We start from the raw sequence: 63578 nt of genomic DNA, 5'->3' as shown, positions 1-63578 counted from the left end.
CCTATATCGAATTCTATCTATCAAGGGATCTTTTACGTGCACGCCAATGTGTACACGAGACCTCGTTTTTTGTCCCATCTGAACATCAAGACAGCTGTTATTGTCAGGCACTCCGTCCTGCATCACTGACAAAGGGGGAACCACGCCGGAAAATCTGGATGAATTTTCTCGGCTAATGCAGGGATCTAACACCCGACCTCAAGGTTAGCGGGCCAGGGTCTTACCCACTTAGCCACCACGACCCCCCTGGATTGACAGTGTTCTTTGAATGCACTTCTTGGTTAATCTTTACTATTGTTTTGACGTACATACAAAGGTGCCCATACATTCTTTGGTGTAGAAAAATATGCGCCCAAGTACCGAGCCAGTGACCTAATTTCTTTTCTTTGTATTACATTACCCCCAATGTTAACATAAAAAAACAGGTCGTCTGCACATGGCGCGTGTCATTAAATACATTGCTCAAGGCCACGTAGAATTAGTGAAGCCTTTGCTAACAAGTTGTAAATTATTTCCTTTGGGTCTTAAAAAAACACGTCAATAGTTCACTAGGTGAACTAAGTTACATACGAAGAAAACGTAAACGAATATTTCATAAACAATTTTTTTATATAAGAAAACATCTTACAAGGATAAAAAACGATAAGTGCATTATCATAACTTTGACATATACCTACAGGACATTAAAGTCTTGTTTCGTTTCTTTCCTGTGTTTTAAATATTGAGGGTGGCGTGTAATTTTGACCATAGTAAGGTATGTCATTGAATCAATTGGCGTGGCTTAGGCTTCACCGTTGTGCATGACACGAGGAGTAATGTCACATGTGCAACCTAGATCAAAAGCATTTTACCAGTTTTCAGCTATGGTCCACGGACCGTTAGATCTGTCGCTCATTCTGCATAAAATCTAATTGGAACCTCCACAATACACACAAATCACAACCTATGGAAAATGTGAAGGAAGGGGGCGAAGGAGGTAGTTCACCTAAAGTGTGAATGTCTCAAAAGTTCGAATTAAGTATACGTGTAAATCAAATGTAAGCCCACGTAAATTAAGTGTGGGTCATATGATATCTAAGCACGAATATATGTAATCAACGATAAATTATGACAATGCCCATTAAAAAATAAATCTCAAACAAGTATTTTAAACACCATAAGAAATATTTTGCTCCGACTGGGCTAATGAAGACGGGCATACGCCATACAGTGTGCTATGAGGGAAATGTTGCCCGAACGGTGGGCACCACAGTCTTGTCTTATGTCGAATTCCAACTGCCAAGGGTTCCTTACGTGCACGCTAATGTGTCGACGGAACCCTGGATTTTATGTCCCATCCGTACGACTATACGCTGTCTCTTGCGAGCCCTCCGTCCTGCACCACTGACAAGGAGGAATCACACCGGAAAATCCCCATGAATTTTCTCGACTAACACCGAATCGAACACGGGACTTCCGGGTTAGCTACGTGTAGCTAACGTCTTACGCACTGAGACACCGTAACTCCCAACTGTAGATTAACAATCAAAAAAAATAAAACGCATTATTTTAATCAGACTACGTAAGTAGATTACATGACGTACTAACATCAAAGGACAGATAATTCAGACAAAACATTACACACGTGAGGTGAATTATGACTAGAATTTTATATAAAAAAAAACATTTATTCTATATACAAATAACATTAGAAGGTAAACTTACATGTTTAACGTGAACTAGGACGCAACAACAACACTTAAAATGAAAGCACACAACGCCATTTTTGACACTATTTACAAATACTTCATTATAAAGGTGAAATAGTAAAAACATGTGAGTTAGTTTTTAATAGCACCGAACCCTATGCCTCTATTTACTATACATTTTATTAAAGGCGCGACAGGTCGTTGATATATATATATATTTTTGAAAAATGAGCTGGCGCGTAACACAAAGATAATGTTACTATTAATTATGGAAGCCGATAGGCACGCCTTCGCGAGATTAAAACTGTTTGTCGTAGTTTCTTGGCTTTGCATTCGAACTTAATTAACGCGAAAACAAAAAGTACGAAGGGGTACTTATCGCCTTCCATAATTACAAACCAATAACTTTAAGTGACTAAAACTTAAGTTAAGAATTCGTGATTTTTGAAGAACAAGACTTTTTACAGTGTATGGTTCTGCAAAGGAAGCCATCGCTAGAAATGATAGTTGGCTATAGTCCCGATTATTTCACAAAACGAATTGCGCTCAAAGCGATATCGTAGACACTTTGATATCGGCTCCCTTTATCATCTAGGACAATTTCATGTAAATAATATTCTGCTGCATTCAAGTAGTTATTGTAGTTATTAGCCCAGGAACTTTCAAGAAGGAAGTTCCAAGAATGAAGTTCCAAATAACATGTTTACGTCTTGACAAATGGGTCTACCTCTAATGATGAGAGCAAACATGTCAACATTGTTAACTAAATGCAAATAATATCTTTGGCTTTCCGGCTTAAAGATGGAGTATCTCCTATTATATTTCAATCTTGATAAAAAAAAAATACAAAAAGCCTAACTACAAAAATGGCGAAGCAATGATGGCGGCGTGTTATTAAATATATATGTTTTACATAATACAATAAATACATTTTGTGTGACATACAAGTAATACATGATATTTTACAATGAAATATAATACAAATGGTCTGAGAGGATGAGATATAATATAAATGATAAATATTCGGGTCGAAACAATGATGGCGGCATACTATTATTATTTTACATATTATTATGGTATTTGTCATGTGTAAGATGTGCATGATGATATACAGTAGAACATAATGTAAAATATCTACAATAAAGAACATGATACCACAATGATTGGTGTATTATGGTACAGACCTTTTCTACACTGATTTTTCATTATCAGTTAAAACAAATATATATATATATATATATATATATATATATATATATATATATATATATATATATACGATAACATACAAGACTAGCAGAACAATTACACCCAAATTATTGATATTCAAACTCGATCTGCTTCTAATCGGTATCACGGTGGGACTTTTATAAACCGTCGAGATTCAATAAATAAATCGAAAATTACAAAAATACATGTGTTTATTCGGTTACCCGACCGGCCATATTGTTTGAAGCCGAAATCTCAGACCCTTAACTCTTCTCTCATTTCCAAGCCCGGTTACTCGCTTTTCTGTGGACAAAGAACCCTAAATACACAGTAATTAAGTCAGAAATCCTAGGAAACAGATAATACAAACCCCACGAAAACAAAATTAAAAAGATTTTATGGGCCAAGTAACCGTAAACACGGGTATTTCTTTTTCTTGGCCTAAAGCAAAATATGTGGAATACATGTTGTTTCTTAGGCACCCCTAGCGCAAATTTCATTACAATATGAAAAGAATGTGGCAGTTAATAAGAAATCACAATACGAAATTGGTCTGGCAGTAATCGATTATATATCGATTGTTAATATAAAATCACAATACCAATTGGTGTAGCAATGATTGTTCATATTATATCGACTGTTCATATATATTAACAGATTCGTAGACATTGTGTATACAGTCACCAATGATTAGAAAATATATTTTATTTACATGTAGGCCCTTGCAAACAAACCGGATTCAAAATTTGAAAACTTCCAAACCTTGTCGCATCACCTGGCATGCGCGAATATATTTGATATCGCGAGAGTTTGTATTTATTTCATTAACAATGGCCTCCTTTACAGCCAAACAGTATTCTCGGATGGCCGTAAGCGACAATTCAGTAAAATTGCAGGGAGGATTGCGAATTAGCTATTCCGTCCCACCAAGAAATAACCCCCTCATATCAGGCTTATAATATGACATTATCAGAGTCATGTTATATTTTTGAGAATCATTTGGTTTCAATAGTCAATAACCAAAATTATGGTCGTCCCCTTTCGCTAAATCGAAATTTTAGGGGAGTGATAATTTTGTTGATTATCCGCATTTCACATTTCATGTCTTCACTATGACAATATTCAATGTCGAAATTCTGCAACACCTGAAAAATAAAGAACGAAATATTTTATTATTTTTTTTACAAAAACATTAGCAATGGAGAGCAGGGCTCCCGTTATATTTCTAGTTTGTTTAGTACTTCTGGGTGATCGAGACATTTCTTTATAAGGAACGTTTCAGTAATGTACAGGTTGTGATTGGTCGACTCCAGTTTAATCTAACAATAAAAGTGTTATCCCATTAGTCAAATGTAAATATGACAGACATAAGTCATATGAGTTCTATACATTGAAAAACAATGTTACATTTCCCATTTTGCTAAACATATCTTTGAGAACATTAATGTATCTTAAATCTATTTTAATTTACCCAATTATTTCTCCTGTAAGATACGCGTTGAATTAAACAGACACTGGCATGAGTGACATATTCTAAAAACATATAGAGTAAAACTCTTTACAATCCCTGGCCCCTGGGTTATAGAACCTTATTAAACCAACCACTGGCTATTACGTCAGATATAATTTAGACGAAGCATTGAAGTCTAACAATGGAGGGATTAAGTATTGGTCATTGACCAATCTCTATAAAGCGAACTATTGTTTTAGATTTCAACTTAGAAGCCATATTTTACACTTTAATTGAAAATGTGCCATAATTGTCTATTACATATTTTGTAGAACTGTATTTCAAAGCGAGAGTGAGCTATGATTTAGAACGGATCGGATCTCTCTTTCTTGTAAATATTTGTTGAATTATCTATGTTTAATAAATCACATAGAAGTTGCTTAAACTCGGTCATAATTTAATAAGAGCAGAAATAACGTAGTCACAAGAGCAATGTAAAGCACGGGCTCCCGTTCTTTTCCTAGTTTGTTTAGTATTGCTGGGTGATCGAGGCATTTCTTTATAAGGAACGTTTCAGTAATGCACAGGTTGTGATTGGTCGACTCCAGTTTAATCTACCAATAAAACTGTTATCCCATTAGTCAAATATACTTTTATATTCTTACCTTTATCAAACAGAGAGACGCTTCCTGTTCGGCTACACGTCGTCCAGGGCAAGATCTAGGACCGAAACCAAACGGAAGTAAGACATGGGGATGTATGGGAGGATATTTACCATTCCTTAACCATCTTTCAGGTATAAATTCATCTGGATTAGGAACATATTGTGCTTGTTTTCCAACCCATTCGTTATGTAAAACCACCATCGTCTGTGGAAATGAATTACAGGTTAAGAATAAAGAAATAGCAAACAGTCAGTATGAATTTTTAAAAGAAAGTAGACCGATTGGATATCATGTAAAATAATGAATGACTGAAAACATGTCGAGTAACGTTCTCGCCATGACGTCACATAGGAAGATTATACTCGATCACAGATGGACGTCAACATGAACGTCTTTTAATAAGATAATAGTAGTATTGAGACTAGCAGTACACCATTGGTAGTGGATGCCATGGAGTCATTCTGTGCTAAACCGTATGTATGGCATATCTAATTAAGATATTTGTAACAAAAGATTATATTTTAGTATCCGCATAGGAAGGATAGATTTCAGGAAATACAATATACTTCAAATTTAAAATCGGATAATTAAATATGCGCAGATGGCATTGATATCAGAATGGCACTATTCGTCGCGTTCAGGTGTGTGACTGTGGTGTTGACGATAATTTCAATGTTTTATCATTGAAAGTAAAGTTAATTGTCCTTCAAATAATAGACCAAACAAACTGTTGTAGGTTAATTAATTCTTTGGAAACGGCATCCATCTTGGGAAATTAATTGACAATGCCAATGAAAGTATATTTCAGGGTTTATCAGAATCCATTCATAAGTAAATTTATTCGGGTTTCACTGGCTTGACCAACCAGATTGCATCATGGCGTTGATGTTGGATTTTGAATTTTGATTTGGTGACTGTAATAATAAAGGTGCTTTCCACGTTTGAAAACCCAATCAATGAGATGTAAAGATTGGTTTGCAAGAACAAGGGGGCTCAACGATACAAAAGTTTCTCCTAATCTATAATCCGCGAAAGAAATCGATATATAAAATATTTACCCCAGCAGGAACGTCATAACCACTAAATGTTGCTTCAGTAGCCAGTGTTCGCAAGTTTCCTGCGGATACTGGGGTTACCCTGTAAAAGAAATCACATTGATAGTGCGTTAACGTCAGTAACATTATTCGAGACTATAGTTATAACTATGGCAATGTATGTAACGTGGAAGAGGAAAGTCCTACTTGGCCTTAAGCTTCGTACACGACAATTTAGCTTCTTGTACCACCCGAACAACTAGACATACACTAGAGAGTGTTAAAAATAGTCAGAACTGGAACCTAACGGTTTGCTTTGAAACGAAACTTATAAACTATAAATTTTATGGCGTGAGTCGTAATATTGCTTAAAGATCCATATTCTTAGTAGATGTCGAGCACGAAATCAAATGAAATGAAATGGGGTTTAACGTCCTACTATTCTGCTCCGAACTGGGCTAATGAAGACGGGCATGTGCCATACAATGTGCTATGAGGCAAATTTTGCCCGGACAGTGGCACTACGGCCTACTTTTATATCGAAATCCAACTTACTGTCAAGGGATCTTTTTACGTGCACTCCAATGTGTACACGGGACCTCGATTTTTCGTCCCATCCGAACAACTAGACAGCTGCAGTCCTTGTCCAGCCCTCCGTCATGCATCACTGACAAGGGGGAACCACGCCGGAAAATCTGGATGGACTTTCTCCGCCAGTGCAGGAATAGAACACACGACCTCCAGGCTAGCGAGCCAGCGTCTTACCCACTTAGCCACCGTGACCCCCGTGTCGAGCACGAAGAAGTCATGCTTACTGCAGGTGAGCAGCTGATATAAGAAGTGAAGGAATGTGTCTTAGAAAGAGTATGCACTATACACGTCACAATATATTTCTAAATGAATTTATAGTTTGTCAGGTTTGGATTTTAGAAACCGAGTGAAATTACTAGCAACAGAATCCGTCCCATACATGACCCCCGCCACTTCATATGACTAAATTTGTGCGGTACATCTACCCACCTTAAAGATTCTTTAATTACAGCTTTTAAATATGGTAATCTTTCAAAGTTCTCTGAAGTTATCTCCCTTGCTTGACCAATGACTTCGTCGATTTCCTGTCTTAAGATGGCCATCTTGCTGGGATTTTTACATAAATTATACATCACAAAGCCAATCAAATTGCTCGTCTGTAAATACATTAATACACCAAAAATAATTCTGTTGTCCATGTTAACTAAATTCTCGTATAAGTCACCGACGGTGAGGGTTTCATCTACTATTCTAAGAATTTAAGATTTTTATACTTTTTAATTATACATTGCCCAGAGTTTTATTAAAGCAAATATGGCATAGACAATTGTCGCCAGACAAATGAGAAACATGTATCGGTACTAACCGTATCTACACCACCGAAGAAAAAATCACCTATCAGCGTAAAAGACTCTTTGTCCGTTAAAGAAGATTTGTTCAGAAAGGTTGGGATATTTGCTTCTTCGTCGTCATCTTCGTGGATTTCTTTGGATTTACAATACTCTATCGCTTCTCTTGCATTTTTAATTGTTACTCTAAAAAGAAGAATTTTACTAATAAAGCATAATTTATTTAATAAATAAATACAGAATTCGTAATTATATTACTACGGACAAAATGGGATTACAAATCCACTACAAAAGGACCATTTTGCCCCTACCTCAAAACACACGCCTTCCTCTTTCCAGAATACCCGGTACTACTAAGCTTAACAGTGCACGCAGCGTAGTGTATGATATTAGTTAAAACTTATGGCTAAATGTGAAGATAGTTTAGACACCAGACGGAACTATGTAACAAAATTACACAAGGAAAGTTATAGTTAGCAACCGAGTTATTAACAGAATGAATGAAATGGGGTTTAGCGTCTTACTTTTCGGCTAATGAAGACGGTCACACACCATGCAGTGTGCTATGAGGGACATTTTGCATGGACACCTTTTTTTTGTCAAACCCTCCGTCCTGCACCACCTATAACGGGAAACTAGACTCAAAATCACGAGGAACCTCTGTGGTTCCCCAGAAACACCAGAAGACTAATTTTGATGATGTAGATCCCAACGAATAGGTCTAGTACTTACTCATTTATATATGACTGAGCTTTGCTTAGCTGTTTAAACATAGGCGTATCGTACAAATTGTAGAGCGGTAGACTTCCCATCTCTGATTGTGTTGCCATTAATACATCATTTACTGAGTTTATAAACTGTTCGGCCTCACTACCGGGTTTACTGTTAATCTCTAGAGCACCCAGACGCTTGTTGAAACACACCACAGCAATACCTGCAAAAGTCAGACCGTAAAATGAATGTTTATATAGATTATTTTGTAGATACAATGGTATCGATCCAATCTTAGATTACGTCAAGCTAAGTATATACATATCCTCAGACAGCACGATTGCGGGAAGGATCAAATGCTTGACCAAAGGACTGCATGGTTTACTCAAAGCTCGCCTTTCCTCAAATAAAAAGGCAGGTATAGGGAAAAGCGAGGCTTAAGTCCACAAAAGAACTTCAGGCGATCACTCGCACTCCCCATCTCCTTTAGCGTACGCTGCTTCAGTAAAGAATGAACGATGGCTAAAACTGGGCAAAACAGTTGCAAATATACAAATGCAACATGTAGCTTACAATATATTTAAAGAATTTATGGGACTTACTTTCCGTGGCATATCTGTACAAGTCGGACAACAAATCCTCAACAATGTCCTCTTTGTTCCGGGTATGTCGTAAGAATGTTATGAAGTCATCTGCTACTGGATTTTGTCCGGGAAGATATGTTCGAACAGATTTAGGTTTAGCTATTTTTCCCTGAATTTTACTTCTCTTTTTTTGCCAACTTTCACCCGAGCTACAAAAACCGGAAAATTAAGATTAGTGAGGTAAAATATAAATAATATGCCTTACAATCATGATTCTAATTTGAATACGATGTCTATTTAAGCCACTCTACAGAGTTAATTATGCCCGTTGTGCCAACTGAGGTCGTCTACAATTATTATACGGCACACGAAATTTTTCGATTTTTTCCGCGACATACTTTGTACCTTTTGAAGTAAATTGAAGCTACACTATGTCGAAATGGGAGAATCGCCGTTTTGAATGATCATTTGATAGCACAGAGTCAAGCGTATTCATCAGAAATTGCCTACATATCAGCTAACGTACAATTGCTTTGGCCATTGGCCGTTTGATTAGACACATTTTTAAATAAAATTATGATATAACATTGGTCACTGCATATATAAATGAACGGATAACTTGGCCTTGCTTTGTGCACGGCACACTTTACTCATTATAGCTAACTAGAGGAAATGTTTGGATTTCAGAAGCCAGAGCTACTAGTATATAACTTGGGGAATACAGACCACAAACGGATTCCCTTTCGGAGTAATGTAAGTCAGAGGTGGGAACAAGTCGCTGGACCTTGAGCCTGAGTCGAGTCTCAAGTCGCCGCACCTCGAGTCTGAGTCGAGTCCCAAGTCGCTGAATTTAGTACCGAGTCGAGTCGAGTCGGGTCCCAAGTCTTCACAAAGCCCGACCTCCCATTTAAGTCACCAGTTCATCAAATGAGACAGCAATTCATGGCGAATAAGGTAAGTTAGAGTTATGCACCCTCGCCGCGACTCCAGTCCAAAGCTCTTTCAAGTCGCGAGTCGTCACGACTGCCGTGTCCGAGTCGCGTCGCAATATACATTTTAAGTCGAGTCGCAAGTCGGGTCATTGATGTGACGTAAGTCGGACTCGAGTCCGAGTTGCAGGACTCGAGTTCCCACTTCTGCTGTAAGTACTGAGTATAACACAAATGTTTCAGATCACAACTAACTATATGAATACGGCACATTTATAAAGCTTGTTAGATCTAAAGTAAACTTAAGTTCGGTAAAATATAAAATGCAGAATATAAAGCGAATAACGAATTGAAAACATCTGATTTTAATGGGGTAAAAGAAGAACTAAAATACCTTGTGATAATGCCATGTACCCCATCGTTATATTTATTGTTAAAACGTCTCAACATGAAAAATGAATCCCGGGTTGGGTATTTCCCTTCGTTCCGGAACACCTCAAGAAAATCATCTGGGTTATACAAATGAACAATGTGGAGCCCTCCTGGAACAGCTTCATGCACTACATCACCATACAGCTCTTGTAGTTTTGCTAATTTATCATACCATGGCATACCATATAATTGACCTGGAAAAGAGTAAACAATTTGTAAGAAAATCAGAGAAGCCCCAACTCCGTCACTTAACGATGCTGTGCGAAGTGCCCACTGGTGATCGATAAAAGAAACTAGTAACTGCAATCAACACTATCAATAAGATATTCTATAGATTAGTACCGCGGTTCGTTGAGTATGAAATGATGTTTTACCAACCGAACAGTTAGGCGTATCGTCCTTGCCAGCACCCCCCACCCCCAGCATCTTTATTTGTGATATAATGTTGATGCCAACAAGATTGTAATAGTTGATCACATTGCAGCAAGGCATACATAGAAACATACTGATTATATGATAGAAATGAGATGCACGTAGAATAAACTCAGTAGAATGTACAGGTATTGTACGGTTCGATATTCAAAGTTTCGAAATAGAAAGCTTCGAGACAAAAATGTATGCTGACTAACAAACGCTAACTTATAAAAGTTGTAAAATTCCGAGGAATCATTTGAATTATTTGAACTGGCTGTAGTATTCAATGCATTTAAATTATTTTCGCTTAAGAAAAGGATATATTTAGAAGTTCCAAAACCAATCCAAGGGCGCCATTAGATGTAATTTTGACATTGTTTTCCTGTTAATAACTGCAATGCCCTAGTTGAATGATCTAATAGCTACTCTGTAATTTGTATGACAAATTGTTTCAATGTCATGTAATAATTGAACTGGAAGTACACCGGACAGAATTCCAGTGAAAGCAATTATTACTGTTTATTACCGAGCAACGTCTCGACTAGAATTCTCGATTCTTTATCTCTGCCTGAAAAAAGACTAGGCAATGCTAGTCGAAACGTCGCTCGATGACAAACAGTGATTGTATTCCACAGAATCGTTTCCTATTATGTCACTTGGAATTTAAAAGAAGCTAAATCAAAAAAAGTTTTAAATTGGGATGGTTGATGAGCTGTACATTAAATTATTTTTTCGAAATATTAAATTTGTTTACTTAGTTTAGTTTGGTTTCTAAATAAAGTCGACAGTAGATCAAAAGCAGCTACATCTTAATATTAGAGACTTTTGGCAAGCGGAACTTTTCCCATCCGTATCGACAGGTGATACGTTGCGTCAATGCAGTTTTAGAGTTTTGGTAGCTTTTCGCGCCGTGTGCGTATGCGTAGCTGAGCTGAGCTTAGTTCTATTAGAAAACGATGGCAGTTATCTACCAAGATCCCCATCAGTACTAGTCAAGTGCAAACCTACAAATTAGTAAAAAGGACTGTAAAAAGACGACGATGTTATACGGGCCTTTTCCGTATAAAAGCTGTTCGATACGTGCTGCCGTCACTCGGCAAACCTCACCAGATTCCAGTACCCTACATCTAATCTCGGCTGTATGACAAAGTCCGCCATTAGAACTACTTTCAAGTTCCCGGATTACAATGGCGTTGTCCATGACGACCAATGACGACGTATTTGAAGAATGTTTTATCTTACAAAATTTTCAAAGTTTGAAGCTGTTTTTCTTTCAAGTTTATCCGATTTTCTTTAGACAAGGACAAATTTGCACTGAAAATTCTACACACTCTTCGAACGACGCAATTTTGAGAACTTCTTTCTAAACGTGGGCAAGTTTCCCTTATAAGTAAACCGGTGCCGCATCGCAAATGTATAGGCGTAGATACATATCACTTACTGTCATACAGCCGAGGCTAGATGTAGGGTACCGGAATCTGCCGAGGTTTGCCGAGTGGTGCTGCCGTATCACGTATGAGAAATACACACACATCAATGACGTCATACGCAAAATCGATACGCATACGCGATACGGACGAGGCATTTATGCTTGTCAAAAGTCTCTAAGAAGTCTATAGGTGGACGTACCAGTTTAAATATAGGCAGATACTCAGCAAATCAATACATTAATCGTAATCAAATCGGCACCGTGTAATTTTTACCCCCAAACTGGTCATATTAAAATTACTTACCTCCTGGGAAATACTGATACATAGTTCCAATAAGCGGAAATGGTTGAGGCCCTGGGATAGCCGCTAGACCGCGGGTAATCTGAGCTGGTGGGATGACATCTATAGAAGGTGCATTGAATGAAGCGTCGGCAACTGCCGGTTGGAAAGGACATTTTGATAATTGTGTGCTCGTCGTCGCATCATAAGTACATCTTGACACGGCAGTGACATCTGCTGAAGTGTCGTAAACACGTCGTGATAATGATTTAACATTGGTACCAACGGCACGGAGGAGTTGTCGTTTTCCAGACATGGTTCTTTAATCTGAAAAAAGAAAATATAAAAGCTTTCATAAGAATGCACCCTACCTATTACATAAAAATGTAGGCACTTATAATTAGCTTGGTCCTACACCCTAGACCGAATTATCCACTAACAAGGTGGTTTGAAGTTCGATTCCGGTGTTGGTCGAAAAGATTCCTCGGGATTTTCCGACGTGGTTTCCCCTAGGCAATGGTGCAGGACGAAGGGTCTGAAAGGAACAGTGTCTAGTCGTTCGGTGGAACGTAGAACCGAGAAACCGTGAACAAATTGGCATACACGTAAGCGTACCCCTGACAGTGCAGAAAAGTGGGACGTTAAACCCCATTTCATTTCTCAATCAGAAGGTAAACACGACGCTCAACACCACGTTTGTGTCATTCTTTTAACTCAATAAATATTAAATAAGACCATAATATTATATTTTCACTAATAACATACAGAAAGTAAGTATTGCTGGGAGCTACCCTATATTAAAAGTAAGAATAAAAACCTATACATATACGATAAATATCAATATCCTCTTAAGAAACATAAAACTTTAATCAATGTGACATATTAATCTATTTTATTTGTTCATTAAACCTTAAAGTTATTACGTTAATAATGTTGTTATTGGAAACGTAAATAAATGTACGATTTCATGAAATATTCAAGATAATTATCAACTGACATTATCAACATTATATACTCGGGTATCTTGATATTTGCCATTAAAATATACTAATGTGTAACATTAGAATATTACGTTTCGCAAACCTAACCTCATTGATTTGGATTGTACAATTTTAACCACAAACTAGCAAATGATCAACAAGTGGATAATAATATCTACCGTAGGTCATATGAGTAATCTGTATTAGAAAGAAGAATCGAATTACTGAAAAATGGTACATTTCAAATACAGATTAATCATATGGACATTACCCTATCAGTCTCTAATCTGTACAAGTTTTAGAGTGCAATGGTGCTAATATTTTAAACGAATAAAGTATTTTTGTGAAGTTTGAACATGATTGAGTTATTTTTACCTATTTTAGACACCAGGCTTTCGCATTGAAACACTTTGTTGTATCAGGTGTAAGCATACCTTGACTCATGCACGCAATCCGTCAGTACTTAAATTTATTGGAGTAGTGGTTGAGACGTGAACTCCTAAAAAGAATTGGTAGCAAGCATTCTAGAAAGAGAATTCCACCCCAACGAAACGCAATTAAGTGGTTTCTGCAATACATGAGATGGATATTCTGTTCTGTTATAAATTAAGTTTGCAAATATACAAAAACAATTGTTTATAAAACAAAATTTATGTAAATGAAATGGGGTTTAACGTCCTACTGTTCTGCTCCGAACTGGGCTAATGAAGACGGGCATATGCCATACAGTGTGCTATGAGGGAAATTTTGCCCGGACAGCGGCACTACGACCTACTCTTATATCGAATTCCAACTGTCAAGGGATCTTTTACGTGCACGCAAATGTGTACACGGGACCTCGGTTTTTCGTCCCATCCGAACGACTAGACAGCTTTCCTTGTCAGCCCCTCCGTCCTGCATCACTGACAAGGGAGTAAAAACATTCGGACTATATATCTATATAAATTTACGCGCGAACTTATTTTTGGGCATGCGCACAGCTTCAAGCAATAGGGGCTCGAACTGATAATTATTTAATCAAAATGGCAGGCTAGATATTGGATATTTCCTTACGACAACCAGTGGTTCATAGGTATAAGGCGTCATTCTTAAGCACGTAAAGTTAAAAGTGATGATAAAGTCATCTTATACCATACGCCTTTTTTATGTTTTCGATTTCTTCTTACTATTCTTCGACTCAATATTATATTATTAAGTGTTGGGGGTTTTTTTTTCGGTTTCTTTGGGGGTTTTTTTTGAAGACAAAAGTCGCGAGCGGCCGTTTTAATCTCCCAATTCCATTCCGCTCGCATATAGACTTAAGACTATAAATATCGCGACTTGGATTTATTTGAAAGTAATGTGAAGTTCTAGAAAGAGAACGCACATCATGACCAATGCACGCTTTCTGTATCACGACTTGATCGAATTTAATGTTTATAACAATGTACTTTTCGGCAAGATATTGTACAAGTTTTTATCACCCTTTTAGTATGAAATATAAGACCTTTAAGTCGGTGACATAATTAACATATACAAAAAACAGATTTTTTTTTTAATGGTGGACTATCCAACTTTTGCTCTACTTTTAAATATAAAATATTATGTTGGTTGGTATTTTAAGTCGGTAAAGTACATGATTACACCGTCTGTTTGCTTTGATAGTTTTTAATAAAGGGCTAATTTAAAATATAAGACCTAATGTATCATAAACGCCAAGTGTGGTCGACAATTACAAACCTCAAAACAGTGCACATGTACCCGGCTTCACTAATTCATCACACAAGTTTTACAAGGTTTTGTTTAATCTAAAAATATTGTAATGTGTTTTTTGTTTGTAATACGAGAGTTCGCCATATAAAAAATGTGAATTATTTTGTAAAACTTTCAGTATGCATTTTATAATCGGTTTGTTATTTCAACATGCACCCATCTGGTTAGTAGAGATTGAACTCGCTTGATAAGTGTATATTGTTTCCAAAAAGGAACCGCTTTAAATCCGGTCATGACCCAGGATGAACATGATGCGAATGTAGTAAGATAATACGTATATATCTTTCACAATCTTTGACACGTCATTCTGAGCACACAATACTGTATTAGTTTCAAGGTTTAAGTTGTTTTTAAACATAAACATTCTATCCTTGGGAACATTTTGGCGATTCTACTGTCGTAAAAGCCTAGAGTAGTCACCCTAGCGCGTGTTCCAAGTGATCCAATTGGGACGAAATAAAATGAAATCAAATGGGGTTTAACGTACTACTGTTCTGCTGCGACTGAGCTAACGAAGACGGGCATACGCCATACAGGGAAATTTTGCCCGGACAGCGGCGCTACGGCCTACTCTTAAATCGAATTCCAACTGCCAAGGGATATTTTACGTGCACGCCAATGTGTACACAGGACCTCGGTTTTCGTCCCATCTGAACGACTACACAGCACTCCGCCCTGCACCACTGTCAGGCCCTCTTCCTGCATCACTGACAAGGGGAAACCACGCCGGAAAATCTCGATCAAATTTCTCGGCCAACACCGGGAGCGAACCCGCGACCTCCAGGCTAATGAGCCAGCGTCTTACTCGCTTAGCCAAACCAATTGGGACGATAATGAACCGGGCTATTTAGTACTGGAAGCGTGTTAATAATCAGTGAACTTTGGCTTCAATATTAGTTTTATACCGTATCTATGGTCTATAACTCACTTTAAAAAAAAGTTCGAATAGTCTAATCTTCATATCAGTAAAGAACACGCCGAGGTAAAATTTAATGGACCTACATATTGGTGGAAATGATATTTTTCATAAGGAATTAGTGATTGACGAGAATCGGAAGCATAGAGCATTGGTCTATAAAAGAACTAGTTCAATATTTCCAAATCAGTGGTTCGACTCCTTAACCATGCTCAAAAAGTGATTTACCTCCCTTGATTATCGTTCTTTCTATCTATCGTTTCGGTAAAATAAATCGTGGAAAACGATATATCAAACCAGTTGGTGTATCAGAAAAAAACCCAACATATAACCAAATTGCTAAGAATTACTTTTTTTTAAAAAAAATGTGTCATAGTTGGCTTTGCCCCCGGTATAAATAAAAAATATGTTGCCAGGCAACGAAACATACGCCAACAGCTGCTAAATTGTCCGGGCAGTCAACAAGAGTTGTCGCATATTTGTACTTTTGTCGGTAATGAAACATTTATAATACACTAAAATCTGATTAAGAATAACAACTCATTAAGTAATTATCAGAAAATCATTAGAATGTATTTGGCCCATGCTAACGTTTAGTATACAAAACATTTACTATCATGGATTTAGCTGTTCAAGTTATCAAAAATCATTGAAAATCAATATACTTTTTCATCTCAAGACCTTAAATTCTGTGTATCAATCTAAAGTCAATCGAAACGATTATATATAGGCGTAAACATGGTGTATAAATATAAATCAATCAGATGATAACTATGGTCTCTAAAGTATCCACAAGATTTTCAAAGTGATCAAGGGCCATAACTCTGGCAGTAATTATGACCATAAACACTGTGTATAAATTTAAAGTCAATCGGATATTAACTTAGCCGATGGACTGACGGACGGGCGACGACAATATACGATCACATTTCAATGGGCGTATAAAAGCCTTCACAATGAATGCGTTAAAAAATCAGACATTAGGCCTATTATTAGAATCATTTCTAATGTAGCTTTAACAAATCGTTGTTTTTTTAAACGGTTATACCTTCTCGAATATTACTAACTTGTTATTAAAATATTCACATGTAAAAAAGAAGCGTATAATCAGAATGGGCAACATTGTTTTGGCCCACCTGTACACTGTGTTCGAAATATTAATTTATGGTAGCTCCAATCAGTATTGAGTTTTGCTACAAATGATACATTTTCATAAATACCAATCACTTTAATTCTAACACAGTATGAATCACAAACTTACACCTAAAAGGAAAACATTTCTTGCTATTTTATGATCTATTTGAGAAATAAAAAGAACAAAACCAAATCATTCTGACTTAAAAATTACGTTAAGCCAGCTACGCAAGAATACCTCGTTTGTATCCATGAACATCATCCTGGTTTTTTTTTTTTTTTTTTTTTTTTTTTTTGCTTTAATCGCCTGGAATACTATTTAAAGAACACATTCTAGTCTTTCAATTTGCAAAATTCAAATTCGAAAAATAACTTTACTATTGTTATTTGTTTGGGTTTTTTTTAAAAAAAAATTAACTAAATATTTAAACGTATATCTTATATATTTGTAAAAATACACGATTTATCACCAGTAAAATCCATATTGAAATAAAATGTTCAATATGTTTTTATTTTAGGTTCATATCATAAATTCAAATTTTCTAATTTTCTAGCTTATTCAAACTTTTACCTTATATGATCCCGTTTCTCTTTAATGGAACCTTCACATTGCAAGATTGTCTCGGGAATGCGTCGGAGCTGTTAGATAATTGTCTTAAATATTCACGGAAGTCGGTTACCAATTACTTGGTTGACACGCTAAATCTTCACATATCGTAAACCTTCAAATGGGTCCACGCGTGTGAATACCGACAAATAAAGGTCTTTCGCATCTGTTAACTAGATATTTACTTAGTTACATTAAAATGGTTATTATTCGTCCTTGTTATTACCTATCCCTCTTACCCTGACACGACGTCAATACCTGATTCACAACGTAGGCATATTTGGTGTGTTACGCAATGGTTGGGTCTGGTGACGGTTTCACAGTCAAAAAGTTATAAAAAAAAACATGAATAGTACTCATTCGTTCATCTGTTCACATAACGAAATTGTTGAACTGCATTATGCGAGAAGTAGCAGTAGCATTAGCAAAACCGAACGACACCTTAGTACATATAACACATTGCAGACTGACTTTTGAACAGAGCATTTTTAGCTAATTGCAATGTGTCTTATTCCTGCGATTCAACTGTTGCAGGGACGCACAAAATTATTATGTAATACAAGAAAAAAGAAAAACGCAGAGTTTCTGAGCTTTAAGGGTGTTTTTATTATGCTTGTTGGGCCAATTAATAACTATTTATTCGAAAAGTAAAAGAAATTAATGGATCCTTGAGTAATTTCGTTTAAATGCTCCCAGGCCATATTTTATTTAGAGCTTTTTGTCAAAGTAGTTTTGGCGAAGTCTACGAAACATTGTCATGTCGGGCAATCTGGTCTGTTCCTAGAGTGTTGGCAATGTTCATCGCTCACAAATTCCACAGAACAAAAACACAACTTAAATTAAATTACCTCTGCTAGCTTGGCGTGAAGATCCGATTTTGTCAGATAATCTGAAACACTGGACTTCAATAGGTAATTTAATAAATAGGAAATATACGCACGATAAGTACAAAGTTTACAACTGTTTATATGATAAACCTATAGTAGGCCACTTAAGATCACGTATACTCGTCTAAGACAAGTGACATCCTTCACACAGACATATTTATGGTGTTCTATTTCGGCCACTTCAAACGTCGTCGCGCGTCGCCGTTAAAAAAAATACGACGCGCGGCGCAAAATTCGCGTGGCGCGTCGCTTTTTTCAATGGGAAAATGAAGAGGAAATAAACATATAAGTTGATTTGATAAATAGTTATTTAGACAAAGTGATAAAGGTATTAAATAAAAAAAGTTGTAATTTAAAACTTCTTTAATCATATGCAATGGCGGGCGGGGTGGGGGATGGAGGTGTCACAGAAACTTTGCTCTGGGGTGCCACATTGTGAGGGCCCTGCTAGTAGCTGACTTTCGTTCCCATATTTCTATCCTCTATATTTGCTGAAATATGAACTGATTTACACAGGTTTAGGCGAAGCGAAGGCCTGCGGTGATTTGTTATCTCAGATAAATTTCTCAGATAAAACATTATAATAGGATATACATTTCAAATAATAATTTGTAACGTAAACAAAACAAAAAATATTACAAAAATACAGACGCATTTTTAAAAATTATTGTATTTACATTTAATAACGAAGTCGCCTTAGGGAAGTCAATTTATAAATAATTTTGAAAAGCGACGCGTGACGCACGACGCACGACGCACGATGCAAAGGACGACGTCGTGTTAAACATGTTAGCTTAACATTAAAAAAAGCGACGCGTGTCGTGCGTCGCTTTTTTTAAAAGGCGACGCGCGGCTTAGGAAGTGGCCGAAATAGAACACGATACTTTCTTTCTCTATAGCTTAATACTGAAAATGGCGACGCGAGACGCGAATTTTGCGTAGCACGTCGCTTTTTTCAAGGGCGACGCGCGATACGGGAAGTGGCAGAAATAGAATACCATACATATTGTTATAACATTAAAAGGCATGCATATGTAAGATGATCCTCATGATTAGTACAAGTGGAAAATCTCCGAGTATTTGCACCTCTAAAACGAGAAGATTATCCAGTCAAACTGTCCCCTTTAAAATGCGTGTTTGATTGCTGTGAAGTTGAATCTAGATTCTATCCAGATTCAGAATCCATTGGGTGGTGTGGTGGTTTTTTTGGGTTTTTTTTTAATTTTAGATGGCGGTTATTTTTAAAAAAAAAAACAGAGTATGCCCGTCCTCAGTTAAAACACATTTCGGTTAAAACAGTTGGTATTTGATTTCCTAAAATTTAATACTTAATATGGTTGTTCTTGGCTTTTCGAAAAGTTGGCGGTTAGGGGGAGGATCTTTGGGAAAATTATATAATAAATTATGGGGACAAAGTTGAGGGTTACAAAATGTTTATAACAACTTCAAAAGAAGACAAATGGTTTAGGTATGTCATGCATTGATTACGCCCCTCTGAAGCCACCAATGCCCTAAATCTGAACTTTGTGTGTTTTCACGAAATTTGAAAAGAGCATAACCAAAGATTTTGTGTTCCAGTATGAATGGCATTAGTCTTAACCTATATATCTATACGCATTAATGTCAACCGGTTCGTCTGTACTTCATTACTCTGTGAAATATTGTTGACTTTTGTCGGATGGAGAATCGACAGCTATATATACACACAGGAATTATCCCAGAAACTATCAAATACCGAACAATATATTAATTTAAACACACATGGAACTGCGCGTCCGGTTAACAGAGTGAGTGTCCCAAAAAGCTCTGAACACGGTTCGGACAAAAGATAAAAATCTGGGTTTCGGGGCTTATAGTTGTCAAAGAATGACATATAGTAGGCAAACAAAACCGGGCGATTGCATCATGGTATCCCCACATATTAGTGACAATGATTAGTTTCTAAAAATGTATCCATATTCATAATGATGTAGCATTAAACTAAGAAATAAGATAGCTGGCAACTGCACTTCACACGCCCATGATAAAGCAAATTGCTAGAAAAATAAAGATATAGAGGCCAAGTAGATGTAAATGCATGTCTTTTGATCGTTGTGTTTTTAAGATAAACAGACAACTATTATTTGTAACCGATAAGCAGATTAGTTCGTCCATAGCCTGTCGAGTTCAGTACATATATTACACAACCAATTTCCCAGTGCATTCATTAAAGCGTGTATTCTGAAATAGCCGCGTCAGCCCGAGAGACTAACGGTAATACAATAGAGGTGGCTCTGTCATTGAGTCAGTACGGTTTCGATCCCAGGCGTGCGCATGACAAAGAGTAGACCCCCCCCCCCCACACACACACACTTCTCTCTACACCATGTTTAATGATTGACAATAGTCTTTGACATCCGAGACTATGGCGTCTATTTCTTGTCAAAAACTCAAATATCCGTAGCTTCGAATAGAATAAAGTAATTTCACTAAAATTTCCAATATATTCATTTTTCATTATCGATTGTAAACTATTAAAGCAAGAACGACCAGCTCTTTATCTAAATTTTACATAATGCAGTTTAAGGTGAAATCTGTAGTTTAAAATCATCCAAAATCGCGTTTTTCAAAACATTAGGTTTACTTTTTGCAGAATTTCTTTCAAATTCTACTTTTTGAAAAGCATACTATAGTGTAGAATACGCAATATGCTATTTTTCATTAGCTAATTTAACGATAAAACCAGTCCATCACTGAGATTACTACTAATGCAGTGAATATATGTCCATTGTATTAAACAATGACCTAAACTGGGTGACTTGAAGAAAGATGCTTTTGTTATCATTAGGCCGAGGTGGCCCAGCGAGTAAGACGTTGAATTCGACATAAGAGTAGGCCGTAGACCCGCTGTCCGGGCAAAATGCCCCTCATAGCACACTGCATGGTCTATGCCCGTCTTCATTAGCCTATCTGAAAAGAACAGTAAGAATGTTCAGATAAACAATGAATAATAATATTATTTTCCCGCACGCACCCCGATCAACACTAAATAATAAATATATTACACTAATGAATGATACCATAATAAAATGTACGATGAGTGCAGCTTTCTTTCGGCTATATCCGCACCTAAGTATAGTCGAGTTGGCGGAAACATTACTGTCGTTCCGCACGGGGATACCTTAGAGGAAAAATAAAATCCGATACCCAATCTTTATATTAAATTTTGTATAGTTGACACGTTTGTACGTAATGTATCTAGGTACACATGTCCGTATAGGTATGAAGAGATAAATGACATGTCAAACGTGTATTATCTATATGCGTTATCTATACACAGGTGGGGTTCTACATTATACAGCGACTTGAAAGGGGGAGTCAAACATACATTAAGTTACATTACCGGTCGTGTGTACTAACATCAGTTTGTACAGGTATCTAAGTATAATATTATGTACTAGGTATAGACCGCTACGAGAATGTTACGCGAAATAAAGTTGAGGCGAAGCAACCGAGGGGTGAGCGGTCTTTATCATGCACACAAACGAAGGGCAATTAACAGCAAAATACACGCTTTTCTTTCAGACGGATTAGTCCTCTAGTTGCCAGGTTAATATACACGTGAGTGCCGTTTACTACGAACACACGTCACATTGAGTATAAACTTTTTTGTTTATTCTTCAACATCCAGTCGACGGAAATGAAATGAAATGGGGTTTAACGTTCTACTGTTCTGCTCCGAACCGGGCTAATGAAGACGGACCTACGCCATACAGTGTGCTATGAGGGAAATTTTGCCCGGAGGCAGCACTACGGCCTACTCTTATATCGAATTCGAACTACCAAGGGATCTTTTACGTGCACGCCAATGTGTACACGGGACCTCGGTTTTTGTCCCTTCCGAACTACTAGACAACTGTCCTTGTCAGATCCTCCGTCCTGCATCACTCACAAGGGGGAACCACGCCGGAAAATCGGGATGAACTTTCTAGGCCAATGCACCGTAAACCCCCGGCAGTCGACGGAGTCTGATGAGAATAAAACCAGTTTCCAGCTGAAACACAGTATACTGTCTGACCAAGGAACAACAATTATCAATGCCCAAATTTCACAATAAACTCTTTTGTTCAGTCTAATAAATAGATTAATTGTAAGTTATTGATATTCTTTTACATAATATTGACTCTGATGATGTCTGAGGGGTCGGGGGGGGGGGGGGGGTGACCAAATGGTTAACGCGTGAGTGTTGTATCATACGGTCTGGCATTGTGTCCACTGGCGCGGTTTCGATTTCCAGGTCGTACGTGACAAGGGTTAGGGTCGCCTGCCCAACCTTGTGGTGGCTTTTCTCCGTGACCCCCTGTCCTCACCCCCCACTCACTGCTAAAGATCCCTACGCGCAAGCGAGTTATTGAAATAAAGTTGAACTTTATGTTAGTCTCGAAATGACCTAGTTTGTGCCGAGTGGACGTTACCCCCCCCCACTCCCTCTGTCTCTCTCTCTCTCTCTCTCTCTGATGATGTCACAAGCGGTTAATATCCATTACTATCATTGAGATCAAAGTGATAATTACACCGTGGTTTGTATTATAGTATTATACCGCCTTATACAGCGCTATAAGCTTCCGCGCAAAGCAGTGCACTAGGTCCCCTACATACACAACAACTTGGTAGGCTAATTTGGAATCCACGGTGGTTCAGGGTGTGAGACGCTGGCTCGCTAACTGGAGGTCACGTATTCGATCCCTGCATTGGCCTAGAAAGTCCACCGGATTTCCGGCGTGGTTCCTCCTGGCCAGTGGTGCAGGACTGAGGGCCTAACAAAGGACAACTTATAGTCGTCCGAATGGAACGAAAAACCGAGGTCCCGTGTACACATTGGCGTGCACGTACGTAAAAAATTCCTTGGGAGTTGGAATTCGATATAAGAGTAGGTAGTTGCGCCTCTATTCGGACAAAATTTAGCCCAGTCGGAACAGAAAAGTGGGACGTTAAATCCCATTTCATTTTTCTATTTTCATTTCCAAACAAAACGTGTGAACAGCAAGTCACAGCATACAAAGATCAGCATGCCCCCCCCCCCCCCTGTAAACAACGACTTGAAACTTTACCTCTCGGGTAAAATACATCAAGTTCTGTTATACTAATCATCGGTCTTACGCACTAAAGTTATTACATCCGTTTGTACATTTATGTAAGAAAAACCTATGGAAGCCTATAACTACCATTCGTAATTTCTACTTTTCGCCCTTTCTAAACACGAAAGTCGAAAAGTCGAAAAGTAGAAGTTACAACAAAATGTGAGGCGACAGCACCTATACAAGCCAAAACCGTCTCGAATATAGGAAATTAAGAAGTAAAACACTGCGATAATAGCGCCCCTCGTTTTTTCCTAATTTCTTATTTTCGACTTTCTTTTTGGCTTGTGTACCGTCTTTCCGCCTTTGACATGGCTTCATACGGCATAGAGAATATACAGGTTTTCCCCATTGGATATTGTTATTTTATTTCAAATTATATTATCACCATGGGTAGGAAACGTAAGAACGAGTCGAATAGCGACGTTTCATTACCGCCGCCAAAATGCTCTGAAGTGAACGAAGAGTGTGATTCTAGGCATGTCTTACAAATAAAATTGATATTTCTATCAGGATTTAGATTCTAGATCATTACGGTACCTGCAATTAAGAATCGGCCTATTATACATGCAAAACATAAATTTAAAGACAACGGGAAAAAGGGAAATCCTTGGATGAAACTGGCATATATATTGATCAGTAGATGTGGAAATAACTAAAGACGCCAAAAATAAATCTTGATCTTAGTGGATCACCTCAAAACTGTGCTAATGTATTATGTGGAGAGAGAGAGAAAGAGAGAGAGAGAGAGGGGGAATCGAAAATACGCCACTTGAATCAATGAAAAATCTTGTGATTTCACGCGCACGTGTTAAACCACTAACCCCCATGTAAAACGGATTGTATAAGTCGTATATTGTATATATACCGGCACGGGATTGTATAAGTCGTATATTGTATATATACCGGCACGGGATAAATGTTTTTATAATAGGCCTACATAATAAATGAAATTGTTGTAAGTTTTTTTATTTTATCAGACATTTTTGGCAGATAAAATATTCCAGTTTTTTGCGGAGAAAAAATATGAATAATTTTTTTAAATAAAAATTATTATCCATTTTGGCGAATAATAAAATGAAAGCCAGTGTGAGCCCTGATTGCACGTATTCAAATGCGACCTGACAAATTGAGACTACAAGCACTTTCGAGGCAAAACTCGAAAAGTCGCCAGTACGACAGCAAGCCAAAATGATAGGTCGCTAGTCGTTTAGTTGCGATAAGCGAACCAGTGGGACATGATAATAATTGCATTTTATATCGTGTTATTGTGACACGTATTACTTCGTTAGTTAAGTTCTTGTATATTTAACCGAGTTCATTTGACATTTTTAATTCTGTTTAGAGAAGCTGCTTTTTTATAAGGTCTTATTCAATACGAAAGGCGCTTTCTACGGATGACAAGGAAGGACTTGTATATCTAACCCAGTCTATTTGACATTTCTAATTCTGTATTGAGAAGCTGCTTTTTATAAGGTCTACTTTAGTACGAATAGCGCTGACGTCACATATTTTGACGTAATGCCGAATGGGATTGTATTATACTTACTTACAGACATCTATATAAACACGTATGACGTTAATACGGGCCTTCTTTATGTGATACTTGTGATTACAAAAGTTTCCAAGTATTGTTTTTTCGGAAGATATAATATAGACGGTATAAGTTCAAAAGATCTAGAAGAATATTTAAACCATGGCTTAAAATATGCCACGGTTTAAAACGCACAGGAATGAAATAAGATATGATAGACGTAGTGAGAGATTTAAATGAGATTAAGAAAGTAATCTATCCTAAAATTGATAGCGCAGCGTATTAAAAAATGGGTTTTGAAAGATGAACGGCCGCTAATCTAAAAACAAGAACCACCGTACTATGGACCAGGAACTGATCACGGCATTATGTCGCCATATCAAAAATCGAAGTTCGTCCAACGATGCGCAATTGTCCAAGGAACAAACAAAGATCGGGCACGAATTGGCTAGAAGAACAGGATGAGTAGCTTTTGTAGAGCAACAATAAACAAAAAAACCCCCCAAAAACCCCAAAAACCCCAACAATCCTGGGGCTTCGGACCCTCATCAACAAAAGAATGGAACAAACTTGTTATCAATATACTCTCACTACTTTCAAACAAAATCTAAAACTAAACGATCCTATTATTCCAAATTCATTTCTACAGGGCAAAAGAAAGAACCAGATCATACACCACGAGAGCCCAGAAGGCTCATTCCAAATTCCAAATTCCAAATGCGAAATTCCAAATTCCAAATTCATGTCTTACCAATAAAATAGCAAATTGGCAGCCGCCCCACCCCTCAATTAAACAAATTAGAATTTAAATAAATTGTAATTTTACACAACTAATTAGTGCTAGTTTACGTATCTGATGCCTGGGCGGGATAAACACCCGTTTCAAATTACTAGATTCGAAATTCCAAATTCCAAATTCGACATAATCACATGACATTACAATCATCATGGCTGCTGCAGAGAAGATAAGTGTCGCCGATGCGGCGGATTTGACCTATAATTTTACACAACTAATTAGTGCTAGTTTACCTATCTGATGCCTGGGCCGGATAAACACCCGTTCCAAATTACAAGATTCGAAATTCCAAATTACTAGATTCGAAATTCAAAATTCGAAATAATCACGTGACATTATAATCACCATGGCTGCTGCAGAGAAGATAAGTATCGCCGATGCGGCGGATTTGACCTATACCTTCAATATCTGTGTAACTTTTGCACTGGAGGAACTGAGTAAGTGATCAAGTACTATTACTGATATGCAACCGATCACCAAACTGTTCACATCTGCCGAAGAAAACCTCGAATCAGATTTGGAATTTGGAATGAGCCTTCTGGGCTTTCGTACATACACAGTAGATTGCAGCTTTCTTGTAGCGACCTAAACGGGCATAAAATTTTACGACATATCTCTGAGGATCCATCATGCAGCTGCGGTCATCACTTTGAAGAATCTGAACATTTTCTCCGCTGGTGCCCACTGTATTCAGATGCACGAAAAAATACAATACATCTTTTACCATCACACCAGCAATCAATTAAACCACTTCTTTTTGGCATAGGAAATCAGACTACATCTAATAACATCTTTAAAATAGTTCATGAATACTTCGATGTCACCAGACGCCTAAATATCTGATTGTATTTTTAGAACCCTTTTATCATGTTATAAAACAGTACTTCCACATTTATTTCATTTGTTTTATATAGTGTATATAAATTATTTAATTTATATGATTTTCACCATTATGTTATAATATGTACATAGGAGATCTGTATATTATATGTTTTATATTCCTTGTATGAGGAGAGGGGTGATATAGGCTTTGCCTGTTCCCTGATCCCTTTTCATAAATTTCTAAAATAAAATATTGTTCACACAAAAAAAAAGAAAAACAAGTGCTGCTTATACATTGGACTTCCGACAAGGAAAACCAGACTGGAAAATCCCGAGAAAATCGTTACGACATCAGGATCGAACCCGGGACCTCTTGGCATCCTACTCATCTAGTCGCCGTCGCCTCCAGAATTATACTCGCTAGTTTTCTTGTAGCAAACGAAACTTTGATTTGAAATATGAAAATAAAATCGTGATTAGTATTAAGGGCATAATCCTATTGTTTTCTTCATTATTTATATATATAATATACTAAACAGCACAAAAAAAACACAACAAAAACCCCCCAAAAAAACAACGCCAGTACGATTTCAAAATCAGAGAGGCGCTTTAATCAAATCATTCTAGAAAACGACTTACTAAATGGTTCAAAGCAATTGTTTGTGAACAGTATGTTGACACATTAGTGATTAATTCATCACAATTCCAAGACATTACGAGAAGGTTTAGGGTCTGTACACAGTCTATACATCCGTATCTGGTGTGTCCACCGCGAGTGTCAATAACGGCAGCGCAGCTTCCGTACATGGAGTGGACCAGACGATTGATAAACGCCATTGGCACCTGGAACCACACTCTCAGAAAAGCCTGACACAATCCATCGGCTGTGTTTGGTCTTGGTACGACGTTATTAAGTCTCCTCTGAATTTTATCGCAAAGATGTTCCATCCGGTTTAAGTAAGGACTAAGGGTTGGCCAGTGCATAACGTTGACACCGGTTTGCTGTAGAAAGCCCCGAGTAACTCTGGCGGTGTGGGCACGGGAGTTGTCATGCTGGGAAACGCTGTTACGATGACGTGCAAAATGTGGTATATGTGGGGTCTGAGAGCTTGATCGATGTAGCGCACTGCTGTGATGCCACCTCCTCTCCCTAGAGCAAGACTTTGGAACACTATAGGACCCACTCTCTGTTCAGGCCGATTCCATTCCAAACAATTATGCTTTGACCTCCCCATGAGTTTCGTTCCATGACACATTGTCAAAATAACGCTGGCCCCATCGACCCCATATTCCGGTCCTGCCATCTGCAGTTGATACGCAATACCGACTCTCATCTGTAAATAGAACAGTTCTCCATTGCCTGTGTCGCCAGTTCTGGTGTTGATGGGCAAACTGTAGACGTTCACGGCGATGGCGAGGGGTGAGGATCGGTCCACGGTAGGGTCTACGGCAATGGATGTTCTCTCTGGTGAGACGTCGACGCACTGTATCGGTATTGATGGGTCTTTCGTGTGTTCCCACTGTCTCAGATGCCCGTGTGAAGGCATTCTGCACGTGCAGTCGCACAACATGGCTGTCCAGTCGCCTTGTGGTAACCTTTGGTCTACCAGTTCGGGGGCGATCATCCGTGGTGTTGGTGGCCCGAAAGCGTTGCTGAAGCCTGTAGATGGTCAGAAAATTGACCTGGAAGTGATTGACAGCGGTTTGGGCAGTGTGGCCAGCGTCTTCCAAGCGCCTGATTCCTCTGAGCTGCGTCGTGACATTCTGGTGACTTTGTAGTGGTGTGAATGATTCAACCAGGTATGGGGGTACACTTTATAGGGCTGGTCCCGGTTAACAGCACGTGCATATTATAGGGCTGGTCCCGGCTAACAGCACGTGCAGTATGAGTTACATGAAAATCATGGAGAACACATTACCATCTCAGAAGTCAAGTTGCGTGTTACATGAAAATCATGAAGAACACATTACTATCTCAGAAGTCAAGTTGCGTTTTTGAGAACATTTCCTGGGTTCAGTTCAGTGTTTGGGAAGGTGCTTTATTGCTCAGGTAAAGTTGGAGACGTGGTCACAAATACACAATAAAACATTTGGCAAGTTTTATGCAATGCGTCTATTCAGAGTAACATACCAACCTGCCGTTTCTTTTGCTGCTTAGTATAGTATTCAAATCATTATACTCATTATCAGTTCAAATTAAAATGGAGAAACTGACAAGCTATAAATATTTCAATAAGTTCCTAAACGTCATTTATGTAATGGTAAACTATATTGCGAAATAAATTGGTATCCGATAATTTTTAATGTCATTTATATGATTGGTAAACCTATATTGCGAAACAAATTCGTATTCGATAATTATGCAAGATCATTTATGTAATGGTAACCTATATAATGTACATTTCATCATTATTTAGCCTACATAACAATATTGATCATGATATACCTATATTGTTACAAAGCTGTGTGGGAATATTGATATTACATTGGGACTTGATCATGGATTTCTTATACCGAGATGTAGATGGATTTACCGTTAATATAAATCACCAAATTGACAGAAAATTTAATGTCAACAGCGGCAGTAAATTTGGTAAATTGACGATGTGCTACAACATAGTTTTCATATTATTAAAATTAGTGACATAAGGGGCAGGACATAGTTACATCGATATCATTTGTTGGGTTTTTCGGTTTATTTATTAATCTATAATTGTTGCTTTCTTTAAAACAAAAATCATATACCAAGTAATTTTCTTTGTACTCGTGTAATATAAAACGTCAATATTACCTACGTCTTTTTTTACCGAGTTCATGTGTCTTCTCGGCTTCTAGATAATAATATGTTTGGTAGAGTTTCCATATGACTTTTAGGTGTCTAGATAATTGTTATGTTTGGTGTCTAAACAATTGTTATGTTTGCTGTAGTTTTCATGTGTCTTCTAGGTTTCTAATCAATTTTTATGTTTAGTGTAGTTTCAACGTTTCTTCTACGTTTCTAAATAATTGTTATCTTTATTGAAGTTTTTTATATGTCGTCTACGCTTCTAGATAATTGTTATGCTTGATGGAGTTTTAATGTGTCTTCTACTTTTCTAGGCAAGTGTCATTTGTGGTGCAGTTTCCATATAGGTTTCCAGATAATTGCTATGTTTGGTGGAATTTCCATATGTCTTATTGTAAGTTTCTAGATAATTGTTTCTAGAATACGACTTAGTACTGATTAAGACGTGTGTACAACCGCACACCATGTTTAGCTTTACACTTCCCGGATATTAATTTCATTACTTTACAAGACATGCTAAACGGGATATGGCCAAAATAAAGCATCCCCACTTTATATTCTTCGCCTAACCTTTTTATGGGCCTCGTTTGAATCCAAATCAATCCAAGTCCGTGGATTACCTGCCGTTGATATTTTGATGTCTGTTGTCTGATAATCAATTTTAGTGCATCTTAGCGTGGTTTAATCCGTACAAAATGAGATATTTTGCGAAACATTCAAATAACAATCAGCGACTTTAATATATTCTTGTCTTGTAATGAATAGGAATAATTTGAAACTCTGCTCAATTGACACAAATTCCGCCCGGTGATGTGACGTTATTTTCAAATTGCGATATCTCAAGAATTATTTTCAAAATCTCTAAATTTCATAGTTTGTCATTTTAGAGAATATAACTGGATACATCAAACTGTTGCGGAATAAGACATTAAAAAAAAACCCGAGATAAAAAGGGGTTTAACATCCTAGCTTTCTGCTCTATCCAGTGTGATGAAAACGGGCTACAAGAGAAACTTTGCCCCGACAGCGCCACTATATATGGCCTATCTTTATTTCGAATTCAAACTGTCAAAGGCTAATTTATGTGCACGTCAATGTGTTCATGGGACCTCGATTTTTCGTGCCATCCGAACGACTAGACACTGTTTCTTGCCAGACCCGCTGTCCTACACCACTCATTAGGGGAAAAGACTTCGGAAAAGCCAGACGAACCTTCTTAGCCAACACCGGGATCGAAACCAGGACCTCCATCCCCGTCTCCGCCTAAACATAACGTTGTCATCGAAATAAACGTTTCTGACAAGGAAGAAACCGTTTGTCTAATTCTTCGGATCGTATTAAAATCCGAAGTACACAATGACGTGCACGTTAAAACAGCACTGACAAGTACAGCGGGAATAAGCAAGACGCCAGTGCCTGGGCAAAATTATCTTCTATTACATTACATAGTTAACCACATGTTAGTCTCAAATTTACCTAACTAAAGTGTCTACCGGTCCTACTATACTAATCAAGTTTTATATAAATCTACGTTAGAATGCATGGTAATTATTATTCTAACAAAAACGACAAACTGTAAACGTTCCCTGCGATTTTTCTTGACACTGAATTTATTTACTATGCCATCGAAATGGATACAATTTTGATAAAGAATAAATTTTCGATATTATATAAAATGATCTAATTGCATAATTGAAACATTGCTTGAGATATCTGACCAATGACTGATTATAATGGCTTTCATGCAATATTGAATTATTGGACATAATCTATTAAAATATATTGTAGAGTAAGCAAAATATACATGGTCATATTGTTAAGATATATAACGCTAAGTGGTATCAGGTGCTCTCGGTAGAGTTAGCATAAAATACATGTTCATACTATTACAGTATATCAAATATAAATATATATGATTATTTACCTGAACTGAATCTGTTGACCAGGCAACTTGCTTACATCCATAAAATAGATGAAATGTAGCTAACTTGGTTTCTAATTTACTTATATATGCACAAATTCTTCCGAAAATGTAAATCCACCAGACACGTGCATGTCCATCATGTGAACACACACAAACTATCAACCAATAGAATGCTAATATGGTGTTTACAATATTTATCGATATCTAACCACCAATGAAAAGCAAGTTTTAGCCAGTCATTCATAAATGTATGGATATTGCTTCATGGTCTTCATCACTGGTCTACTATATATATAACACGTGTTCATGTATTGTTCTACATATATTCTTCAAGCGGCTAGTCAAGCTAGTTAAACAATTTAAAACTAATTCCATACTCAGGAAGTCTTTCGGTGGTCGAGTTGTCTAACGCGTACGGTTTAGATGATAAGGTTTATCACTGAGTCCGGTGGCGTGGTTACGATTCCAGGCGTGTTCATAAAAAGGGGGTAGAGTCGAGTGTCCAACCTCGCGAGTCTTCTCTGGGTTCCGTAGGTGTGTTCATAAAAAGGGGTAGAGTCGCCTGTCCAACCTCTCTGGGTCCCCTGGGCCCCTCCTTGTAAACGACCTAGCTTATGCCGAGTTGACTTTAACCCCCCCCCCCCCCACACACACACCATATTAAATTATTCCCAAAATGGCCTAGTTTGTGTTGAATGATCTCTCTCTCTCTCTCTCTCTCTCACATTTCCTTCGATTTCCATGCAGCTTGTACGTATGGTCGCCTGTCCAATGAAGTTTGTTGTCAGTAGGTCCTCCGGTTTTCTCCTTCTGTAACCCTCCCACCGCTAAAGACCCCTACGCGCAATCGAATTATAGAAATATAATTGAACCATATGTTAGTCCCGAAATGACCTAGTTTGTGTCGAGTGGACGTTAATACCCCCTCTCTCTCTCTCTCTCTCTCTCTCTCTTTCTCTCTGAAAGCGGAGTACCCCCCTTTAAATAATACAAACACGTTATCGATTACTTTGCTTTGTATAGTGTAAATTCAATTTGTGAAGGCGGTATGGTTTTCATATGCGTCACTTTGGTGTTATATGACAATAACCTTAAAACCGAACCTTTGGGGATGATATTAGAGGGCGAATGTATGCTTTTAAACAGGTAGTAACGAATGTCCTACGCGTGAACATGTTTCTCTGACCTGGTATTCCTCTGTTGGTCATTATTAGTAACACAATATAACACGAGTCAGGTTTATGACGTCTTAAGTTGGGCAATCTTCGGCTATGTCATGGAAAATGTCAAATATTCTGATAATCAAGTCGCCATTTTTACAACTTTTTTTTCAGGAGCTTTAGACTGTCGATTAGGCTAAATGTAGTGGTATGTTTTGACTAAATTCAACACTTTTCATTTTGAGGCTAATATACGATAATTATTGTTTCTGTTGTCATGCTGCAATGCAAGGTTGGGAAAAGCAGAGGCTGGCCGGAAAGCGGCGTGTACACATACTCTTTTTCGAATTCTAGAGTGCAACTACGTGCACTAATAATATATACACCGGACCCCAGTTTTTGCACCACCGAACAACTAGACACTTTCCATTTCAGCCCCACGGGCACTACCCCTGACAAATGAGAATTGAGTTCGCAAAGGTTAATTTTAAGAAATCATGCTAGTCTGTGACATATAGCCTTGAGTAGTTTAACATCAGAAGTAGGTTTGTGAGATATCAGACGGGAAATACCGAATGAAACATGTAAGGGAGCTAAATCCATCCATAATCCGTTATAGATAGATTACTTGAACACAAGCACATTGTGGATGGTTGTTGCGCAATGGTTATTCTTGCGGTTTCTCGAACATCCGATTTCACCTCTCATTTGCTAGCCTAACGATATCTACTGCACCTTTGCATTTTTAAACCTCAGTTGCCACTGACCCTGTTGGAACCCACGTGTTAGAGTTTAACAAAAAAATGTTACATTTAAATCTATAAGTTTTCAAAAACTTTTGTTGGTATTTGCCCCGAGGTTACTTTCCACCATAAAGCTTCGGTTTCTGAAATCTTCAAGTTCAGCCTACCACTTCTCTTTAGCTATAGCTTGTCGTGTATGATTACTTTTTAAGAACATACCATAATAGAGCGGGAGCCCAGGGGGTTAACCTAGCTGAAAAGTGTACCAATTTTCTCCTATATGGTATCAATGCATGTATATATGGTATCATCAGAATGTAAGTCTGTCGGGTTTCTGGTGGTGGGTGTGATATTCCACGCCCAAAATGCCATGCCCCCCAACTAGACTAGATTAGCTCAAAAGTGTACCACATGAAAATCTTACAGCAGTGTACCGTACACCTTCAGGTGTTACAAAAACACTCTAACAGACATTTCTAGTGGTGGGTTACCCCTGACAGAGCTATGTAATTGTCAGACATTTGTCGTTCTCTATAACGGTTCTCATTTAAATGGTTAGTTAAGTGACTCGGAAAATAACTTACATATTTCCTCAGGATTTTCTAGCCCGCCTCTTAGCGTTTAAAGATACCCCCCCCCCCCCTCGTGTACAAACTGGGTGATTTAATGGTATATATTCAAACTAATTGATTTGTCATAATTTTGCTTCAAATCCTTCTCAAACATTGTAATTGCTAAGGAATGCCCTGCTATAAAAATTCGATCAAACCAGGTCATGTTTACGTCACGTGACTTACCTCTCTTGGAAGTCAGAGGAGAATTCATTGCATACAAAAGACGGATGTTGTCTTTAATCGCTTACTATTTATTACAAATATCGAATCCTAATTAAATTCTCGGATTATCCACTACTCGCGTCTTTTCCCGTCATTTTTATCTCAGAAAGTGTTGTACGTCTTACTCTACATAAAGTTTATCAACTTGTACATCAAGCGCTCAATGTTCGCGTGTGACCTTTGACATCACGCGTGCAGAAATTCCTAATCGTCGGGCTGTCGATTAAGGGGACCCATACATTTTTGTCCTGCATGCGCTCCATGAGTGTTTTTCGGGAAATCCAGTATTTTTCTAGTAAGATTGCATATCTTTACTTTCCATATATACCAAAATTGCCATACTTTTATTGGAAATAACCACCCGATAAATACTTTTCTGGGAACCCATCTTTAATCATTTGGATGGGGCGAAAACATATGCCCACCATTGGTATACACGTAAAAGAACCCTTGACAGAAATGCCGCATTCCGGGAAGAATTTGACAAACTGCATGGCGCATGCTGGTCTTCACTATCCCGGTTGGTGAAGAAAAGTATGATATCAAACCCACGTAGATAACCATTTTTATTTTAATCAGCATTGAACCTATAAATCATGTGTTGAATAATTGAAGTAATGAAGTATTTTAGGTGTTAAGATACCTTGGTATTATTCCCGATATGGTTGTTGACATTTTCTTAATGACTTCATTACTTTTACTTTCGATTCTATTCCCTTTTATTGGCATTCGTTAAATTTTTCTTTGTCATTAAATCCAATTTACTGATCATGTTTTTGTATTAAACAGTGTTATGATTAATACCTTTAATGCGTTAACTGACCTTTAAGAAAATGTTACACGGTAAGCCTGGACTCATTTCACAAGGTAATACAAAGTTTTAGCTTCGTGTAATAATGGATTTCGCGGTTTTGGTCATTATAACCTCTTCAAAATACAAATTACCAATCTGGGTCGGTCTGTTAAGATATAGGGGACATCTGGTGGTTTCCTATGTTAACTGTAAAGGTGAATTGTCTACTTTTTATTCCAGACGTACTTTCGTACTTATATACGAAGGCAGTTTACTTGGCAATATTACAGTAAATTACCCGTAGATACCCAAAGAGAGAAATGGGGTTTGACGTCCACCCGACGTAAACTAGGTCATTTCGTGACTAACATATGGTTCAATTTTATTTCAATAATTCGCGTAGGGGTCTTTAGCAGTAGGAGGAAACCGAAAGACTCAGAGAAAACCCACGAGGTGGGACAGGCGAACCTGCCCCTTGTCACATACAACGGGGAAATCGAAACAAAGCCAGTTGACTCAATAACAGACCTTATGATACAGCACGCACACGCTTATCATTCAGCCATACCCCCCCACCCCAGCTATGCCTCGATAACTCGGAGGTCCCGGGTTTCATCTCGGTCTCCAGAAACTTCCTTGGGATTTCTCGGCGTAGTTTCCCCATGTCAATGGCGGAAGGTCTGACAAAGACAGCATATGGTTGTCCGGATGATACACAAACGAGAGAGAGAGAGAGAGAGACACACACACACACACACCCAGAGACACAGAGAGAAATGGGGTTTAACGTGCACTCGACACAAACTAGGTCATTTCGGGACTAACATATGGTTTAATTTTATTTCAAAAATTCGCTTGTGCGTAGGGGTCTTTAGCAGTGGGAGGAAACCGGAGGACTCGGAGAAAACCCACGAGGTTGGACAGGCGACCCTACTCCTTGTCACCTACAACCGGGGATTTGAAACCACGCCAGTTGACTCAGTGACAGGCTTTATGATACAGCGCGCACGTGCTAACCATTCGGACATCCACCACCCCCACCCCCGATACAAATATACATAAAAGAACCCTTGAAATTTGGAATTCAAGATATGAGTAGTATATGATAGCGCGAAATTTTACATCATAAAACACTACTTTTCGTATGTCCGTCTTCATTAACCCGGATGGAAAAGAAAAGTAGGACGTTGAACGTACATCTATTATTACAACAACGGTAATCATGGCAGAGCCTCGGGTCAAAAATTATTATTTTTCTTTTGTTTTAAATTTGTCACAGCCGAGAATATGAAACCCCGGTGAGATTCAAACACAATCATGACAGTGCCTCGGGACAGATTGTTCATTTTTGTACTTTTTTTAAATGTGTCGTGGGCGAATTATGACCTGAGATAAAAGAAGATGGTGGGAAATCGTGGGAATATTAAAATGACATTAACATTCATGGAGCTATAAATGAGATTCCATTTAAACAGATTACAAAGCGTGACATACATATAGAAGACCACAATAACCTTTAACCGTCATTTTAGATGCAGAATATCCAATTGAACGAATAGTCTCTTGAATGGCACACCATACGATATAGTTATATCAAATAAATACCACGCTTTACCTGAATCGGAGAAAGTCAAATAGAAAGTAATAATAAGCTGTAACAGCTTAAATCCGGGGTTGATTATTGAACCCATTCTGTTATATCATGGACCGTATATACGGTCATATCACGGGGTAATTCTGTTATTGAAACCCAACTGCATGAAAATGGCTTTCGATCGTAACCGATTTAAATTTAGTGAAATGCTGAAGCAATTTTAGTATAAAAGTATCCTTTAATTGTGTGTGAATTACTACTATTGGGCAGGCTGTGTAATATAAATTTAGCGTAGCAGTTGGATTTGATCAAATCGTTTCACCTTTATTTCAATTTCTTTTAACTGATTTCAAAAACATAGGAAAAGGTATGAATCAATTTGAGGTACGAAGTGAAGTACGAAACGGCTCATGTGAGGTACTAATGAACTAAGTACGAAACAGCCATGTTACGAAACAGCTGACATCCTTTGAGAAGTTAGTGGCATGCAATATCCAGTCATTGATAAAGCAGTTATATAGTCGTCTATGGTAAAATCTAGAACGATAAATTCAAACCGTGTTCAGCTTCCATAGAAAAAGGGACCAGTTTGATTTGTCGATTGAAGAAGGTATCGTGTGCTGTAGCATGGCCTGTACTAAAACCCGTTACTAGTCGTTGTTCATCGACTAATATCCATTTCTTTGTTTATTTCGGATACATCATGTTATACTCAATTTCATAACAATTTTAAACGTTAAATTGAGTAAAATATTCCGGCAAAAGATACATTTTTTTCAAAGGCTTTCCGTCATTATGGGTGTAGGACGGAACGAAGTACCGAGGCCAAGTGTACACGTTGGCGCTCATGTAAGTACCACAGACAGATAAATTTTAAATGCTTTCAGGAAACACTTCCCCTCATAGCAAACTTCTTCATTAGTCCGGGTACAGAAAAACGGGGCTTTTAAGCCCATTTCATTCATTCCACCAATATGACAGATAAGAAACGTTTTAAGCTACACAGTCTTTGAAGTTAGTAAACCACGGTGGCTAAGTTAGTAAGACGTTGGCTCGCTAGCCTGGAGGTCGCGGGTTCGATCCCGGTGTTGGCCGGCGTGGCTTCCCCTTGTCAGTGATGCAGGAAGGAGGGCCTGACAAGGACAGTCGTCTAGCCGTTCGCATCAGACGAAAACCCCGAGGTCCCCTGTACACATTAGCGTGCACGAAAAAGATCCCTTGCTAGTTGGAATTCGATATAAGAGTAAGACGTAGCGCCGCTGTCCGGGCAAAATTGCCCCCATAGCACACTGTGTGGCGTATGCCCGTCTTCATTAGCCTAGTCGGAGCAAAAGTGTAGGACGTAATTAGATTTAGTCTAGTTTTAAAACGCCCCCCCCCCCCACCTACGTTTGTTAATACCTCATATTATTATTTGTCTCCGTATTAAGACTTTTGGGCAATGTAATAGTATCAATATTGACAAGCATGTATCTATAAAAGGGGAAAACCCACAACAGTAGTCTTTAGGTGTCGTGTTCCGTTGAAGAGTAGACTATCGCTTACACTATATTTGTTTTAGTCTAGTATTTCAAAAGTTTCTAGTCTTTTAAGACACGAATTGTCAATAGAAATATATAAATTTCGGTCAATTTATTTCAGCTTAGTCACCAAGAACTACGGCCAAAAAATGATTAATCATTACTCGACCTTTCCCAATTTAAAAGTCAATTGTCTCTAAAAGTGCAAAGATATGATATTTTAGATAAAATCCCCACCTACACATGACAATAAAACAATGGCATATGTCTCCTTTATCGATTCGTGGGCAGCTAATTAATTCCGACGATGAACATTAACGACGGAATTATTGTTGGATAATGACAATGCAAGCTCTGGGGCTGAATATAAATCACGACAGTCATGTTAAAAATAGATCTCTTTTCTTCTAAAAGATCGAGATTGTTGGAAGCTTTACTGGCGAACACAAAATGGCTAACTATTACGCGCGACATGCAATCTGTTGAAAATTATTTACGTTCACACTTTTTATTGGACTTTTATGGTTCTGTCATTCTGTGTCTATATTTAATGTCCCATATCTTATTTACCGCCATCCTTTCGAATTTTAAGTGCAGTTTCATTGGAGTTTATATTTCATGACCAAAGGAGTTTTATAAAGTTGTTATAATGTCACACTTTATTATTATTTTGTATATAAATGGCATCATTGAAACATGTCTACTTAATTTTCGAGGCAAGCAACTATAGCAACCCTTTCGGCTAACAAAGTTTATTTGCCTGTTATGTAGGATTATTGTGTTTTCTATCACGACCGTTGTCACCAAAACAATACGCTGTGGTGATGAAAGACTTCCATGGTTTTAGAGAATAGACGGATTTTTGACAAATAAAGGTGGTGACCGTTGATCACACTTATCTGTCAGAACGTAAACAATACCATTTTTTGCCAAAAGTTGGAATTATTTTATAACCACGTCTACTTTTGGAACAGACAAGGAAAATATATTGGTCGAACGAAGTTGATATTGGAGAGCATTAAAGAGAAGGTGGGGCGGGGGGATATTATGTTGTTTCGTATACCGTTCAGTATGTCTATGCTGAAACGATTTCGGACAAGTTGTTTTCCCCTGAATGTGAGTATCTCGCTACTGTGAATATGATCATAAGCGTAATAAGTAGCATCAGCTTAAAGATACATTCTGGGAGATTAGATAAAGAGCTGACAGTTTTCACTATAATAGTTAAAAACTAGATAATGTAAAGGGAATTTGCTGAAAATTTCATTCAAATTTATCCACTCTGAATCGAGAATTTAGCGATTGAATTTTGGGCCTAACCTCGATCATCATTTTAAAAGTCGGTACGGTAAAAAGAACATAGTCTCGATTATCCATTTTTTTATTTAATTATCAATGAGCGTTGAGCAGCAGTTCGGATTCTAATCCAGTAAATATCGCAGGCTAGCTCGCGTGATGACATTGCTAGTTGATTATGGTTTGGATAAGTTAAATAATGTCTAATAAATAATTTAGATAACATTTCAGGCCTAAAGAAAGACTTGCATAATGTATGTTTAATGTTACTATTGAAATATATTTTCCAGTGTGCCCCGAGATAAATGTTGCCTAAAGAGCTGACAGGGGATCTTAACATGCTCACAATAGTATACATCCATAGACAAGGGAACCCCAGGTAGAAATATACCGGCAGCCAGCCATTGAAACTTTCCTCTCTTTTTCGTTTAAATTGTTAAATGGGTGATAAATGCCATCGCACATACACATCTTTTTAAATATAAAATGTATCAAGACCTCTCTATATAAAAGAAATAAATACCCGTCTTTTTAAATATAAATATCTCAATACTCGATGATATAAATAAACCCCGGACTCGTCTTTTTAAGGGCACGGTAAAGAGACACAAATTGTCACAATACCTGAAATTCAGGATCCTCAAAAATCTTTCACAACAGCTTTAGTGACTGTATTTTGGTATCTAAATGTGCTTGAGATGATACATGTATGATACTGAACAAAAAGAAACGGATGAAAATAAAAAAAAATAATGACTTTTGAAACAATAGTCTGTAATATTACGATTTTCCACCTGATTTATCGATAATTGTCATAATACAAGTCAATTAGTATTTAATGCATCTTTATTTGCCTTTCTGTGTCGGTTTACCCATATACCGGAAGTGCTGCTCGCATCAATGAGTTCCTGCATAACTTATTTTTTAATATTATCAAATCCAGTAAATGACACATCAGTTGCATATTGATATGAATTAATCTTATTCTGCAGTTGTTTAAATTAAAAATTAAAAATTTGTAATTAAAATTAACATTTTGTTCATTCATATTAGCATAAGGTCACGAACGATAGACGTTCTGAGACGAAAGGTACAAATCAAAACCAATGTTTACGTTTATAAAACGGTGAAGTGTTTTATTACTAAACAGAATACGGCATAATTGTGTGTATGGTGGTGTAAATGAAACCTTTACATATCGATATAATTTGTCAGTTTAATGAATATTCGCATCGCTCGTCTAAAGATATGAAGGGTCATTTTCAAGATTGAAAAAAAATTCGGACACCAATGGTGTCACTTTACGTTGCTCATTTTGTCACAACCCCTGAAAATTATTGGCCTAATATCACTTACATTTTCTTTACATGTATTGGGCTTTTTGAAATTAAATCTTTGCCATGAATACATTATTACCAACTTATACTTAATTGTCTGATAATTTCAGTTTCTTTTACTGTGCTATGTACAATTTTATTTTTATATAAGTTAAAATTATAAAACTTTGCCTATATTATTAAATTGTTTTTCGTGTCTTATCTTATTTAAGACCCGGTTTGTTGGGGTTTTCATTTTAAATATTATTATATGATTATCATATTATTCAAGTTGCGTGTGTCTTTTATTTAAGATCTGTTTCATGTAAAATTTTCATTGATATACACGTACATATTTATTCTTATTTGATAGAATTTGAGAAGATAATTTACTCTGATTTTGGTGTTCGTGTTGCTTTAATATTGTATAATTTGACAGATATACGAGTTACACTAGGATTTATTCGACAGTAAAAGCAACATTACAAGTTATGTGGGATTCACAATAAAAATAACTTTAAAATGGTTCTTACTGCCAAATTATATGAAAACAAACTCAAAAACATTAAAATATTCCTCTTCGAATAGGGGGGTTGGATGGCCGAATGGTTAGCACGTGCACGCTGTATCATAAGGCCTGTCATTGAATCAACTGGCAAGATGTGAATCCCCAGTTGTACGTGACAAGGAGTAGGGTCGTGGGTTTTCTCCGGGTCCTCCGGTTTCCTCCCACTGCTAAAGACCCCTACGCGCAAGCGAATTATTGATATAAAATTCAACCATACATTAGTCCCGAAATGACCTATTTTGTGTCGAGTGGACGTTAAACCCCATTTCTCTTTCTCTCTTTAAAACTAAATAAAATACCTAAAATAACACCCACACCCATGCCAATCACAGACATACCCTATCTGGTCAGTAAATTTGATTTCTACAAAGTGATGAGTATTGTGCAGTGTATACTCACTCTTTCTAGAACTCTAAATATTATCACTATTACACAAACTGTGTTGGTGCGTTTACAAATCTGCATCGTATCAATTCCTCTTGTAGTCGTGTACATTGTACATCTGGGAATGGGTGTGATTCATGTATATAAAATTAATATGTCAACATCTAATTAACTGAAGCACTAGAATATCTGATACCACTTTCCATTGGAAAGTTTGCAAATTAAGCTGTACATGTACGTGTATATTGATGTTTAATTTAAAGTATTTGTGTACTGTTAGTGTTGGAATTTTTTTTTTCCGTTTGTTTGTTGGAATTTTATTTTATTAGAAATGAAGTAATACTTGTCTAATGAATGTCAGGAACTGAAATGAAATGTGATTTAGGATTTGTTGACTTTAATATAATAACAGGTGGTATAACAAATTATAAATAATGTGGTTTATTCTGTATAATTTACATTCCTGTAAATTTTATAATTTAAAAAATCACCTCCATAATATACTAGAGTTATTATTGTAATATTTTGACGTCATATCAGGAATATGAAGGCTATTTGTGGCACAGTATGTTAAATGCAGTCACATTCGTGGCTTCGTGTACCGTGTCATAGGAGCAATATAACAATTGCTGTTCACTGTGCCACTAGTGTCCATGAAAAAAATGGCTTTTTGTTTACAAAATATTTTAAAACTTTGAGAACCCATAATAAAGTTTTGATAAAATAAATATTCAGAATTCAAGTCTTGATGGTTGGAGTTTGTATATCTGGGCAAATTAGGAATTCGCTTCATTATTTGGTAAATATTTTATTTCAAAGTCAATGTTTTGGATTTTCATGCATTTTAAATTGTTCTGTATCATCTCAGGCACATGTAGATACCAACATATAGGCATTATAGCTAGTGTAAATGCCTTTTTAAGGACCCCCTCCCCCCATTTCAAATGTTGTGACAAAATGGCGTCACTTTACCTTGCCCTTAAATATAGAATACATAAACCTCACACTAAGATTCGCAAAGAGATCCGGGTGTTTTACCTAATCAAATTTTATTAATATATCTGATAAACAACATACTCGATAATCAATGTACATCCAAATGAATATATTTTAACAGAAGTACTAAAGGACAACGTTATTTGTAACCACGGTGTTATAAAGGTTACCGCGTAAACACTGTATTTATGAAAACTAACCAGGATGGCTAAGTCGGTAAGACGCTGGTTCGCTAGTTTGGAGGTCGCTGGTTCGCTGCCGATGTTGACTGAGAAAATTCATCGGGATTTTCCGACATGGTTTCCCCTTGTCAGTGAACGGTCTGCGTATCGTAAACCCGTCGTAACCCTGTCTTATCGCCCGTAATGCCCCCGTCAGACCGGGGTGGCGTCCTTCTGCGCTGCTGCGACCGTACGGCGACCAGAAATGCTCAAGATCACCGGCAAACTCATAGCTTTCCAGTTCATATCGCAGAACCTTGGCGTTTGTTTTAACATGCTCAAAACAAAAACCGTGACTCGGCGATCATTTGCGACCATGGAGACCACAGCACGATAGCTGGCGTTTCTACCACGCTTATGGCGACCTTGACGCGCTCTAAAACCAATTTCCATCGCCGTAACAGCGCACTAAGGACGCCACCCCGGTTTGGCAGGGGTATAACAGATTCTTTGACGAATATTGCCACATATCGTAAACGTATTGTAGCTTTATCGACATCATTAGCGGAGAGCGCAGTGTATTCTTAACTGAAATTCGGCATATTCGTGACTGAATTCGGCATATCCGTAACTCATTCCAAAATACCCAACCTTGATTTCCGGCATATATTTTTACCCGATTACCCACTAATAATCGTAACTCTTTCGTAAACTATTTGTGCTTGGTAGCTACTCTAGATTCTCTAAGGTCCTTTTGATTTTTTTGCCGAATCGCCACGAATATTCCATGGGAAGACGAGGCATTACCATAACCCCAACAATGAGCTAAACTTTATAAAGATTACCCTATATCTAACATTACCATAACCACGCGTTAATCTTTATTGTGCTCTCACCCAAACCCAACCCTAATGTGGTTACGATTGTCCCTTTTTAATATTAAAATTTTGCAAATGCATTCCCATTTTCGTATCTCCAGTATCGCCAAAGATTCGAAACATAACTGAAAAACTTATTATAAAATTTGTCACATACAATTTGACTCACATAAATTATCATTTAATTTTTCCTACCTTATGCGTTGTTTATTTCTGTAATTTAAAAGCGTCACACTTCTGTAGATTTGTTAAAACCGTTTACTCTCTCAAGAATTTGTGCTGTAATTTCTGTACGTTTCACCCACAAGGGATTCATATAAAAGTTTCGTGTGAAAACTCTGCGAATTATTTCGGGAGAGAAAATTACGATAGGGTTCAGTTAGTGACTCTTTTGTATTAAATGTCAGTCAAGTAGGATTAAAAGTGTGACAAAAACCATTGACAGATAAACTAGCTTAAAGATACATTACGCAAAATAACAAGTTCCAAATATTATTTTTTCACAGAGATCATTGCTATGATAGAGGCGTAATCAATGCTTCAACAATCGGAAATGATGACTGAAGTGACGAGTAACATGTCTCTAAACGACCTCTACATCACCCGGTTCTTGCACAACGACCCTTCAATAACAAAATGTTGTGAATATATTTACTTACTGAAATGTATTATGTCATAGATATTTATAGTCTCTCCGTATTAGAACTAAATATTAGAGCCAAATAAATAAAAAGAATAAACCTTACTCACTGAACCATGTGATTAATGAATTGATTGTAGATAACGATTATGTCTATTAAATACGTATATTACTTGATGTTCTTTTCATTGAGCAATCACACCATGTTTCAGAAAATGCCATGGATAATTTGAATCAGTATCGCGTTTATAAACTACAACGGTTAACTTTAACTTTAATATTCCGACTACTTTGAACTTCGTGGAGCCACGGTGGCTTAGCGAGTAAGACGCTGACTTGCTAGCCTGGGGGGGTCGTGGGTTCGCTCCCGATTTTGGCCGAGAAAGTTTATTAAGATTTTCCGGCGTGGTTTCCCTTGTCAGTACATATGGTGCAGGACGGAGTGACTGGCAAGAATAGCTGTCTAGTCGTTCGGAAGGGGCCAAAAACCGAGGTCCTGTGTACACATTGGCGTGTACGTAAAAGATCCCTAGGCAGTTGGAATTCGATATGAGTATGCCGTAGCGCCACTGTCTGGGCAAAATGTCCTTCATAGCATATGAACTTCACGTTGTGCACTTTTAAATATTCAATTAGAACGCGCAAAGTATCTATTATTCTAAAAACCCCGTTGATATAAAACTACAAGGAAAACCGCCACAGTGATGATATTACACAATCCATTATAAGTTACATTTTGTAGTCTGATTTCGACGAGCTAAGAACCCAGAACTCGATTCTACAACCATACATGTTCTCTCCCAGTTAGAAGGGTGTTTTTCGAGGAACGCCACATAATTATAGTCACAGCCTCTAAGTCCGATGTGGCCAGTGGGAGAATCAAATTCTGATGCATCTGCATGGTAGCGAATTGGTGGTCTTTAGGAACCCGTCTGATTATTTCTACGAACACCCAACGATGTCTAATCCAAGCCTCTAGCTCGAATCGGGTAGTAGGAGAATCAAATTTTAATGTTTCTCTGTGGTAGCGAAATCATGGTCTGTCTCAGCCTGAGACAGCTAATGTGACAACTACTCTAAGATCTTCCCATCGTATCGACACGATGTTTAAAATAAATCTGATCGCGCTCTTTCTTATAAAGAAGATGAAAGCCTTAGTCATTGGCCTATCCTCTGGAAATTGTGACGTAATATCAACTAACTACCTTATCCTAATATGGATATGCGTGGAGGACGGTACGGTCGAGGGATGTACGTTTTCTAAGAAAAAGCTAAGCAGGAGAGGTGCCAAGAACTGAGACTATATTTGGGTTACCAGACTGTGACTAGTATGCCTTTATTGAACTACATGTAGTTAATTTAAAGACGCCTAAAATTAGCCTAAATCTAGATGTCAACCGTTTGTCGGTAACAACTTCTGATAGGTGTTTTTGGAGGGTAAGTGTTCAATTCTAATATAAAAGATTGTTATGATATTTTGGAATCTAAAATTCAGCTTAGTATAGTAAAACTGTACACGTACATGTACGTGAACAAACAGAATCTTATGTCTAGATATATATTTGATTGTTTCATCTGTGACAAAGCAAATCAACACATCAAACACACAAGTAATGAAATTAAAACTTCAATTTTTTTTCATCTAAATCAAAACTGTCTAGACAATTTAAGTCCATTGCTCTGTCATTTCAAGTACGACCATCATGAAACACAGCAAGCTTGCATTTTGACAATCGCAATGGTTGGTTTTCTTCGAGTTTTGATATATTACATCAAAATTCAACAATGGATGCAATGAAGTTTCCTGGTTCATGTTGTACGCTTTTACTTATTCATGTTACACCCTGTCATAAAAATATTATCAGGCGTTCAAATGCATGAATTTGTAAGGACCAAAAGTGGTAAAATAAATATAACATCATATTAAAATACTGGGTTTTTTTATAAACAATATTTTATTCACAGAAAAGGATTGAGGAACAGGCTAGGCCTATATTACCTCTTTCCTATATGACAGAAAATATATACAAAAAGACTATATAACCATGTTATGTACATATTTACAATTTCAGGTTTGCCATATTCATATATTTAGCTACTGGATAATTTTTTGATTTAAACCTTCCAGAGATGTCTAGAAATCTATGGACTTGTTCAAAGATAATACTTGAAATAATAATATCGTCGGTGCATTTTAATAATGTCTGTATTGAAATCACGTTTTGGGGTAAGGTAAAAACTGAATGTTTACGTGCATCGCAATGTAGAGGACAGGTTAAAAGGTAATGTTCGGTATATTCAAAATCATTACCGCAAGCGCATACAGAGCTGTCTGAGATGTGCCTTAAGAACTTATGACCATTTAAGTCACTACAGGAATGGCGAAGTCGACAATGTAAAATCTGATTTTTTCTTTTTCCTGAACTAAAGTATGATGGCGCTTGTGTGTCAAATTGTTTCAATTTACTTTTAAATATACTGATAGAGGGAGATGTTTTATAAAGTCGGAAAGTCGGTTCCATTCCTTAATTGAGATGGTATATATGATTTCGAAAATAAAGATGTTCTGCAAAAGTACTCTGATAAATTAGATTTGTTACGAAGGTTATAAGGCTTTTCCGGGAATAATATCAGTTCATGAAGATAAGGTGGTGTAAGATGATTCATAATTTTGTAAAAGAGTATAAGTTTATGACGCCTTCGCCTCTCCTGTAGTGTGATAAAACCGGTTTCCTCGTATAAAAGTCTATGGCTGGTCCCCCTAACAGCACCACATATAGTCCTGAGTGCGTCAAGTTGCAATGATTCTAGTTTGTTAGTAAGTTCGTCGGTGCACCCATCCCATATGACATCACAATAGTCGAAATGCGGAAGAATATATGATATGTACAATGTTTTCAAAGAATTTCTATTTAGTCTGTACTTCAGAGAGCGGAGAACGTTTACAAGCCTAGAAGTTTTCGTCAAGATATTGTCGAAATGTCTATCAAATTTACAGTCATTTTGAAAAGTCAACCCAAAATGTTTGTGCTCGAATACTTCCTTTATTGCAGTGTGGTCTATTGACAGTGTTGGCAATATTGGGTCCTTTTTAGTAGATACTGTAAGTGTTTCAGCTTTCAGTGGGTGAAAGAGACCAGCCAAGTCTTTGTCCATGTATTGATCTTATCTAGGTCTTCATTTAGGACAGCCGCGCATGCAGTTCGGTCATGGATTCTCAAGTACAAGCTGGTATCATCTGCAAATAATCTAGAATTAGAATTAAGGTTTTCAACAATATCATTTATATAAATAAGGAAGAGGAGCGGTCCGAGGACAGAGCCCTGTGGAATACCAGCAGGGACAGTCAAAGGAGAAGACGAGGTACCACTGACAATCACAGATTTGCTTCTATTGGTTAAATAACTTCTGAACCAGTCAAGTAGACCTCCTCTTATCCCCACCGCCCCAAGTTTATGACAGAGTCCTGCGTGCCAGACCCTGTCAAAAGCCTTGCTAATATCACAGAACACGGCCCTCGTGTACTGGCCTTCATCAATGGCTTGACAAAAGAAGTGTGTAAGATCAATTAATTGGTAAGTCGTTGATTCGCCGTGCAAAAAACCGCTTTGCAGATTAGTTATAACGGAGTGTGCCCGAAAGAAGTTAAAAACATGCTTATATACACATTTTTCAAAAATTTTAGCAACTATACTCATGGGAGAAACAGGTCTGTAATTGCCACATTCCGCTGGGTCACCTTTTTTCAAAATAGCTATTACATTAGCCGTTTTCCAAATAGAGGGTACTGTTTTAGAAGATAAAGACAAGTTAAATAAGTTACATAGTGGTACAGAAATTTCAAAAATTATAGACTTCAAAAGTTTACCATTGATTTTATCTGGTCCAATAGCTTGAGAAACATCAATAGATAGTAGCATGTCTTTAACCTCCTGAGGTGTTAGCTCAATATTGCACAGTGAAGATGGATTTTGTTTAAAATACTGTTTGCAATATATTGTATATAATGGTGCTAAATTGATAAAACATATTCTTAGATTTTCAGTTGTTATTGTCATTTTCAGGAATTATTTTATTGTTCTGGAGGGGGAACATTCTAGAAAACGAATTACTGAATGGAAATGAAATGAAATGGTGTTTAACGTCCTACTGTTCTGCTCCTATACTGGGCTAATGAAGACGGGCATATGACATGCAGTGTGCTTATGAGGGAAATTTTGCCAGGGCAGCGGCACTATCGCCTACTCTTATATCGAATTCCAACTGCCAAGGGATCTTTTACGTGCATTCCAATGTATACACGGGACCTCGGTTTTTCGTCTCATCCGAAGGACTAGACAGCTGTCCTCGTCAGGCCCTCCGTTCTGCACCACTGACAAGGGGAAACCACGTCGGAAAATCCCGATGAACTTTCTCGGCCAATGCAGGAATCGGACACCCGACCTCCAGGCTAGCGAGCCAGGAATTACTGAATGGATCAAAGCAATTTTTTGTGAACAGTATGTTGAAACATTAGTGATTAATTAAACACAATTCCAAGACATTACGGGAAAGTTTAGGGACCGTACACAGAATATACATCCGTATCTGGTGTGTCCACTGCAAGTGTCAATAACAGCAGCGCGGAGTCTGCACATGGAGTGGACCAGACGATTGATGAACGCCATTGGCACCTGGAACCAAACTCTCAGAAGAGCCTGGCACAATCCATTGGTCTCGGTACGACGTATTAAGTCTCCTCTCAATTTCATCCCAAAGATGTGCAATCGGGTTTAAGTCCGGACTAAGGGCTGGCCAGTGCATAACGTTGGCACCGTCCTGCTGTAGAAATTCCCGAGTAACTCTGGCGGTGTGGGCACGGGCGTTGTCATGCTGGAAAACGTTGTTTCGATGACGTGCGAAATGTGGTATGACGTGGGCTCTGAGAGCTTGATCGATGTAGCGCACTGCTCCCTGGACCATGATTTGGGGACACCACAGGACCCACTCTCTGGTTCAGGCCGATTCTACACCAAACCATTATGCTTGGACCTCCCCATGAGTCTCGTTTCATGACACATAGGTCAGAATAACGCTGGCCACGTCGACGCCATATTCTGACCCTGCCATCTGCAGTTGATAGGCAATACCGACTCTCATCTGTGAACAGAACAGTTCTCCATTGCCTGTGTCGCCAGTTTTTGTGTTGTTGGGAAAACTGTAGACGTTCACATCGATGGCGATGGGTGAGGATCGGTCCACGGTAAGGTCTACGGCAATGGATGTTCTCTCTGTTGAGACGTCGGCGCACTGTATCGGTATTGATGGATCTTCCGTGTGTTCCCACTGTCTGACGTGCTGTCTCAGATGCCTGTGTGAAGGGATTCTGCGCGTGCTGTCGCACAACATGGCGGTCTTGTCGTCTTGTGGTAAACCTTGGTCTACCAGTTCGGGGCGATCATCGGTGGTATTGGTGGCCCGAAAGCATTGCTGAAGCCTGTAGATGGTCCGAACATTGATCTGGAAGTGACTGGCAACGGCTTGGGCAGTGTGGCCAGCGTCGAGTCTTCCAAGCGCCTGGTTCCTTCGAGCTGTCGTGAGTCGTGGGATGCTGCTGACGTTGTAGTGTGAATGATTCCACCAGGTATCGGGGTGCATTTTATAGGGCTGGTTCCTGTGAACAGCACGTACAGCATGAGTTACATGAACATCATGGAGAACACATTACCATCTCAGAAGTCGGGTTGCGTTTTTGAAAACATATCCTGGGTTCAATTCTGTGTTTGGGAAGTAGCCTTATTGCTCAGATAAAGTCGGAGATGTGGTCACATATATACAATAAAAAAGATTTGGCAAGTTTTATGCAATGGGTCTATTCAGAGTAACATACCAACCTAACGGTTTTTTTTTGCTACTTAGTATATTATAATCTTTAAGTGGCATTTAGTGATTGGGGTACACAATAACAGAACACAATTTTTATGGGAAACAATCACTGGTTTTATTCTAAAAGCACGACGTTTCGACAAGTATCCTCTTGTCGTTATCAAGCACGTCGTGCTTTTTGAATAAAACCAGTGATTGTTTCCCATAAAAATTGTGTTCTGTTATAGTATATTATATTTTTTGGTTTTTAATGTTAAATATCCTTCCCAAACACAATTAGATTGTAATTCTCTCCATAAATTTGTGTATAATATAGACTGTAAAGTGACTTATAAATCACCTAGAATTGGTTAGAAATCATAAAGTATTAAATAGGCATTATCTAGAAACGAAATGTAGATTGAATATACAAAAATTACAAAGAAAACCTGAGCTACATTATGGTGACTTTCCCTTGCTTATGAATGAAATAAGATTTAACGTCCTACTTTTCTTTGTTATGATGGTAATTCTGCCATGGCAGCGGTGATACAACCTACTCCTTTATCAAATATACTGAGCGCCATGGAAAACGCATCACTTTTTTTCCCAAATATTTTATTACAAGGTGGTTTTGTATGTATAATATTATGCAATACTATGAACTATTGTTTCACACAATGCTCCCAAACGCAAAAAATATCGGCCCGTGTGCACAAAAAACAATTGCACGAGATGCACATGAAAAACCCAATATTCACGTGCAGCATTGCGTGTGAGCCCTTTAAAAGCATGCTTTCAACTTAATGTGCAGTACATGAACCGTGAAACGTCAATCTGTCGTAATTTGTTGTTGGACGTGTGAAGGAATCGAGCTAGAGATGCCGAGACTTACTGAAAATCAACGGAATGAAGCCATGGGAATGTCCAGGGCTGGCATGTCTACACGTGCTATTGCCAGACACTTCAATTGTCATCAATCCACTATTGTAAGGTTGGTGGAACGTGTTCGAGTTACTGGACCAACACGTGACCGTCAACGTCCCGGTCCACAACGCGTTACAACCCATCCTCAAGACCGCTACATCCGGGTCACTCATCTGCGTGACAGATTCCGCCCAGCGACTCGAACAGGTGCAGCAGTCGTCGGAAGACAAGAACCAGTAAGTGCCAACACCGTAAGACGTCGTCTAAGAGAAGTAGAACTCCGTGCACGACGACCTTATGTTGGAGCTATCCTCAGGGATCATCACCGTCAGCGGCGTTTGATATGGGCTCAAGGACATTAGACATGGAGAAGAGTAGACTGGCAAAGTGTGCTCTTCAGTGATGAGAGTCGCTTTCATCTTTATCACGCTGATGGCCGTCAACGTGTGTGGAGACGTCTTGGGGAACGTCTTGCAGACTGCTGCGTCTTCGAAACGAATCGATGGGGTGGGAGAAGTGTAATGGTGTGGGGAGGCTTCACATTTCATCACCGGACCCCCCTATACATTTGCAGGGGTCGCGTTAATGCTGTAGCCTACCGTGATGATGTCTTGCAACCAATTGTTGTTCCGATGTTTCGAGCGCACCCATAACTTCAGCACTTCCAGCAGGATAATGCACGTTCGCATACCGCCCGTTTTAGTATGAACTACCTGGCTGCTAACAACATCAATGTCTTGGACTGGCCAGCCATGTCTCCGGACATGGCACCGATAGAACATGTCTGGGATGAGGTTGGACGCCGTCTGTATCGTGACCACAGATGCACACCATTGCTGCTTTAGAAGCTGCTCTTGTCCAAGAATGGGACAATTTGCCCCAGACCTTCTTTCAAACATTGGTAAATTCCATGCGACCTCGCTGCACAGCGTGCGTAAGAGCCTGTGGAGGACACACGCGCTACTGACATCTGTGTCGTACTTTTGGTTTTGACCTCTTTGACTTTGTACCGTTGATTACAGATTAAACATCCATAAGTGTACAAATGTGTTGTTATTGATGTGTTCCCATTTGAATATTGTTCACAATAAGAAGCAAAATAAATAAGATATGTTTGCAGGATCATTTTGTTATACGAAAAACTAAGTGATGAGTTTTCCATGGCGCTCAGTATATTTCAACTATCAAGGGTTCTTTAATTAAAGTGTACGCCAATGTGTATACGAGACCTCGGTTTGTCTTCGCACCTGAGCGACTATACATTGTCTCTTTCATGTATTACACCACTGACAAGGTGTAACTTTGCCGAAAAAATCCAGATGAACTTTCTCGACCAACACCGGGATCAAACAATGATCTCCGTGTAAGCGAGGCAGCGCCTTATAGTCACTCAACCACTGTGGCTCCCATTGCTAATGACTTGTATATAAATATATTTTGTACATGTTATTTAATATTTGCCATTTTCTCTGATATTTTATTTCATTTATTGTTTAATAACCGCTAATTTTGGTGCTTCTTTTAATCAATGAGCACTCCTTTTATGCACAAAAGTTTCATTTTATGAGGAAACATCATTTTATAACTTTGGCAATAGTGCATATTTCTTTGAATAGTTGTTCTGTGTGTGCTAATTATTTCTAGATGCCCCGCAAATCACTCGTATGACTTTAATATTAAAGTAAATATGTTGTAAATGTCTCTTATATTTTTTCATTTGTTTGTAGCGCTTTTCAGTTTTTGAAAGTTATTCAATTTATTGCATAATAAATCTTATTTGTGCTTGGTTTGGTTGTTATTAAATTAAGATATATTTAAATTATATGTTTGTGGTGTACATGGTAGGGATATTGTGTACATATCTATTGTATTCTCAGTTCTTGTTTTAGGATATATTTTTTTAAAAATTCTAATAGCTTTTTTATTTTGTGACTGGGGAAGGGGGTGGGGGGATTAACTCACTTCTTGGGTTTTTTTTTTCAGTTTATATAGCTTTTCTTAATTTTGTGATTGGGGAGGGGGGGTGGTGGGTATTTTTTATTATATAACACAATTTTATTAGTATTGGAATTAACCCTCGAAATGACTATATTATTGATTTGGCAGTATTAATTTAATTTTTCATATTATTTAATAAATACTTACAAATAATAATTTAGCAAACAAATTTATTGTTATATCACTTATCAAACATTACAGTTTATACAGAACAAAAGGGAGGGCCGCATGGGAAAGGTTGCTATGCTGGTTATATTGGTGATACACAAATTAAGTTTTTGGTGGTCATACACAATTCTGTATGAAACAACACAAGTTTCAAAAATTTCGCAAAAACGTTTCTAAAATTTCGCAAAAACGTTTCTAAAATTTTAACATAAGTTCAGAAATTTCAACACAAGTAACAAGTTTCAGAAAATTTAACACAAATGATGTGTACTATTTCTCATAGGTTTCAACACAAGCTTGTGTTATTTGATAAACTTTGTGTTGTTTCGACATTTGACACAAGTTTGAGGGTTTTATTCCACATTTCACCGCGACCCCACCACGCTCTATATAATTTTCGCGCGTACATATAGGGGGTGCTCGATTGTCAGTCCGGAACGTCCCGAATTGACAGAATTACAATCAAGTGATACGGAATTCAGTCCCTTCACAGTTCTGCCAGTCCCGACAGCTGAGGTGGTGTAAGTAGAATCGTGAGGTATTTTAAGTAACAAATATATTTCAGCTGCCAGTCGGCCCATGCGCTGTACTCCGAAATTCTCCTTTTCACTTGATTGACACTATTTTCGGAATTGAGAGAATTTAATTCCGGAACGTTCAATCGAGTATCCCCATAATAAGCGAGCGGCGAGGTGTATGTTATGTGTGAATTAGAGTATTGACAAGTTGAGTTTTGTTGTTTAACTTTTCTAAAATTTGCAGCGGTAAATATTTTGCAAGTTCGTAACTAAATATTTTTAAAAGTTCAACGCGTAAATGAGAAAGACAAATTCATGGCTTCATTTATAAATAAGTGAATGGATATTGTCACATGAATCTCTATTTTGGGCAAGTGTTTGTTGTCGAGCGACCCCGAGCTTGAATAGTTTTTATTCGAATATTTGTCATTTGAGATACATTATGTTGACAAGTTGGTTCGGTTATATAACGTTCTACGTTTAGAACTTTTCCATGACACTGTCTTCGTACTATTACAAGTTCTCACTTTCTATGTGAATATCGTTTATACTGACATGCGCTAGGATAACCTTGGCCCTGTTTCACAAAAACTTAAACTAAAATCACTAAACTAGATTTTTAACTAAAATCAAACTGAAATTTTAAATTTCATGCGTTTCACGAAGATCGATTGTAACTTAAAATGCAATTTTAACAGATTTTAGTTAAAATTGCTTGCGCTCGCGCAGTGTACAATTCCGGCGAGGGCACTTAGGGTGCAAGCATACACGCTTCGAAACTGAAAACTGTTGTCAGGTTGAACTAACCGTTACAATACCAATGAGGAGAGTTTGGCCTTGAACTTGCATGTCACTTTCGTGACCTTGGCATTGGATTTACTCGCAGGCTTCAATGGAAATAATGCGTATCGATAAACTAAATGGCTTGAATTTCGTAGTTTTGTTGTATTTTGGATAACAGAAGCTATTGAGAAATTGTCACAAACATGTAATATTTCTGACCCAAACGATTTATCTACACTAAAGTATTGTCGAATTTTAAAAGTATTTAATAACTTTTAAACTAATACACGAAATAACCAATGTTCCGATGCCTAGATTTGAAATGTCAGTCCCACGGACCCTTTCAATAATAATTTGAATATGTCAAAGTGTCACACTCCTTATTGGATAATACCTATCTATCTTATAAAATTAAAATGATTTTTTTTCACAATATAAAATACCCTTGGCTCCTATTTAAATCATCATAACCAAAAATCATAATTAATACTTTGCATATGGCGTATCTGGTATTACAGAACTAACGGGGTTTCGATTCCCCGGTTGTACGTGACAGGGAGTAGGTTCGCCCGTCCAACCTCGTGAGTTTTCTCCGGTTCCTCCCACTACTAAAGACCCCTACGCGCAAGTGAATTATTCAAATAAAATTGAACCGTGTGTTAGTCCCGAAATGACCTAGTGTGTGTCTAGTGCACGTTAGACGCTCTCTCTCTCTCTCTCTCTCTCTCTTTAAATCGACATTCTTTGCAGACGACATGAAGCAACGAGCGACACCCCCCTCTCTCTCTCTCTCTCTCATTTTAAACAATTGTAGGCCTACAAAGATATTTTTTATAGACATTAGATATGAAGTGGCTTTAGATTTTTTAAGGGTTTTTTTGGGTCTATTTATTATTTGAAAATAGCATAATTTATACATGAATCATATGGTAATATATAAAATAGTAACAAAGAGTTTTGTTTCCTGGGGTTTTGATTGGTTTTTTGTTCTTGGGGTTTTAATTTGGGGCGTCATCTAATTGCTTATATTTCCCATGCAATGAAAAGAAATTGAATGAAAATTGTTTTGTGAAACGCGTCTATCTTAAGTTAGGATGGAATTTTAGTTTCAGACGATTTTAAGGAGATTTAAGTTTTTGTGAAACAGGGCCCAGATCTTTTGGTGATGTTCGGAGCAAAACAGTAGGACGTTAAACCCCATTTTATTTCTTTGGGTGATACTTCCTGTTCGATTTGATATTTAGGACCAGTACACATCTTATTGTTTATCTTTTCTTGGGGGCGACGGCATTCGAAAACAGTATAAGACTCCGCCAATTCAAACACGATCGACATTAAACTAGGCATGCTTGTTCCTTGGACAATTGTACATCGATTTGCGAATTTCCAAGATGGTGGCCATGCTCGGTCCCTAATCCATATAGTACTGCCTTGCTTGTTATTGAAGCAACTATTACTACAGGCTTGGGATGTACAGTGCGGTGTTCATTCCGTTCATTGTTTATTAATAACAGTCTCCGTGAGTGGTGAGATTTAGCGAGAGAGAGGGAGAATTAGGGTTTAACGTCCACTCGACACAAACTAGGTCATTTCGGGACTAACATATGGTTTAATTTTATTTCAATAATTCGCTTGCGCGTAGGGGTCTTTAGCAGTGGGAGAAAACCGGAGGACCCGGAGAAAACCCACGAGGTTGGACAGGCGACCCTACTCCTTGTCACGTACAATCGGGGATTCGAAACGCCGTGGATTTATCGAAATGCTTTCGGTTGTACTCTATTGCAATTTGTTATTCCATACTACCCTTTGAATAATGACTGTTCTAGTATCTATTAGACCAACTTTATTTTATAGCAGCAAAGACGACATTTTCATAAAAAAATATGATGAAGATCGTTTACGAAATGGATAAAACGATGATTTAGAATGCCAAGAACAACATGCTTGCCCAACACTGTTTTTGTAAATTTCACCTTAACATGGTGGCATAAACTAATAAAAGTCAGTGAACAATTGCTTGAGGCCGGTATCCCACATATAAAACGTCTCTGTTAATTTGTCTCAGTACTCTATTAACCTTTGTTTACGTAACGAATGTGTGTCAGTGTTACACAAACTTTCTATGTATGTTAACCATCTACAAAGAGACCAACCATCGATATGATCTTCTTCCGATTGTCAAAGAAAATTAGCTTTAATCTAAAGAGATGGACCATCTCTTTAAACGTTGTTCAGCCACTCTTTGTATCCTGGGGCTTAATGATTTCAAAATGAGCACATTAAGTTTATTGGAATTTCTCAGAACGCTTCATTAAAATGCCAAACATAAATCATCACAAGTAAATCTACTGTATTTAACATATAAATTTGATGGCCCATCGTCGACAGACCAGTTGAATAAGCATTCCGGCTCTGGATATTGAGTTTCGAAAATGATATAGGTATTATAGTTTATTTTTTTCCATAATGGGCGAGATTAGGTTAATTTTATTTCCTTTTTTCTTTTTATTGCAACCAATAAAATTTAGTCCACTTGTAGCACATTTGGAAATGGGACAATGTCATATTATGTTACCGACGGGACTTCAAAATATTGTTAACTATAAGAAGTGGAATTAACGGGAGTTCTAGAATAAAGAAGCATAAACCGCATCGTAGTATAATGTAAATCTAAGAGGTTCAACATTTTAAATGATTTCACAGTTCAGTCCCGGTGTTGGCTGAGAAAGTTCCTCTGATTTATCAGCTCGGTTTCCCCTTGTCGGTGGTGAAGGATGGGAGACATAGCAAGGAACAAAGTCTAGTCGTTCGCTTGACCCATCACATCCTACTGTTCTGCTCCGACTAGGCTAATAAAGACAAATATTTTGCTTGGATAGCGGCACTACGGCCTAGTCTTGTATCGAATTCCAACTGCCAAGATATATTTACGTGCACGCCAATGTGTACACGGGACCCCGGTATTTTGTCTCATCCGAACGACTATACGTTGTCCCTTGCCAGGTCCCCTGTCCTGCACCACTGACAAGGGGGAACACGCCGGAAGATCATGATGGAATTTCTCGGCCAACGCAGGGATCGAACACGGGACCTCCAGGTTAGCGAGGCAACGTCTTACCAGCTGAGTCACTGTGGCTCCCACGTGTGCGATGCTTACTATTCTTCGAATTTCAAAAATCCAGTTGTGGGAACAGTGTTGACCCTTCTCTTCCCTGCCTTGACACAATGGCTCGGTAAGTACGACACTGACGACTCACTAACCATATGATCCTTGGTGTTAGCCGAGTTCATTCCTCGGTCCTAGTTTCACCATGGCAGTTGACAGTGGAACAAGGCGAGAGGATTGGCAAGAAAAGGCGTCTAATCGTTCGGGTGGTACAAAACAGATGTTCTGACAAATGGAAATCGAGATAAGAGAGGTCCGTAGCGCGGCTGTCCGGACAAAACTTCCATCATAGCGCACTACATGGCACTACTAAATATGCCCGACTATATTATTTCAGTTATTGCAAAAAAAACGAAAAAAAAACCCGACAAACCCCATTTAATATCGCTTAGTATGACCTTGTCGGTTAGAAACTGGTGCCATAACCCTAGTTCACCTATTGTTAAATCAACAAGTCGTTTTATAAACATCCCCAGGACACAACGTATGTCAGAAAAACAGTTAAACAGAAGTTCCGTCAAGGTTTCGCTTCCTTATATTTATTATATTACAACTACACCACTGCCACGGGATGAATTTAAGCCTTACCTCGATTAACTTAAATCGTTTTTTTTACTTTAAAGAGTTTAATTGAGTTTGTAGTTCAATTTTACTGATGTAAAAGGTTTTGGGCGGGGCACAAGCCTGACCAACATATGCTGTGAGAGACGTACCATGTACACGTTGGTATACACCTTACAGAACCCTTGAAATAAGAGTAGGCCGTACGTTGTTGTCCGGGCAAAATTTAAGTTAACCAATTGGTGTAGAAAAGTAGGGCGTTAAACCCCTTTTCATTTCAGATAAATATTGTGAATATACCTAAAACAGGTATATGTCACATAGTGGGGATCCTTGTACAATTAACAACATGCGTCTTCGACACTTTATTCGAATTATTCTTTAATTAAGCAAACTCTCTTTAAGAGGTATTAAAACTGTTTTATATTATTACAAGGGCATGTGAACATGTGTTTGTCGGTAAAACTCAAGAGATTTAATTCACACAGTTTCTTATAATTAGCTTAGTATCTTTTTATCTGTGGCGACTTGTTAAATAAACGAGAACGGTTACCTGTTTTAATTAACATAACGGTGGGATTTGTTATTTATTACTAGTTTAAACAAATTTTTTAAAGTGATAATGGTTGATTTTTGTATACTTAATTTTGTTTATGGTAATTGTGACATTGCGAACCCATATAATGATGTTCTGGTACAAGAAGTAATCTAGGCCGTTACATGGTATCACATATGTACGGTGGCCTTTTAGTGCCATACATTGATTTATACCTTTTTCTTGAAATTTACCTCATATGCGAAATCGCAGTGAAAACTGTGATATATTCAGATATACTATTCAAAAAAAGTAGGGGATATTTGATTTTTAAGTGTTATTAAAATCACCTAATGAAACTGACGAAGAAACAAATGACAAAATGAAATGAAGTTCACATTCATCGATTTATTCCAAATGATCGTTAGACTAAGTAAGGCACAGACTGACCATTATAAGGGTAAAATGATACCCGGGGTCAAACAGCAAAGTTACCACAGCATCACAACCAAGTCAGTAACGGGTAAATCCTCCTCTGTTTGCCAAACAAGCATTGATCCGACGTGGCATACTCCTAATGAGACGTCTAAGGTCATTTTGGTCCAGATTGTCCCATTCCTGTTGCAACGCAGCAGCAAGTTCTTGGACATTGGCAGGACGTTGTTGGCGTTGACGTAACCTCTGTCCAAGCATGTCCCAGACATGCTCGATGGGGGAGAGGTCGGGACTCAGTGCTGGCCAAGGTAATGTGGTGATGTTCTGTTGTTGGAGGTAACCTGTAACGATCCTGGCCCTGTGACATCTTGCGTTGTCATCCTGGAAGATGAAACGGCGGCCATGACGTCGTGCGAACGGCAACAACATGGACTGCCAAGATGTTGTCCCGGTAGTACTGGCCTGTAACACGCCCTGCAACAACATGTAAAGCCGTTCGTCCAGCAACAGTGATGCCTCCCCACACCATAACAGAACCACCCCCAAATCGATCATGTCTGATGACGTTAACGTCTTGGAAGCGCTCGTTTCGACGACGCCACACCCTCCTACGTCTGTCCAAAAAATCAACAGTGAACCTTGACTCATCTGAAAACATCACATTGCTCCAGCGTCGATTATCCCAGTGTTGACGATCCCTACACCAACGACGTCTTGCCTGAATGTGATGATCTCTCAAACAAGGGATCACGCGAGGACGTCGGGCGCGAAGGTGACCCCTATGCAGTCGATTCCGAATCGTCTGGCCACTCACTCTCACACCAGTGTCTGTTTGAAGACGAGCGCTGATCTGATTTGCTGTGATGACATGATTTCTCAAGGCCAAGGTACGGATAAATCGATCCTGGGCTTGAGTTGTCGCCCTTGGTCGACCTGAGCGTGGTCTGTCCTGTACAGATTGTGTATCACGGTATCTGGACCATAGCCTGCTTATGACAGACTGAGAAACATTCATCGTCCGCGCCACAACCGCCTGTGTTGTGCCGATCTGTAGCATGCCAAGGGCACGTAACCTTTCATTTTGGGTAAGCCGACGCATATCAAAATTTGTTTTCTGGTCACTAAAACAATTAAACTGATGTTTCCACCCTGGAATTCAATGCCACAATGACTGTAACATTCAAAGTCAGAGTCGTGCAAATCTTGGGTTGGACCCCCATGATGATCCCAAGCATCACCTGCATTCCATGCGGTAGCTATTGGTGCGTTTGGGCGTCACATGTAACTGGAAATGTTTCTTCTGTTAGGTTCTATAGTGACCTTTTTCGTAGTCATTTGCATATTTTAGTATTATGCCCCCAAAATCAAATATCCCCTACTTTTTTTGAATAGTATATATTATCTAAGCATATAAAGTTCTATATAGTTTATTCTTGATAATAATCATAAGTAAAATACACAAACACTCATTTTCATGCTATAAGACGATTCAACCTCAAGATTAATGCCTTGTAACAAATTAACTAAAGTCAATTATGAATATTATTCGAGGTCGCCGCGTTGCTTTACCAAATCAAAAGTGTCTGTCGTTCAATGTTAATTGACGACCTCGGAAACGGATAGAAAGTAACACCGATCATATTATCTTTATGCTTATACCTACGATCGCTGTTGCAATTTCCCCACAAAAATCATTTAGTCCGCATTGTTACTAATGTTACTTATTTACATTAGTTTTTATGATAACAATGGAGAACGGTGATGTTTGGGCCCCGGGTGACTTTCCGCTCGGAATAACCCATTTAACGTCATTCCGGAGCAGGCCATGCGATATGCGAAGAAAGTTTAAAGATTATACTTTATAAGGATTATAAAACACATCTAGTACACATAGACCTAAAGTGATAAGGCTATAGTTTGAATCCATATAAGGCAATAAAAGAATAATTGCAACTTACCAACAACTGTAACACTATCTTAGTGATAACAGTAGACCAGTTTAGTAAATATATGGTTTATTTACATCAGGTATATATAACAACTACAGTTACATACATACAACATCGGAATTAGAGTAAGTCGAGGACTAGACTATACTGGAACTATTACTACGACAGGAACACATCTAACAATATTAAGTCTACCATTCTGCCCCTCTGCCAAGGCAGCGGCTGAACTCGGGTGAGTCTATACGCCGGTCTCTGCGTCTCTTCTGATCGGTCTCTCTTCGTCTTAAGTTGTCTTCCTAACTGTCAGCAAACTCCACATTATATACCTTCAGACACATGGTCATAAATGCAATTGTTTCTTTTATCTCGCCATGGCATGCTTACTGACCAGTGCATATTCCCTTGAAGTCCTGTCGAGTGATGCACATAGATCATGTACAGCCCGTAAATGACATATTGAATTAATTACATGTTTAATTACAACACAAACAATCGTGACTTTAAGAACAGTGCATGCAGAGTTAAAAAGTCAATATTATATATCAAGAAGCATGGCTGGAGGTCATTAAGTTCTAAGCACCTAAATGACCGTTCAATTTGAGGAAAGTTAAAGAGTACTTTGTTGTCCCCCGCCTTTCGAAGAAAGCAGGGGACTATTAAAATGGGTTCGTCCGTCTGTCTGTCTGTCTGTCCGTCCGTCCGTCCGTCTGTCTGTCCGTCACACTTTTTGGGACACAATAACTCTCTTCCTAATTGAGCTAGAATGTTCAAACTTGGTGTATGTGTTTATTAGGTCAATGCCTTGATGGAGTTCGAAGATGAGCATTTTCCGCTTAGGGTAAGCAGAGATAAGCAATTTGATTAGTTGATGCTTTGGGACACGATAACTCTCTTCCTAATTGGGCTAGAATGTTCAAACTTGGTGTATGTGTTTATTAGGTCAATGCCTTGATGGAGTTCGAAGATGAGCATTTTCCGCTTAGGGTAAGCAGAGATAAGCAATTTGATTGGTTGATGCTTTGGGACACGATAACTCTCTTCCTAATTGGGCTAGAATGTTCAAACTTGGTGTATGTGTTGATTAGGTCAATGCCTTGATGGAGTTCGAAGATGAGCATTTTCCGCTTAGGGTAAGCAGAGATAAGCAATTTGATTGGTTGATACTTTGGGGCACGATAACTCTCTTCCTAATTGAGCTAGAATGTTCAAACTTGGTGTATGTGTTGATTAGGTCAATGCCTTGATGGAGTTCGAAGATGAGCATTTTCCGCTTAGGGTAAGCAGAGATAAGCAATTTGATTGGTTGATTCTTTGGGACACGATAACTTTTAATTGAGCTAGAATGTTCAAACTTGGTGTATGTGTTTATTAGGTCAATGCCTTGATGGAGTTCGAAGATGAGCATTTTCCGCTTAGGGTAAGCAGAGATAAGCAATTTGATTGGTTGATACTTTGGGGCACGATAACTCTCTTCCTAATTGAGCTAGAATGTTCAAACTTGGTGTATGTGTTGATTAGGTCAATGCCTTGATGGAGTTCGAAGATGAGCATTTTCCGCTTAGGGTAAGCAGAGATAAGCAATTTGATTGGTTGATGCTTTGGGACACGATAACTTTAGTTCTAATTAAGTGAGATTGATGAAACTTGGTGTATAGATTTATTATATGAATACCTTAACTAAGTTCGATAATGAACATTTTTTGCTGAGGGTAAGCAGAGTGATAAGCAATTTGATTGGTAGAAACTTTGGAACACAATAACTCTCCTTCTAATTGAGGTAGAATGTTCAAACTTGGCATAGGTGTCTATTAGGTGAATGTTTAAACTTGATGTATATGTAGATGTTCATTAGGTGAATGTCTTGACTGATTTCAATAATTAACATTTCGAGCTGAAGCTAAGCAGAGCTAATCGATTTCATTTGTCGATGGTTTGGGACAAGATAATCTTGATTCTATCTGATAGAGAGTGATGAAACTTAGTGAAAAAAATAAATGTGCGATTAATTAATATGTGTCATCTATTTATTTTGCAATTTCGGCGGGGGACATCAGCCTCACTGTTGGCTTGTTACAATTTGAGGAAAGTTAAAGAGTACTTTGTTACACAACGTTCAACGACAAAAATGGAAATGACGAATATAACGAAAATGAGGCAACACGTTATGTGATTTACCAATGCGAAGAAAACTTGATATCGCGGAAAAATGTTTTCACCGAGGAGAAAACCTTATACCGCGGAGAAAATGTTTACACCGCAGAGAAAAGGTTTGCTTCGCGGAGAAACTGTTTACACCGCGGAGAAAATGTTTACACCGCTGAGAAAACTTTATACCGCGGAGAAAACTTTAT

General features: G+C 38.0%; 1 protein-coding gene across 1 annotated transcript; it reads right to left on the bottom strand.

Annotated features, from left to right (window-relative positions):
* Positions 1-2965: 2965 nt before the first annotated feature.
* Positions 2966-31586, bottom strand: LOC126825047 (probable cytochrome P450 12a5, mitochondrial). Its single transcript, XM_050554478.1, has 10 exons — positions 31459-31586; positions 12229-12531; positions 10044-10275; positions 8739-8929; positions 8158-8359; positions 7443-7611; positions 7067-7233; positions 6071-6149; positions 5013-5216; positions 2966-4042 (listed from the first exon to the last, which is right to left on the bottom strand). Exons 2-10 carry the CDS (start codon positions 12518-12520, stop codon positions 3923-3925), a joined length of 1656 nt encoding a protein of 551 aa, XP_050410435.1. The 5' UTR covers positions 12521-12531; positions 31459-31586; the 3' UTR covers positions 2966-3922.
* Positions 31587-63578: the final 31992 nt, after the last annotated feature.

This window comes from Patella vulgata, chromosome 6, assembly GCF_932274485.2.
Source record: "Patella vulgata chromosome 6, xgPatVulg1.2, whole genome shotgun sequence".
Lineage (NCBI taxonomy): Eukaryota > Metazoa > Mollusca > Gastropoda > Patellidae > Patella > Patella vulgata.
This window is presented reverse-complemented; position numbering and strand designations above follow the sequence as displayed.

What these genes read in the sequence shown, in the direction of transcription:
- LOC126825047 (XM_050554478.1), bottom strand. Translation starts at nt 12,520, where the DNA reads ATGTCTGGAAAACGACAACTCCTCCGTGCCGTTGGTACCAATGTTAAA. An exon ending in GCTCAGTCATATATAAATGA is followed by an intron (nt 7,612 to 8,157) that starts GTAAGTACTAGA and finishes TCTTCTTTTTAG; the next exon opens with AGTAACAATTAAAAATGCAA. An exon ending in GTTATGACGTTCCTGCTGGG is followed by an intron (nt 5,217 to 6,070) that starts GTAAATATTTTA and finishes TCATTTCCACAG; the next exon opens with ACGATGGTGGTTTTACATAA.